The sequence below is a fragment of the Telmatherina bonti genome (genome assembly GCF_933228915.1).
Source record: "Telmatherina bonti genome assembly, chromosome: 3".
Classification (NCBI taxonomy): Eukaryota; Metazoa; Chordata; class Actinopteri; order Atheriniformes; family Telmatherinidae; genus Telmatherina; species Telmatherina bonti.
This window is the reverse complement of record NC_136621.1, coordinates 38,562,641-38,634,729: the sequence shown is the minus strand read 5'-3', so window position 1 is coordinate 38,634,729 and position 72,089 is coordinate 38,562,641. Positions and strand designations below refer to the sequence as shown.

Below are 72,089 nucleotides of genomic sequence, written 5' to 3'. Positions count from 1 at the left end.
CAGTCCTTTCCTGCGTCACGTGCAGACGATTGGTGGATTTGGCACAACTGCCGTCGAACCACGACAGCATGACAGACTTTCAGATAGAGAGACAGGTTGAAAGATTAATCATCACCAGCGACAAGGAGGCTGTGACTGAGCTTGCACCTGCAGATGGGAACACACAAACACACACTCTCTCTGCAGACATGTGCTGTCAATCAAAGCAGCAAAAAGTGATTCCATAAAGTGTGTGTAGAGTTTTACTTTGATCACGTGTAATCCAGCCGCTGCTGTAAAGCTGAAAGGATGTTGCATGGCCGATTATCCACCTGTCACACTGTTCAGCCAAGTACAGAGCGACAAGCCATCTGACTGCGGCTGACTCACACGTGCACACATGCACAGAGACTCACTCTGAAAGCGATAAAGAAAATGAAACCTACGGCAATTAAAAAAGTTTTTTGTTTTTTTTTATCTCAGATGATATCAGGAATACGATTGCTTAATGTGAGCTTCACGCAGAGATTTCAGTAAATTTATGTTATAAAGTTGTGCAGATTATGATTCTGCTGCAGCAGCATTGATGAGTAATTTGTGTACATCTACTCAAGCAGTTTAAATCAGCTGGATTGTAAACACCTTATTTAACAAGTCACTCTTGGAAAAGACAGAATGCTTAGATTTTAAGCATTGTAAAGCAGCTTCATGGTTTATTTAGCCCAATGCAGCCATTTAAAGTTAATTAGGAAGAATAACTCACTGGTTCATGCAGTCATGTGACCCTCGCAACGCAGGAGGAGATCAGTAGAAGTTAAATGGAAACTCAAATTACAGCCAGCTGATGACAAATGAAGAATGAATTTAATCACAAATGACAAAATCTACAGTAAAATGATCTAAAAGCATTTTTTTTTTTTAAATGCATACTTACCAGACAACTTCAGACAAAATAGAAAAAGTTTTTACATTTTACTGAGCAATTAACTTTCTGACATTATTAAAAGAAAGTGACTAATTTTGTCCACATAAAAAAAAATGTTAATTCTACAGACATATACAGTGTTTGGCTTTACGTTTAACTTATTCAGTTTATTTCTTTTTACATTATCAGGTAATATATTGATGCAAATATATTGTAAAATTTCTATTACAAAAAAAAAAAAATCTTAATTTAATTACAAATCTATTAAAATGTAGCTGCAAAATTTTTATCCCGTTTACAACTGAGGAAAAAACTAGTTATTACAGTGTGTGTGTGTATGTGTGTGTTTATACATCCATATTATTATTATATATATATTATATAACTCCTCCCTCACCCAGCCCTCCCATCTCCCAGGGTAGGGCGGGTGGCTGTTCATCTCTCCAGCTCGGGTTCTCTACCAGAGTCCTGGGAACTTGAGGGTCCTACGCAGTATCTTAGCTGTTCCTAGGACTGATCTCTTCTGGACGGAGATGTCTGATGTCTCACCAGGTATCTGTTGGAGCCACTTCTCCAGTGTGGGGGACACGACCCCCAGTGCTCCCATCACTATGGGTACTACTGTTGCTTTCACCCTCCAGGCCTTCTCCAGGTCTTCCTTGAGGCCTTGGTACGTCTCCAGTTTCTCCTTTTTCCTGATATTTCCATCATTGGGGATGGACAGATCGATCACTACGGCTTGTCTCTGCTGCTTCTCCATGATCACTATGTCTGCTTGGTCGGCCACCACCATTTTATCTGTCTGGATCTGGAAGTCCCAGAGGATCTTAGCCCTCTCATTCTCCACCACCTTGGGAGGAGTTTCCCACTGGGACTTAGGGGTCTCCAGTCCATATTCTGCACAGACGTTCCTGTACACGGCTAACTGGGTATGGCGCTCCATGTATTCTTTGCCTGCCAGTATCTTGCACCCTGCTGTGAGGTGCTGGATTGTTTCAGGCGCATAGTCTGCACCTGGGATCCTTCCTGGTGTGGTAGATCTGGGCCTACATGAATGTATATACACTCAGCAACATCCAGAAACACTTTCACGCTCCAACCAATCACAAGGAAGTACTTCTGTAGTTGTGTCCGCGTAGCTGGGATGCATGTCAGGTATAAAGAGCTGCACGTTGACTCTCTGCAGACCTACCCAGAGCCTGTGTTACTGCATACCCAGCCTGATGCCGATGCTGATGCCTTTAGGAGATTAGTGTGTGAGGTGGGGGTGTCAGGATTAGATATAAAATACACAATCATAACAATCTTAGTCAGTGGGATGGGTCAAAGCGCTCCACTTTGTGTCACTGTCAGATTTGTCAACGCAAAACTCCAAATCATTTTTCATGTTGTTGTTTTAGTCTTTGCAGTGTCAGAAACTACGTGTGACTGGTCACAAAAGCAAGTAGGAGACCATTGCAAACTGGTTCAGATGACATAAAATTAAGTCTCAAAAGTTTCCACACAGTACTGAGAGAGAAATATCTTCAGTTTGTTGTGATAAAAGGTGCATGAAAAACAAGACCGGCTTCCTCACACACATTCCAAACACAGAATGCACATGCAGACATCCTTCCCATCATAGATGTTCATGTTCCATCTCCTGTTGCGTTAAGCATCACCTTTAGCTTTTCAACTGGTAATAATTTAAGTAGAAATCCTGATTGGCACACAGTGTTTGCTCTCCTCTGTCACGTCTCTGCAAGTCATTATGTGATGCAGCCTTTATCAGATGTAAATGTTGTGAACATTGTTTGGTCCTACGGGCTTAAACTGAAGAAAGAGGAGTAAACATGGTGCATCTGTTCTGCTGATTTATATTCTAAGCAACGTCTATGAAGCCAAACAGGCCGACAGACAAGAATAAGCCTCATTTTTAGGTTTGGGCTTTGAAAGGTAATGATGAGCACGCTGTCAGCTGTCGCTCATGTAGTCACTCACCAGCAAACATTTACGTATTTCATGTCTTGTTGCTGTATAATCTACCATCCTGGGATTCTGTGAAGTAGCATCTTTTCTCTGACATGCAAGCAAACTAACTGACAGTAAGATCCATGCAGCAACTGCATGCAAAGTGTGCTGCACTTTCACTTTTCCTAGAAGCAGCATCGCTCTGAGTCACGGCTAAACAAAACAGGCTGATTATAGAACAGGATAAAATAACCCACAGATATGTGAGTAACAGAATTAAGCTCCCTGCTCAAGTGGTTTTGTCTACATCCTGCTGACCATTCACTCAGTAAGATAAGATAGTGAAAATATTAGATTAGGAAGCCAAATTTGAGTTATTTATGTTTTGAACCAGGATGTAATGCAGTCTGACTGATAATAATAAAGAGTCTAATTTAAGCCATATTCAATAAAGCTTCATTTTACAGGAAATAACGGCAGCAGCAGCAGATACCTGGGATGCAGCACGTTTGCTCATAATAAATGATTATTAAAGGGTAGAATTTGTTAAATGGATTTAAAACCAATTCAGAGATGGAAAGCAATGTAAAGAAAAGGAGTCGGTGAGGCTTTCACCTCACTGCAGACAATAAGAGCATTAAATAATTATGTTTTTCTTTTGCCAGCTTTCATTAATCTGTGAATATAAAGAATGTTTGCTTTTCAGAAATAAAATCTAAAATAAAAAGAAGCTGAATCAGTAAAACTTCTTCCATTTTGTAAAGTTCTCATTGCAACAAACGGAGATACGATGCTGCGAGTCTTTCAAACGTCATGTGGTCCTGATCTTCTGCAGCAACACAGGACTTTCGCTGTGGGATTTTTCACCCTAAATTCTCCCTGTAGGAAGTATGAGAAGAAGTCAGACCTGCACACAAACCAGTCCAGGGCCAAAACCCCTCTTTTACATCCCATGTCTTCGTCTAGTCAAACATGCACAAACATCTCCGGAGAAGACTCCAAAGGAAGCAAATGTTTCAGATTCCAGTAACGTTTCTGCTTTAATTCTGCGATGAAATAAGTGTGAAAAAGCTTTGCCAAGGCAGCTGGTACAACACCACAGCAACACAGAGTCTGAGTTTCAGTGTTACTGATAACAGTCTGGACAGTCCTTCTGGTCTGAGGCATATGGAGTCTGCAAGAACAAATCCTGAATCGTCTCGATTTGTCCGACTGCAACGCGCTTTTCCCCGTGTGAAGATCCATTTCAGAAGGCTTGAGCCCAGAGAAGTCACAACTTTAGACAAAACTAACAAAAGCTTCTTTTTTTTTGCCTTGTAGAGCTAAAAAAAAAAAAAAAAAAAAAAAAAGCCTTCTGACAGAAAGAAAATCAGTCAGACTGCAGGCAGGAAATCCAAACCCACAGAGTCTGGTCGGGTTCACATCACAAGACAAGAAGTTCTCATCATTTACAGAAGTAGTCGTACACTGTCGGCTGCACTTTGTTGTCTTCGTTCCTTCTTCTTGGGTTTGGTAGCTGCCCACATTTTCACATCTGTGCTTTACTGGTAATGTACTTACACACACACACACACACACACACGCACACACACACACACACACACACACACACACACAGGAAACAACAAGTCACAAGACAAAACAAGGCTGTAGGAGCACACGTATGCGACTGTCCTTAAGCAAACAGAAATTGATTCTAACCAGTGAATTATACAGTATATATTCCCACCAGTTTCCCCAGTTTCTGTGGTTTCATCAGACTGATGCGACTATTTTCCATCCTGTGTCGTCTGACGGATCATAGATCACATCCCAGTTTTCCAGACCGGCTCAAACTCCGTCTCATACAGACGGATGTTTCCTGATGATTTAATAAGAATCCTCTCTGAAACGATGAAATCAGAAAATCTCTTTGTGAAACAACGTTTTACAACCATTCAATGTTTTTTATTCATGTGTTGGCAAAATGCAAAATAATTCAGTTTTACCTCTAGGAGAGGAGAGGAGAGGAGAGGAGAGGAGAGGAAAAGAGACGGGTGAAGAGGAGATGAGCTGAGGGGAGAGGAGAGGGGCTGAGGGGAGGAACTGAGGGGAGAGGAGGGGGAGAGGAGGAGAGGAGCAGAGTGAAAAGGTTTTTAACAAGATCAGACATTGTTGCATCAGAGCCGCCATCATTCAAACAGCAGATGTAAAACCGCTGCTTCAGATGTTTTATTACGGTTTCCGTTACGTTAGCATGAAGAGAAATTTTAGTTTTTAACACCAAATGGTAAAAAATCCTCTGTGTCTGCTGACTGATGAGGATTTTAGGACCTGAAACATCCTTTCAAATGTTTTGTTGAGATCAAAAGGCAGGATGACAGAGGAGATGGAAAGATCTGAAAAATGAGTTAAAGCCATTTCAGGCACATTCAGTGACGACGAAACGTTCTCTGCTGGACAATGCCATCAGTCTGCCCTGGTGTGTCAGACACAGTCACACAGCTGAAATGACGTTCCCATGAGGCCAGACTGGATCAAGAGATCTCTGTTGAAGGTAAAATTTAATCACGTCGCAATTTCTTCTTCTGCCAGACTTGATAGAAGTAAAATCGGATGTGTTGATCAGTGATGGATGTTCCTCTATCTGACGTCCATTGCTGGTTTGACTGTACTGAAGAATCCCAGTCCAGAGCGGCTCTGCACTGGGATGCCCCTTGGACTCACCAGTTCAGGTCTGACTGTATATTTTAACAACAAGTAGGTTTCTGGAGGGAACCTGTGTCGAGTGTGTGTTTTCTCCCCGTGTATGCGTGGCTGGATGTGTTAACATCAGCATAAAATAAGTCCAACATGTAATTTCCTCTGGTGGAGAAGCTGACGAACTGTTGAAATGTTGGTAAGGTAGCAGAGAGGCCGACATTGTTGACGTCTGCAGTGTGAGGATGCTGTGCTTGTAGCCTAGCAACGACTGAATAGCTGCTGATGTCACAGGTTGTCTGCAGCAGTACCAGGTACCCGAATAACACCAAATCCAACAAGCTCTTCAACTCTTTGTGTTATTTGGTGAAATTGTTTCCATCTTTATCAGCTGAATAATAAATAGAATAAATAAATAAATTCTTCTGTTGCCATAGAAAGTCTTGTAAGACCCCAAAGTTCATGGAGAAATCAGCTGATAGCCTTCGAACGTGATTCTGATGGAAAAGCCGTCACACAGTTTGCTGCCACCGTGCGGCACATTCTAGAGTAAAAATCTAGATGTAACAAATGTGGGATTAAACAAATAAATATGCAACGTTATGTTTGCAGTTCTAGCCTAGAAATGCACGCACAACGAGGACATGTCTGCAAGCCAGGGAGGTGTTTTAGTGATAAAGCTTGTCTGTTAGCAGGTTGTTGCATGACCTCTCTGCTGAGCTGAGAAGCTAATAGAGACATTTAATCGCACAGTTGCAGCTGCAGTGTCATGTTTTGCAACTCCTCGTGTAAAAATTTATCCAACAGCAGGAATATTCTAGTGAACTGAATTTAAAGACATCTTTCCAAAGATTTGTTGATGTTGAGAGCTGCAAAGCATAATGACAGATGGATGCTGGGGGGGATATTATCCAAGCACGTCTACATTACAGGACATAATAAAGGAAGTGAGGCTGAAGAAGAGTTTGTAGCTTCAGGAACAATTTTCATCTTAGCAAGTAAGATTATTTCTGAAAAGTGCACTGACAACCACTGCAGACATGAGACAGTTGCTGCAATTCCTTTAGATTAAAAAAATAAATAAATAAAAGCCATATTTGTAAGTTTTGATAAACAATTGCGATTTGCAGGTGTTTCCATTGAACAGTTTTTAGCACATAATTTTTTTACTTGCTGCAGAGAATTTGTTAGGACTTTTCAAAGCTTTTCTCCCTCATTTTTATTCTGAAACTCTGAAATTTGCTGTTTGTTCCACACTGCGCCATCTTTACTGGAAATGAACTGGTCACATGACCTCCCTATGTCACTTCCGTGGGCACGTAAATGCAAAGTGTTTCCGTTCCACTTTTGCAATAAATGTTTAGTTTGAAACGTCTGAAAAACCACCTTATGAGAGCAAAAAAACCTTTTAGCAACATTTGACACATTTTGAGATGTAGGTGTTTCCATTAGTGTTTTTTTTTTTTTGTGATATTTAGTTTTTGCACAATTCTAGGTGTGATGGAAACGCAGCTTGGTGCAAAGCGCAGGACGTATGAAGAAAGCCAGTTCATGAGAGGAAGGACGGACGAGGTGATTGGTGTTGATTACAGAAAACATTTCCACTCAATCAACTCTTAACATTGGATGTCTCCATCATAGCTCCAAATGTGTTGTCATTTTTTTATTTTTAGAGTATTTTGAGAAACAGTCTTTTAATTGGTGAAACTGTCGAGAGGAGGGGACTTATAAATGCAAACCAGGTAGAAATTACTGGAGGTTGCAAACTGAACACTTTTGCCAAACATTTTTAAACAAATAAGGTGAAAAATATTAAATTTAACTGGTTATCTCTGTTTGGGAAGTATACTCATTACTCTTCTGCGTATTCTGGCAGTGAGCATTTGTGGTAAAGATCTGGACAGGTGAGGATGCTTACACACACCTAAAGCTGAATCACTCATTGCTTTTCTTTGTACACTCGTGGAGGTTCGTAAATATAAGGTATGGTAGATTCCCTGACTTAGAGCGCGCGTCAATAATCAGTTTACTGATTTAAATAGGTGGTTGGATCCAGCTTCAGACAGGTTTTATAAGTTCTATGATTGGTTCATTTAGGATGTCAATCATCTTTAGGATGATTTAAGACGGGAGATTCAGGATGTCAATGGCACAAGTCAACTTAGGACCAAAATCCGCCCCCCGGAACAGAAACCTGAATGATATGGAGATGGAAAGGGAATGCCATATCCTCCCTGCAGAGGCTCAGACATCAGCAATGATGAAAAATACTGAAACGAAAACAAAACGGTATTCTTCTCACAGCGCAGTCACAACCCGACAGCCTTCATCACTCCTATTGGAAGACATCAATTCAAACAAGCTCCATTTGGCATCACAATAGTTTCTGAGCCTTTTCAGAGGAGAATGTCTCAGACGCGGGGGGGTTGATGGATTAATCTGTCGCTCATGATCTTGTGAAAGCCAGAGACAGACGGGAGTACGAGCAGAGGTTGCATCGGGTGGCCAGAAACTCCAGCAGGAGGGACTCGTTCTGTACCAGGAGTTGGCAAAGACAAAAGATTTTTCTGTGAGCTCGATCCAAATAATAATCACATCAAGTTGCCATGACTACGAGTGGAGGACATGAAGCATCTCATGGCTTGGCCAGCTGTTTTGTAACATTTAAGAAAACCAGAAAAGTTGCAGAAAGAGAGAAATAAATGGATAAGCTTAAGGTGCTCAGATCTCCAGAGCTGCTACCTTGGTATTCCAACATGGCAGACAAGAGTTGCTGCCGATGCGTCACCATAAGGAACTGGAGTCAGGAGGTTTGTGGTGATGGGTGACACGTCTCAGTGCACAAGTTGATAAGGAGGTGCTAACAGTCGGATGGGCTTGTGATAGACTTTCATCATACCTTATAGTTCACACCTTGTTCCTCCGCTGAGCACGAGAGGCTTGGTCGATCTTCCACCGCAGAACCTGAGATTTCGTCTGAGGCTGCTACGCGTCCGTGCTCCAGGAAAGAGGCTCGACGCGGCAGATGCTCTCCCCTGAGCTCCACTGGAGAGCCCACCCTCTACAGAGGATCTTCATCTGGAGAAAGAGGTTGAGATCTTCATATAGACTGCCATAACCTTCAGGTAAAAGGCTGGGGGGAGATCCAGCTGGCACAAACAAGAGGAAGAAGTGTGTGTGACTTCCAGGTTGGCCAGAGACATGCAGGCTGGATCGAGATATGAAACCCTGACCGCAGTACAGAACAGACTTTCACCTAAACGCGTGTTTAAGTTTGAGTTCCAGCACACTCTCCGTTCGGTTTCCATGGCGACGAAAAACATGTCGTTTTAGAGAGTTTTTTCTACTTGGAAATCCTTGTGACGTCCCGGGGGATAAGGTTCGGTGATTGGTTACCTTCTACTGGTTAACAAGGGCATGTACAAATACATCAGGCGGGTGGAAAACGTGGGATAAAGTTATTTCCAACGATGGCTGGTGAGTTTACCAAAGAGAGACATCCTGCTGCATTCGTTGCTGTGGGTTGCTGTTTTCCACTTCGTTTTCAGGCTCTGATTCAGGTTCCAACATGTAGGGCTGTATGCTATGTGTTGACATTGTATTTTGTTTTTTATTGAGTTCATATCAGCCTAATCCTTCTGTTTATGAGACGTTACAATGACTGCGAAAGCAGGTGCGGTGCGCGCTCCTGATGTAGTGCAGTGGCGGGAGGCGGGGCTTAATGCGGAAGAGTCTCAAGCCACTCGTTTTGCCCACAGGCTGATCTGACAGCCTACGGAGAGGGTCGGTCTGAAGTAAATACAGTGATTTGTGACAATAACTCCATCAATCCCAGCCCTTCTGGGCTCAGAAATAAAAATAAATTAGCCTGAAATGCACATAATAGTTCCACTTTAAGGAAAAGGAAGAAGGTCATCATCAGACAGGTTGAACCATAAACACAAACCAACTCATTTTCATCCATTTAAACTGAAGTTTTCACAAAGTCTTTTTAAGTCTACATAAGTTTATTAAACAACAAAGCAGGAACATAAAGTAGAATCTTTTAGTAGTAATGTCATGATGGTCCAATCAATCCACAGTGACGAGGCTCCTACAACGTTCTATTCGTGGTTTTTTTCCAGTCCAGATGCCCGTCTTGATGACCTTCTGTCGCCACTCTAAAATTTTCCATCTCTGTTCAGGTGCTTGGAGATATTCTAAATTGCTCTCAAGTCTGCCAGTATTGCCTCTGAGTTCAACCTTATTGAACCAGTTTAAGGCAAGCATGTGCAGTGGGTGAGCAGATAGTGAGTAGTAAATGTTAATGGGAGAGGTGATGCCAACTTTATGGGTGTGTATTGACTTTATGGTTGTACAGCTGGACAAGGTGGCTCTTCTGTTTCTTTCATGAGCCTCCTGAAAAGAAACTGTTTCTTCCAGTGTGTCTCATCGCTGCTCTGATGCCTGCCTGTGTGTTAAACTGCTGCTCCGGCTGGACAAGCACGCCTGTCCCTGCATCCGTTGCCATGAAGACAGACACTGGACATGACATGGAACAGTAGTTTTCCATCTTGTTCATAGCAGTTTGGTGCGATGCCAGCGGGGCTGAACTGTGCTTTGACAGAGAGACTGAGTGTAGGAGTGTGCATTTGGTGCAGATCTGGATGATTTCTGGAGCACATGCATGGTCAGCTTTGTGAACATGTAAAGTTATGATGCAGTAATACCCTGCTTGATGGTCCTGATGCTGTCAGCTTCTTTCTGAACCCCACCGAGCACGTTGACTGGTCTCAGTCTGCTTTACTCTCTAACATAACTTCTAGGTTTGTAAGATGGATTTATTGTGACTTTGGGTGATTTTTATGAGAGAGTGAAGGTAGACCTTGATATTTAAAGTCTTATGTGATGTCTGCATCCCCAGCCGGGAGTGTCTTTAATCCTTATGTTTGAGTGACTGATGGGAAGAAAAGACGTGGATTTGATTAAGTCTGTTTTCCCTTCTGCATCTTAAATAAATCTGTATTTATTTCGACTAAGGCACCATCCTTAACCAATCTCACCATTATGCACCAACAGTCAGAAGTCTGGACACACTTTCTTGTTAAACCTAGTGTGTGTGTGTGTGTGTGTGTGTGTAGTCTGTCCTCTTTCTAGTTTTTACTAAACCCATCAGCTTAAACTTCATATCAGTATTAAAGAGCAAAATAAATAAATAAAATCAGAAGCAAACGCTGAAGGAAACTGTTGGTTAAAGCATCTCTGAGCTGAACTGATCTTTCCTGTGTTGATTCCTTCTTAATATGTCAAAACTGGTACATTATGGATTTTACTAGACAAATCAGAACACAGCCCTGAACACTTCAGATACACACACACACACCTAGAGTAGAAAAGGTCCATTTAAGCTATTTGAGTAACTTTTGTCCAAATTTATTTTAATTATTGTTTCAAAAATAAATACATCAGAGCAAATGTGATTTCTTGCCTTTGAATGGACATAAATCTATTTCTTCCATTTACAGATACACTGTAAAAATTGTCGTCATGGTGATAAAATGCAGGCCAGTTTTAACAGACAAAGTATTTTCCAGGTTCAGGTCCCTTTAGCCAAATTGTGACGCTTCAAGTGTCCAGCAAACAGAGCACCATCTCTTTCCACACTTTTCCTTAAAGCAGTGTTTCCCAGACCAGGTTGTCGGGTCCCCTGCCCTGCATGTTTCATAGGCAACCCGACTTTAAACACACCTGAATGAATTAAAGGCTCGTTATCAGGCTGAAAAGGACTTGATGATAAAGTTCAGTAATCTGACTTGGGTGTTTTAGAGAAGGAACGTGTCTAAAACCTGCAGGGCGGGGAGTCCTGACCACCTGGATCAGGAAACAATGCCTTAAAGAAAGAGCTTCTCAAACAGCGAGACCCGGGCCGCAGTAGTCCACCACAAGGTCCTCTGGAACCCGACCTGGTGGAGAGCAGGAAAGCTGCTTTTCGCAGTGGGAGGAGCCTGAGAAACTCCACAAGGATAACTTAGAACCTGCACAATTAACGTTTACTGTTACTCCTAGTGATGGAGGCGATTGTCTCTTAGATTGTTTGTTGTTTCCTCCAACAGTATCATCAAATATTAATCTTACAGCTATCAGGTTAAACTTTGTTACTGAATTCTAATGCAGACTGGCTGCATAATTTCATACGTACGCACGTGTAGGTCTCACTGTTAAAACACTCCGTTTAAGGCGAATACTTCAGCATATTTAGCAAGTTTCGTAAAAAATAAAATGTCTACTGCGTGGGGGCATGGTGTTCTATGATTAAACAACTCGGACGTGGTCGTAACACTCATGGTGGTGTAGAGTCCAGCTTGTGCATTAAACGCACGCATCCTTCTGTAACCCTGACACACACGTGTACTGAAGCTTACCTTGTGTAAAAGTTGTCTGGTGATGAAGCAAAGCGCTGGAGAAGGAGTGTTTGAAGCTGCTGTCCCATTAAGTTTCTCATATTTCTTCCCAGCGACGACGTACTCCTCCCGGCGACGACGTGCTCCTCCCGGCGACGACGTTCTCCTCCCAGTGACGACGTTCTCCTCCCGGCGACGACACAGCGCTTGTGGCTAACAGTCGTCTACCCTTAGGACTGATATCTTGACATTTTCTAAATGCACACTGCAGACTGTTGCATGTTTGGCCATTAAACCTCCTGTCCTTGGAGCTCCAGGCTTCCACTGCACACAGTCTGGTGTCTTTAGCCAAAGATTGGAAGCTCAGTCTGCTGTTATAGCGACTGGAAGCCCCACAAAGTTCATGCTTTATGTTTCATTTAGTTGTGAAGCTACTGGAAACGGGAAGAAAACCAGAAACAAATGTGCAGATATCTGATAAAAACCAGAAGTTCATGACAAGGCAGCACACAGAGCCTGTTGGAAACTGGAGGGCTGCAGTCTGGCAAGTGTTCAGAGTTTCCCGCTGCAACACAGCTGACTCACATCAGACTTGATTAGCAGACTGGTGCAGAGCTTGACATGAAACTCTGCACCAGTCTGCCACTGGTCGACCGGTACCACCGTCCTGCTCACAGGCAGCTCTACTTTAACACACCTGAATGAAACGAAGGGCTCGTTGGATGTCGTTATAGTTCATTAAACTGAATCATTGTGTTGGAGGAGGAACTCGTCAAAGGGTTGTGGTACATGTGGACCGGCTAACATTACCCTAATGACTCCGCTCAACACAGCTGTTTCAGGAAATAGTTAGAAAATGTGGCGCAGAAGTAATGAGGTGTAAAATAAACTATAAAAATGATTTGCTTGTTTGGAAAGTTTTTCAATCAATCAATTAAATTCTATTGATGAAGCAGTTTCCATGCATGAGTTCCTGCAGTGCTTTACATGATGAAAACAACAGTTTGCATGATGCAAAACAATTAAAACTCATTTTGATGTGCGAGTTAAAAGATGAATGTTGTCTTGTGTGATGCTCAGCTCGAGGCATGATGACCAGATGTGGATTCGCTAACCAGCATCAGCCGGGCTGGTCCATTTACCGTTACGCTGCCATCATTTCCAGGCTCCAGACATGTGACTGGTCCAGATGTGAACGTAGGAACTCTGTGTTCTGGATAAGCAGACTGGACACAGATGGTCAGTGAGATTTCTCACAGACTAATAAAATATGGAATCAGATTTGTTTCAGAATCTCCAAACAAAACTTTTTAAAACTCAAGCAAAAAAAAACATTTAAAACCAAAACTTTCTAAAACTTAAGTAAAATAAATTATCTCATAATCAAAAATGAACAATCATCATGAAAACTAATAGGCTTTTATTTGGTTAAATTGAGTAGTTTTGTTTGTCGTTTCCTCTTCCTCTTTCTCTCTTCTCTCTATTTTAGTTGCGTTTCACAGTCTTTGATTTTGATTCACGAATGTTTGGTTTCATTTCTGACACAAACCTTTCATGGGCGGGCTCTTTTTAAGGGCGCATTCCGATTGGATGGTGACTTTTGGAGTGACACGGCTGTAGCCCAGACGTTGTTTAAACTACTCAATTTAACCAAATAAAAGCCTAATAGTTTTCATGATGATTGATCATTTTTTATTTTGAGATCATTTATTTTACTTAAGTTTTTTGCTTGAGTTTTAAAAGGTTTTGCTTGAAGTTTATGGAACAAATCTAATTCCATAATAAACCTTTTTATTATTCATCAAGCTGCAGCCCATTTACCTCCCAACCATGTTTTCAGCATCACCTGCCCCCCTGTGTCTCTTCCTCCTCAGTTCATGGAAGCTTCTTGTGGGAATGTTTTCCTGGTTCCTCTGTGGAAGCAGAGTGATGGACTTCGGGGCAATCCGCACCTCATTTCACAACTTTGCGGCCATTTTCACACGTCCTGGGAAACTTTGACAGCAGCAAGTTCGCCGGGTCGGTTACATTTTCTCAGCTGCACCACATACTCCCCCTCCTGCCACAACATCCCCCCAGAAAAGTGTTAGAACTGTCAGCATGAATATATTTCATGGTGGAATAAAACAACGGCACTTCCTGATGTCTGCTTCAGGAAAGCCTGACAAACACAAAAATCACAGCGTAATTTTGTATAAAAGATTAAACTAATTATATTTTAGATTTTGATATTGTTTAAAAAGAAAAAGAAACAAAAATAACATATCTGTAGCACAGACCTGTCGACAATGTTTGATAAAAACAACTTTAATTGCAGAAGGAGAAGAATTTCCTACGTCTCCTTCAGGTTTTCTTCAGACAATTCCTCCTTTCTGTTGCTGATATTTCACCCCCTCTTCACCTCTTCTTGTAAAATCTCACAGGGAAAGATAATCCAGGGGGCAACGGAGGTCGTAAGTCACTTCGGGGTGAAACTTATAATTGGTATTAGTCGTATTTCAGCTCTTCATCTTGTCATCGCTTTGACAGGATGGCAGTGCAGAGATTTCCCTTCCCACAGGGCTGGAGATGCAGATGATCCGGCCGGGGGGGGTCAAAACGCAGGCAACTGTCCACGAATGCACCGAGCAGAGATCCTTCCTCCCCAAGGAGCTCGTAGCCATTTTACTTCCCAGTAATCACACATCCACTAATAATAGTAAACAAGCTGTGTGTGGAGTAGATCAGAGACGTTTAGAGGTTTTTCTCTTTCGTCTTTCTGTGATATGAAGAAGAAATGAAGAAGAAAAACCATCTGGTTTTGGTGAAACAGCAGAAAAATCTAAGTAAATGAATAAATGAATCGCTAAGAAGCTTCGTTCCTTTTACAAACAGCGATGGTTCGATGAATGCAACGATGTCACTGCTAAGGAAAACAAAGCCATCTGCTTCGGCCCAAAGAAGACAACAATGCAAAGTACAGAGATGTTTTTGTACCACAAAAGCTTTAACGTTAACAAACACAAACTGTAGACATGATTCTCCACACATATGAAGGCTGAAATGACGTTTCGGGCGTTTAATTATTAGAACAACGATCTACGTTGAAGAAATGTTTCCTGCCAACGCACGTCAGAGCTGAACCATTATTTCAGTCCAACAGGCGATGCCATCTGGTCGTCATCATCTCCGCAGGGCAACATGGCTGTAAATAGAAAACGCCGGGGACATGACAGATAAAAACACACACAGATACCTGTTGGGGTTTGAATGGTTTTATCTGACTTTTCCTGTGAAATTTGGCACGCGTGCACCACGAATTCCAGGTAAGTCTGCTGCTTTATGAGGGAGAAAAGGCAAATGACGAGCAGAAATCAGCTGAAAACCTGACAAATAAAACAGGAAAGGGGTTGAAGTGAATGCAGGAGGCGGGAAAATCTGTTAATACAGGAAGAAAAACTAACCGACGTGTTAACTGGACCAGAACAAATGAAGAAACAGAAACCACAATCTGAACTACAGAGAACCAAAGCAGGAAAAACCAAGAAACTCAGGGAGGAAGGAGATGAACAGAAATCTGACATGAGAAGAAAAGTAAAACACAACTGAATGTCACAACAAAATAAACTCGCTTCAGAGACTGATAAGTAAAACAGCTTTGCTTCAATAAAATCTTTTTATTCACGTCTAAATACCTAAACAAGAAACAAATACATGGAATTATTTTATTAAGTATGTTAAAACAAATGTACAAATCTGACACACGCTAAGTTCATTCCAAGTGTCCTAATTTGTCTGCATTATGGGATGTAATTCTGGTTACAACTTGATAAAACTAGATTCTTGTTTTTTGTCAAATTATTATTATTATGCATTTCAAAGTATAAAAATAATTATTTACAATAAACTAAAAAAGCTATTGAAGTTCTAAAAGGGTTTTGGAAGATGTTGAGCTCTTGTCTAGTCCAAAACCCTTTTATTAATGACAACTGTAAGAGTGGCACTGACTATGACGGCCCTCTTCTAGCTGGAGAGACCGAGCATAGATGATACATGCTTCCAAAAACCACTAAAACCACTGGCCTGTTTCTTTGTTCTTTACTAAATCTTTTCAGTGTTACAGGAAAGAGAAAAAAGAATATACAAACAGATAAAGGTACTCCTTCTGGGTAAATACACTGAAACATGGTCAAAGACTAGTGTGCTCTCTGGGCTCCACAGCAGGACTTAACAGAAAGGAGAAACTTAAGTTTCATGGATGTTCTATTAAACCAGAACCAATGAAAAGCCGGAGCTCAGAGCAGCTTTAATTGTCTTCAAGCTTGTTAAAACTTTCTCATGATTATACAACTAAATATTTTACCAACAAAATTAACTAAATGGCTCTAACAACAACTTCAATAAATACGGAAAGTTTCACAGCATCTGAATATTATGAAACATTATGTCCCATTACGATATCACTTACATAATACACACAATAAATCATAACATAGAATATGCCTTACTTTCAACAAATTATCATTATTAGTTGCATATCCTATAATTATTTCATCTTATCACTTTTAATATCATTCACACCTGTATTGAACAAAAGAAAACAAAGTATATATATATATATATATATATATATATATATATATATATATATATATGTGTGTGTACATACACACACACATATATATATATACATATATATATATATATATATATGTGTGTACATACACACACACATATATATATATATTTATATGTGTATATATAAATAATGTTGGTGATGACAGGGGCAGCACATAGGCTGACTCCAGACTGCCTGGCAGCAGTGCACCAATTTGTTTTTGTCAACCGCCAATAAACATAAAGAAGAAGAAAAACAACAACAACAGCTACTACTACTACTACTAGAACTGTGGAATAGTTGTGTGAACACAGGAGGAATCAGGGTTACCAAACACAACCGCATGCTCCCCTGAGGTGATTTATTATGTGCTGAATATAACTCACATCATCATATTATCTCTGACATGTTGTTGCACACGGCAACGTTATTTTGAATCAACTTGGCTTTGCAAAAAAACAAAACATCTAAAGTCCCTGTTTTAAACCGTATTTTTAGTTCCTCACAGGACGTATCTCACAAAAAATACCGACCTCTAATGTAGAAAATACTCTTCTCATTCACGCAACCCTGATATCTGGATTATGCCAATTTATTCCTCAGAGACAGGTCTGATATCTGGAGGTTCTGCCTCCCAGTTCTACTTGTCTAAACCCCAGGAAGCACAGGTGAAACTGCAGCCTGCTTTGTTGGGAAAACTGGAGCTCATAACACCTGACTCCTCCTGCAGGTGTTTCCCCGGAGAAGTGAAAAGCAAACAGTGAAAAATCAGATGAGTGAACTGGGATTATAGAGCCAAAAACCAACGTAATCCACCTGGTATCAGGGTCTGTGTTCACACTGTAGGATGAGACACTGTTGATGAGCACAGAAAATGTCACCCAAGTTCCACAGCAGCTGCAAACGTTGCTCAGCCAGCGTTTAATGCAGCCAGTGTCACAGCTGAAGCCGTTCAGGTAAAGTCGTCCTCAGGGGGGGAACGAGGTAAGACTGCATGCTAAACGTGCAAGCTGGTGGGACGACTGGGAGGCATTACGGTATTCCCTCAGGCTAAGTGGTGGTTCCACGCTGCTGCATGACTAAACGAGGCAGCCAGAGTCTCGGTGTGTGAGGCGACGACGCTCCTGGGGGAAATTTAGGAGGATCACGAGTCGGACTCACTTCTCTGGAACAACTCTGACAAAGTGGAGGTAGACGGGATTCTGGCGCAGACACTTCCAGCCGATGCATCACATCTAATTGGGCACCAAGGACAGCTGAGAGCGATTCACAGAGTCATGCATGGTCGTGTGTGACTGATCCGCATGCTGCACTTGCCTAGATTAGACAAGTTAAATGTCATAGACTTGAGGACCAGTAAGAGCTGCATTATCACAGGAGGCTGATCTCCGTCCCAGTCTTCAAGAATTTCTTGTGAACGACTTGTTTAACGAAGTTCTTGTTGGCTCAACGTCCAAAGAAAATCAGAGAAAGTGTTCTTTTTCATGAAACTCATCCCACAGCACCTGTTGGACCATGTAGACTCAAAAGCAAAAGCAGCTCAACATTTCACTCTGTTTTACACCATGTTTAAATAAAGTTTGCAAAAAGCAGGTCGAACGTTAACTCCAATGCTAAATGTTAGCAGAGCTTTACCAGTGCATTGCCCTGAAAAAGATCATAACCTGTGTGACACTTATAGTCTTATATGTGGACAGAAAAGTTGTCTTTTCAAACATACACTTGTCATAAGACATTTGGTTCTGGCTTTTTGGTTATTTTCCCCTCCTTCATGGTGCATGTGTATGGATCCTGTTCTACCGTCTACCTGCCTGTCTGCTCGCTTCAACCAACCAGAAAGTAACCAGTTCACCCACCTTAACCTGTTCCTTGCTCCACCTCCCTTCTCAAACCCAATGAATTGATTTAAATGCAACCCATTTACATGTAAATAAGTCTTCTAGCAACAACCTCTGTCCTTGCAGTCTGCTTTTCAGCCAAGAACCTGCAGCCGTTAAAAGTAAATCCGAAGTAGTGCATAAAACTGCAGTTCCCCCTTCATCCACTGGGGGCTGCAAAACAAAGCAAATCCCCACAGACTCCCATGTTAAAAAGACCAACTTCACAGCAGAAATAAACATGTTTACAGTAGAAATAAACATGTTTACAGTCTGGTTCAAAAATCCATTTTAGGTTTAATAGGTCAGGTTTACCTTCATGACAACTGTGGGGGGAGTGAATTTTTTTCTAACTCGCCCGTTTAAAAGTAATTTAATCTCAAAATTCGGCATATTTAGGGGCGTGTCCTTTTGATTGACAGGTACCAATCTACGGCTTCAAGTCAGAGGAACGTAGAACAACCGCGGTTATTAGCCGGTTAACAACGTGACTTAGCTTTAGCCCGCTGACCTCCGTTAGCTGGGTAGCTCCTGTTATCTTGGGGTTAGCTCGGTTAGCTTTTAGCTACAGGCAGCTCGAAGTTCGCTGGATGTCAATCATCCACCATGACGCTCACAGCCCCCCTCTTTGCCCATATTTGTATTTTCCGGGCAAGACGATGCGCATGACGCTGCCAAGATGGTGATGATAGGAACCGCCCACCGAGCTTCAATTCAGCTCTTCAGAAACAGGTTAGGTTCACCTTCATGACAACTGTGGGGAAAGTGAATTTTTTTTTTTATAACTTATCTGTTTAGAAGTCATTTAATCTCAAAATTCAGCATATTTAGAGGCATGCCCTTTTGACTGACAGGTACCAGATATCCCGCATTAAGAAGGAGGAACGTAGAACAACCGCGGTTTTTAGCCGGTTAACAACGTGACTTGGCATTAGCCCGCTGAACCTCCGTTAGCTGGTTAGCTCCTGTTAGCCCCAGGTTAACTTGGTTAGCTCTTAGCTACATCCAGGTCAGAGTTCACTAGACATCCATAATCCACCCCCACGCTCACAGCCCCCCTCTCAGCTCCACCTCTTTGAACATTTATGTATTTTCCGGGAGAGACGACACGTGTGACCCTGTCAAGACGGCGATGGTGAGAACCGCCCATTCATTCATTCATTCATTTTCTGAACCTGCTTAATCCGATTAAGGGTCGCGGGGGAGCTGGAACTTATCCCAGCAGCGAACGTCAGGGTACACCCTTGACAGGTCCATCGCAGGAGAACCGGCCAATGAGCTTCAATTCAGCTGTTCTGAATCCTGCGGGTGATGTCACGGAGGCTCCGCCCATCTTCTTTATACTGTCGATACCAACAAGTCTACAACCCAGGTCACACCAGGGACACTTGTATGGACTGAAAATACAGACTCAGCCTGACCTTTTGATTTTATTCCATGCTGCATCTTTAATGAGCAAATTAATGAAAGGAAAAATTCTCTTCATGTAAACCAATGAATTACATTTAATCACTAAGCAGGAAAAGATGCTTACTAATGAGGAAAACTGACTTTTAAAGGGATAAAACGGCCAGCAGAGCCAGACTTAGGGAGGATGGGCGTCTGCCTGACATGTGGGAAAGAAAAGGAAACATGAGCTAATGACAGGATGGAGAGTAAAGAGAGAACAATGCATCATGTGACGTCTCCCAGCAGCCGAGGTGGCAAAGATCAGACAGATCCTAACAGAGATTTATTAAAACAAAAGAAAAGAAATCTGATTTCTTGTAGCTGTTTCATAAGACAATTCTCTGATAACCAAAGGTTTTTCTCCTTTTTGTAGGTTTATGATGGAATGGAGCTGCAGAAACTAGCTTTAACAAAAGAAACATACTCAATAAATCCTTTATTTTTTAAAACAAAACATGTTCACATGTGAGCATCCGCAGGTTGCAGATAGAAAACAACTTCATGGACTCGATGCAGATCAAATGCAGTATTTGGAACCAGAAAAGCACTCGGAGAGAGCAAACCTCCACCAAGCGCCACAGAATTCCCCACATTGTAATTATTTCTTCTCTTCCTATCATTAAAATTCCAGAGGCCCACTATTCTTATTCTGGATTATATCTGGAACAATTTCTTTCTTTTATATATCTTACAACCTGTTGGAAGCTTGTTCTGTATGTTTTCCTAAGTGCTCCAACCGTTTTCGTTGGATTTACGTTCACAAATGTTGAAAATGGCCCTATCTCACAATGTTAAAGAATCCTTTAAAAAAAACTCCTGGATCCAAACGGTGATCCAGATCACCACCAAAATTAAATCAGTTCTTCCTTTTCACATTTCCAACAACTCCTGAAAATCTCATGAAAATCCGTCCATAACTTTTTGAGTTATCTTGAACACAGACAAACAGATAAGTCATGCCTGACATGGATACTGGTTTGTTTCTTTGGCAGAAAGGCAGGATGTTGCTATATCTGTAATAATCTGCTTCCAGCTGCTGATTTGGCCACCGCTGATGCTCCCGCTGTGTCTCAGGTAGCTTCTGTTTAGATTCTGGAGCGTAATGATGACCCGTTTCACTTGCACTTCACAGCAGCAGCTTTCACATGCAAATGTCACACTTTAAATCACGTTCAGACCTTGTACCTGCTTGTATGATGAATAAATCTGGAGAGAACAGCCCACATCTGTCCGTGACGCAGCCTTCGACTCCACTGTGAAGACATTGTCGAATCTGTCCTCGATGCCCAAATATAAGAAAGTGCGTCTTGATTATGTTTGGGCATCTAAATGAAGGCCTGCCTGTGCATATGTAGAAATGTGGATTATTTTTGCTGAAAGCTGTTTTATCCCATCTACAGGAAATCAAAGTAGCATGGATTTATATCATTTTAAGACCCCTTTTCCAGCCCTCTTCACATATTTGCAGTATTAGTACAAGACAGGGTGCAATTCTCCTGCTTAATCTGCACTCAGGCTTTTCTTTTTAACGTGTCCTGTCCAGCATTAACGCAGCAGAACGACGGTCCAGCTGCCGAGTCGTGCTGAACAAAGTTTGCCAAAAGGAGCTTCTCGGGTTTAAAGATAAGCTGAATTCTTGTTCTGTTTGTTTGTTTATTTTGAATAAATGTTTCTTTTATGGACTTTACATAGAACTGCTGGACTTTATGGAGGGGACAGAGAGATGGTGGAAAGAGAAGAGAAAGAACAATAAAAATAGATAGATTACAGAGATACAGCACATAGAAAATGCTGCAGTCCATCCACAGAATCCAGACAACCTGCTACACCTGTACAGAAACACAACAACGGATATCCCACGGCCCTCGAAGACAAAGTCAACGCCGGCCAGAAGCACCAGAGATGAACAAGTTAAAAAAGAAAGTGAAAGCAGAAACACACAGAAGATTAACCGAGAGTTTGTGAATAAGAGACAACTCAGTGACTGTCAGCGTGCAGAGCACACGGAGTGGGAAGTGTTAGAAGAAGAGTGATCATGTCACGGCGACCTCGTCTACATAAAGGTCAGAGGCAGGCCAGGGGGACCCCGAGACCCAGGCCATCTGCACTGAGGCTTAAAGAACATTGTGTAACATTTCCTGTTGTTTACTGGCTAAAATCTGCATTTATATGTTATAATCTGTGTATTATGACCTCTGCTAATAATCTGACACATTCTCAGAGCAAAGATTTTCAGATATGTTCATATATACGATGGTTAAGCTGGTAGGGAAGAACAATAGAAATCATATCTACGGAGACGCCTCACTGTGCGCTGGAGAGTGAACCAGCGTCGCCGCCATATTGGATGGGTCTCTGCTTTTGAGTCAACGCAGTTTCCCCACATAACTTTTTTTCTGTAGAACAACGCGTATATAATAAACACACAAACTAAACACTTTCCTACATAATTGGTTTATAAATAATGTTAATACAGTGAATAATCTACTAAAGGCAAATGATAAACTTTACTCCTATGAGGTGTTTATGGAAAAATATTATATTGATGTTTCACAATAAGAGTTTTACATGGTAGCATAATTACCTCCACCAAGGAGGTTATGTTTTTACTGCTTTATCTGTTTGTCTGTCTGTGTTCAAGATTACTCAAAAAGTTATGGACGGACTTTCATTAAATTTCTGGAAGTTGTTGGAAACGTGAAAAGGAAGAACTGTTTTAATTTTGGAGTGTTTAATAAGAGTGTTTTTCTGGGTAACTTTTGAATTGCACAATTTTGATACAATTCTTTATTTTGTACAACTGCATCTCCATCCATCCATCTTCTGCCACTTATCCGGGGTCGGGTCGCGGGGGCAGCAGCCTAAGCAGGGAAGCCCAGACTTCCCTCTCCCCAGCCACATTTGCCAACTCTGTGGGGGGATCCCGAGGCGTTCCCAGACCATCTGAGAGATATAATCCCTCCAGCGTGTCCTGGGTCTTCCCCGGGGTCTCCTCCCAGAGGGACATGCCTGGAACACCTCACCAGGGAGGTCCAGGAGGCATCCTGACCAGATGCCCGAGCCACCTCAACTGGTTCCTCTCGATGCGGAGGAGCAGCGGCTCTACTCTGTTCTCCTCCTGGATGACCGAGCTCCTCACCCTATCTCTAAGGGAGAGCCCGGCCACCCTGCGGAGGAAACTCATTTCAGCCGCCTGTGTACGAGATCTCGTTCTTTCGGTCACGACCCACAACTCATGACCATAGGTGAGGGTAGGAACGTAGATCGACTGGTAAATCAAGAGCTTCGCCTTCTGGCTCAGCTCCTTCTTCACCACGACAGACCGGCGCAGAGTCTGCATTACTGCAGACGCCGCACCGATCCATATGTCGATCTCACGCTCCATCCTTCCCTCACTCATGAACAAGACCCCGAGATATTTAAACTCCTCCACACAACTGTATCTCTATATTGATAAATTAATAAATGTAAAAAAAAAAAAAGAGTCAACCGTAGTCAAGAGAAAGCAGCAACTATTCCCGTATTTTGGTCAGCAAATTTTTTTTTTTCAGCAAAGCCAGTTGTGTGGAATTACATTTCACAACACTGAATCATAATTTATTTGTCCAGATAAAAATAGATAAATCCAAATGCATCAATAAACAATCAAACATATTAGTATCAAATTCATTTATACATTTATTTATATTGAAGCTACCTTATGTCTTTGTTAAATAGCATTATAAAATATATTTTATCACAGTTTTTAATGTTTTACTGTATCTGTATCATAACAATATATCTGCCTTTGTAACGAACCAAACTGTCAGAAAAATCAGGTAAAAATTGTTGAAATTATGGTTAAAGGACCTACAACTTACAAATAAATGCATTGGAGGCTCATGGAGACCCATCCAAGATGGCGGCGCGATGAGACGGCGCGATACAATGCGGCGTCTATGTACTGTATATATGAGGTCTATGAGGAAGCACCATGACAGCCTGCCATCTTTAAACTACAGCTGCCGGTAAGGGACAAATCGCACCAATGTGTAATAAGAAGATGTTTTCCCTGCCAGCCACCACACAGTGAGTAGACCTGATTAGATAGACCAGGAAACCCCAATCCTGGTCCTGGAGGACCGGTGTCCTGCAGGATTTCCAAGTCTGATTCACATCAATGTGTATTTAGCAGACATGTGCAGAGCTGATCTGAGTCTGAGTCAGGTGTGTTCCAGCAGGACACCGATCCTCGAGGACCAGGATTGGGGATCCCTGGGATAGACTGTGTCTGTCTGAAGTCAGACGAGACCTGCTGAGTCATCAGGGGCTAAAAAAGCAGCGTAGCCAAGCCGTGACAACTGCAAGGATGGAAGATCCTCAGGTGGTTGCAGCGCAACCCGTCTGGACGTCAGGGATTGTGGTCCTGGAGTTACAAACTACGTCCAGCTTCAGACTGCGCCTGCATCTGGAAAAAGGCACCCTGGCATGTGATCATAAAACATAGCAGGCAAGTTCTTTCATCCTTGTGATCCTTACATCAGCGGACTTGTCCAGTTTGGCCCCTGATGACTCATGCAGGTTTATCAGACCATGAAGTCAGACAGCAGGGACAAAAGCAGCCTCTATGAAATGAGCCTAAAGCGAGTCATGAGCAGCACCTTTTACTCCTCACCTCTGCAAACTTACATGTGAAGTGCAATACAATATCACCAGTGTGTGGAGCATGTGGAAGTCATTTATAAGGTTTGTGTTGTTACTTCCAGAAGAAGAAGAAGAAGGTCCAGTCCAGGTGTGCCCGCTAGTTCTGCAGAGTTTCCACGTTGGGAAAACAAGTTGACCCCCTTACAGATGTTGTCTCTCTCTGGTTTCTTTCATTCTAAAAGAGGAGTGCTTTTAAACAAACATGGATCCCTGTTTTTACTGCAACAGTGACCAAAAAAAACACATCAACAAAGATCGTGTATGTACAAAGATTGTCTATAGTGACAGACATCACACTCTAACAAAAAAATAATGTTAGCCCAGTTCTGTCCTTTTTCCTTATCCAACAACGTCTCTGCTGTCCTTCATTGTTTCTTTAGACTGCAGGTGTCAAGCTCCAGTCCTCGAGAACCAGTATCCTGCAGGTTGTTGTTGTCTTCCTGCTCCAACGCACCTGATCGAAATCAATAAATAGGTTGACAAGAAGCTGCTGGATCCATTTGATTTAAATCAGCTGTGTTGGGAAACAACAAAAACCTGCCGGATACCGGCCCTCAAGGACTAGTGTTTCACACCTGTGCTGGAGGTCATGTCAGATCCTTTTCAGATGAACGTTTTGTTCATCTGAACTGCTGGCTCATCATTGCTGGCTGCTGCAGCCTTTGACAGCAGGAAGGAGGCAGTGATTCACATGAACACACATGCACACACATGCACACACATGCACACACATGCACACACATGAACACACATGAACACATGAACACACATGAACAGACATGAACACATATGAACACACATGAACACACATGAACACACATGCACACACATGCACACACATGAACACACATGAACACACATGAACACATATGAACACACATGAACACACATGAACACACATGCACACACATGAACACACATGAACACACATGAACACACATGCACACACATGCACACACATGAACACACATGAACACACATGAACACACATGAACACATATGAACACACATGAACAGACATGAACACACATGCACACACATGCACACACATGCACATACATGAACACACATGAACACACATGAACACACATGAACACATATGAACACACATGAACACACATGAACACACATGAACACACATGCACACACATGCACACACATGCACACACATGAACACACATGAACACACATGAACACATATGAACACACATGAACACACATGAACACATATGAACACATGAACACACATGAACACACATGAACACACATGCACACACATGAACACATGAACACACATGAACACACATGAACACACATGCACACACATGAACACATGAACACACATGAACACACATGCACACACATGAACACATGAACACACATGAACACACATGCACACACATGAACACATGAACACACATGAACACACATGAACACACATGCACACACATGAACACATGAACACACATGAACACACATGAACACACATGCACACACATGCACACACATGAACACACATGAACACACATGAACAGACATGAACACATATGAACACACATGAACACACATGCACACACATGCACACACATGCACACACATGAACACACATGAACACATATGAACACACATGAACACACATGAACACACATGAACACACATGAACACACATGCACACACATGAACACACATGAACACACATGAACACATGAACACACATGGACACACATGAACACACATGCACACACATGAACACATGAACACACATGACCACACATGAACACACATGCACACACATGAACACATGAACACACATGAACACACATGAACACACATGCACACACATGAACACATGAACACACATGAACACACATGAACACACATGAACACATGCACACACATGCACACACATGAACACACATGAACACACATGAACAGACATGAACACATATGAACACACATGAACACACATGAACACACATGCACACACATGCACACACATGAACACACATGAACACATATGAACACACATGCACACACATGAACACACATGAACACACATGAACACACATGCACACACATGAACACACATGAACACACATGAACACATATGAACACACATGCACACACATGAACACACATGAACACACATGAACACACATGCACACACATGAACACATGAGCACACATATGAACACATGAACACACATGAACACACATGACCACACATGCACACACATGACCATGCGGCTGGACCAGCTGGTACACACACAGCTAGATAATCAACACAGATGGTGTGTGATGCTGTACTCCAGATGAAATTACACCTGTAGTTCTTCACATAACCATGTTTTAATTCCTTCAATGAAAAAAAAAGGCAACTTGACTGGAGCATCAAACACACTTTTAACTTTTAAACAAATATTTATAGATTTGTTGGTAACATTTCTGACTGGAAAATGTCCCATTTGCTTGTTTTATGCAACATATGACAAATAAAGTTTATCCAATAAAACTAGTTTCATTATTTCCTAATAAATTAAAATCTTGTTAAAACTGCATCTTTATCAGTCGTCTGTTTTAATACTTTGACTCCATATTTTTCATCTGCCTGGTAAATTCTTGTATCATCTGACAGAAGTAGTTCTTGCCCTGAATGATGGTGTGTGTGCAGCTGGTTGGACGGTGTGTGTGATCCTTTTCACCAATCTGGAAACTGACCTTTACAAAAATCCAAGCATGGAAAAACCGAAAGTGTCTTTATGAATTCATCTGATATACAGTGTATCTGCAAGCTGATCATCATTTATATTTATGTTTTTATTATTAGTTTAGTTTAGGTTTTTTTTTTGTTTTTTTTTTTAATCTTCAATATTAATTGTAATTGTTATTAAGTATTGTTTAGACCAGGGGGGCCCAGCTCCGGTCCTCGAGGGCCACAATCCTGCAGGATTTACATGTATCCCTGCTCCAACACACTACTCAAGCTAATCAGTAATAGTGCAGAACTTTATTGGCTGTTTGATCTGTTTAATGGAAGCCAGGTGTGTTGGAGCAGGGATACATGGAAAACCTGCAGGACAGCGGCCCCCCCAAGGACCCACTTTGGACACCCCTGGTTCCGGCCATGAGATTATTTTACTGCAAACTGCTTAAAATGATTTTAAACTGTCTGTACTGATCAGTCAGATGAACAATGAAGCCTTTATTTTGTATTAATTCTGTTCTTACACTGTTAAAAGGGGGGGGGGGCAAAATTCTTCTGAGGTACTGTCAGACTATCAGGTACTATAATCAGAACTGTGCTCAGCCAGGACTGTCTGTGCTGTTCTGTCTTTCTGATCACCTCCTCTCCTCCTGAAGTGGTCATGCTCCGCCATCATTGGCTGCCTGCAACTTCCACTTCAACAGGCTGCTTTCTTCTGATTGGTCGCAGCTTCAACAGGCATGAAGGATTTCTTTCTCTCTCTCTCTCTCTCTCTCTCTCTCTCTCACACACACACACACACACACACACACACAAACAGTCATAAAAGACGGTGTGCTGGATGTCAGACATCTGAGCAGCAGAACAGAGAAGCAGCTTCAGTTTTAACAGGTGAGAAGAAAAGTTTCTCATGGGGAGAATTTCATGGGAAACAGCTGAAAGGTGTTGACCTCTGTAGTTTTTACATCTGCTGTGAGGAAGTGACTGCAATCTGAACTTTTTTGGGAACATTTCAAGTCATTTTGGGGGGAAAAAGACGCAGAAATGTCTCTGGAGGTGAAGGAGAAGACGCAGGTGCGCGTTGTGTTCCTGGGAGCAGCAGGGGTGGGAAAGACAGCCCTCATCTCACGCTTCCTGCAAGATTCTTTCGAGCCCAAACACAGGCGCACCGTGGAGGAGCTGCACAGCAAGGAGTACGACATAGGTGGGATGAAAGTGACCGTGGAGATCCTGGACACGAGCGGCAGCTACTCCTTCCCCGCCATGCGCAAACTCTCCATCCAGAGCAGCGACGCCTTCGCGCTGGTGTACGCCGTGGACGACCCCGAGTCTCTGGAGGCCGTCAAGAGCCTCCGGGACGAGATCCTGGAGATCAAGGAGGACAAGTTCACGCCCATCGTGGTGGTGGGGAACAAGGTGGACCGCGAGGAGGAGCGCCAGGTGTCGGCCGAGGACGTACTGGCCACCGTGGAGATGGACTGGAACAACAGCTACCTGGAGGCTTCTGCCAAGGACAACGCCAACGTGGTGGAAGTGTTCAAGGAGCTTCTGCAGCAGGTGAACCTGCCCAGCCGCCTCAGCCCGGCGCTCCGCAGGCGCAGGGAGACCTTCCCCAAGGACACCGACTTCCGACCCCCCATGAACAAAACCAACAGCTGCATCCTGTCCTAAGGACAGGCAACAGCTGGATGAGGACGCACAGCTGTCCTGCTGGACAGAGACTGGGATTCTGGAGCAGCCATGTGGTTCCCAGCTGGCAGGATGAGGATGAACACTGAGAGGACTCAGCTGTTAAACGTACCTGTTGTTGTTTTGCTGCTTTTCTTGGTGACATGCTGCTGGTGTTTAGATCAATTCTAGCTTCAGCAAAACCTTTTCTGACAGACAGGAAGAGTCAAAGTCTGTGTGTGTGTTCTGTAAACTTGTGTTTGTTTGTTTGTTTCTATCAGACGTAGCACATCATACGTTTACATTGTTTTATTTAAAAATTCTTTTTATGGAGCATGACATGGACTTTGTGTCTGAAAATACTGTTAAAACGGAAATGCACTTTTCTTCTTTGGACTTAAAAATGTTTTTGTTGTCTTTTTGTATATAAATATTGCATATAAATAATCAATTTTCTCTTTTTTTATGTAGCCACTTGTTCACAAATGTTCTGGACATGAAATCTTGATGTAAAAGTGAAATAAAAGGAAAAAGCACAAAAGCAAAAATTGTGTGAAGTTTTCAACCTAAATAAAACCATATTAAGAAGTAATAAATAAATAATTATGTAAAACAGATTGTGGTATGTGATGGGTGTGTACCAGGGAAATAATATCACACCATTCACGTCAGTGCAATAATAAATTACAGATTATAGATCAGTACAAGTATCTCATTTGTATTTATATAATATAAAAGCTACAAAGGAATATTTTTTACATTTGTGGGTAAATTTTGTAAAGAAATTTAGAAGCAAAATTACTCATTTATATAAAATCGGGACACAAAAAATTTAAAACTGTTGTTGTCAGAGTGACTAAACATGATTAATACACAAAGGTGCTTATTAACATGAAGCCATTTTTCTTGAATGTATAATAGTAATATTTATTTGACAATATTTAGAAAGAAAATAAAGAGAAAAGGCTTTAAAAGAGCCTGTCAGTGCGGAAACTTCCATCATTTCTCCGCTGAATGAACCTGCTGGTGTTGCAGGGTCTCTGTTGCCATCTGCTGGTGAAAAACACGCATTACAGCCTCTTTTCATCATCACTGTGAAAAAAAATGTTTAATAATAAAATAATAGTAATAACCGTAAAATAATAATTATTTTATTATATATATATATATGTATGTATATATATATATATATATATATATATATATATATATATATATATATATATATATATATATATATATATATATTTTATACCAATGCATTTTTTTATTTTATAATAATAATAATAATAATAATAATAATAATATTTTATATATATATATATATATATATATATATATATATATATATATATATATATATATATATATATATATATTTTTTTTTTTTTTTTTTTTTTATTTTATTTTTTTTTTTTTATTGGTTGGAAGCAGAAGTAAACTATGCCGGACCATCAGTGCTCAATTTATTAAAATAATTTGTAACAGGAAAAAAACACTTTAAATATAAAACTACTGTAAGAAAATTATATTTGAACTATGTTGAATGTGGATTATTTCTGACCAAATATTTTTCTCTCCGTTAATTGAATCATTTTCATGGAAAAGCTTGGTCTTACTTCTGGTCTAATTAATTTATTCTATTAATAATTAATAATTTATTCTATCAATTAATTTTATTGAGACTTAATTATGCTTTTTTTTTTTTTACCATTATTTAAAATTGGATTGTATTTCTTTTATTTGTCTGTATTATTTAGTTGTAAAATAACTGTAAATAAATCCAGGTGTTAAACATGACTGTCAACGTATCTAATAAAAGCAACAAATTGAGCATTTCCGCTCCAGGCTGCAGTTTATGGACGTAAACCTCCATAAATCCCATTTCCTGAATACTACCAGATCTTTTACTGGTTTTACATTTTGTAAACTGGTCCCAGCTCTAAATGGAAGTTTGAATGGGACACTGCTTCTGTCTGTGCACCTAAATCATGGACCAGCTTTGCATGTTCGCCACGTTCATCACTGCATTTTTACAACTTTGGCCTTCAACCCAACCTGATTTCATTTTAGTTTTTATTGACTAGATTTCATTTTTCCCCTCTATTTTACTCATTTTATTATATCTTATTTTGAATGTTTTTATTTGCTGCCTTTATCTTAAATGTCTGCACTTCGTTCAGCTGCTTTATAAATAAATAGATGATGAAGCAAAAATCTTATTCCTTTAAAATAATGATAACAATTCTGAGTTTTGCTTTAAAACTATTTGTTATTTTTCTGGTTTCTCAACCAGGATTGTCTCCACATACCCCAAAGAGTTCCCGTTCCACCTGTTTCAGTAACAGTGATTAACGTATTAATGCAGGGATGTGAACATCTGGTCCTCGTGAGCCACATCCTGCCGGGTTTTGATGTTTTCCTGCTCCAACACACTAAACTGGAACAAAATGTTTCCAACGTTTTCATCGTGTCAAGCTGGACGCAGTGACCAGATCCTCTTATGCATATCAGAAGTATCCAAGAAAAGGTTTTTTCTCGTCATCAGACGCGACTGCAGCTTTTTTTGAGGCATATCACTTCACACATCTGCACAAAACTTTATTTACACACTTCTCTGTTCTTCAACACCACAAACTTTGAATATTAAACACTTCAGCTGGATTCCTGTTGAGCCGGATCACAAAGAAAAAACACTGGCATTCAGTTCCTGAAGCAGAGGTGGACCTGAGCGCAGACAGTTGCGCTCAGGTCCAAACACCCCCCCCCGCCTCGCCACTCCATCAGATTAGACAGCAAGTTTCCTGTTTTAATTTGAGGAAGTGGCCGGGTAAACGTTTGAGGGCAGTTCCTCTTTCAGTTCACATTTAAACCTTCTTCCGTACTGATCTCTGCTCACATGTGAAGAGAAGGAGGCCCAGCAGCTCCTTACTCACGCAGGTGCGTGCACTTATCTACTTACACGCTTACTTTGAGCTTTGGAAATATTTTGGGGATTTCAGTCTTTCAGAAAACCTTCTGTTTGGGAGCCGACTGGAGCTCGGTGGGAGACCTCAGCAGCAGGGAAGGTGGCCGTTCAGATCGCCTGATGTCTCGGCTCCTGGACTTGGTCAAAGCTCCTCAGCAGATTGAAATGACTCTGAGGCGTTTAGAACAAGTTCAGGGTCCTGGACAGAGACAGCGATACTCAAAGTGTCTGCATGTGGAGCAAAGCGGCTTTTCTGGCTTCTCATGCAGCTTAAAGCAGAATTGATCATTTCCAGTTATGGGTCATGTGTCACCGTTTTGCATCTACTCCTGAATGAAAGAAATTCATGTTTGAGCTCCAGATGAAGTCTTCCTGATGGGTTTCAGACATGCAGAATGACTTAAAACAGGCGGTACAACCTCCCAGCCTGCATTTATTTTCTTAAATCATTTTCTTTCTGTGTATTTCCCTTCCTGACAAGCAGAGAGTCTCACGGCGTAGTGATGAGTAGAGCCATGGAGCTGCAGCTGGATGCTGCCGCGACAGGAACAGCCCTCCATGCTTCACAAAGCAGGCGGACTGAAAGCGCGACTGAAAGTTTGGCTTCAGGTGTGAAGCTGCTGTGCTGCAGCTTTTCCCAGTTCCTGAAATGTCCTCACACTTCAACTGCGAACCGTAAAACATGAAGACAGCTGCGGCGCTTTCATGTCAAGTAAAAAGCAAGACGTCCCTTTCCTCTTTCAAGAACAAGAGCTTTATTTCTCGTATTCTGCAGCTAAACAGAGGCTGTGTGTCACAAGTTATTTGTGCCCTTTAAGGTGTGTGTTTTTTTCCATCTTCATCAGAGGATGACTGTGTACAGACCTCTGTGTAACAGACATGCTTTATATGTCATCAGTGGGTTTAGCAGCTAAATAAAAAGCAAAAAAACAAAAAGGGAACGAGAGTTTTAAGCAGTCTCGATTCCCTGTCTGGAAAGGGTGACTCTGTGTGTCCGTGTGGTCTCAGTCGTCCACGGCGATGTTGCGGAACAGGTAAGCCATGGACTCTCCGTTGTGAATGCGCCGGATCGCCTCCGCCAGGATCATACTGACGTCCACCGTCTTGATCTTTGGACACTGAAGCTTCTGAACCTCGTGAGGAACGGTGTTGGTCACCACCACCTACAGACACAGGACAACACTTCTTTTTAACTTTCTCCACGTCTGTGCACGCTAACGTGCACGCTAACATGGCTAAATGTGGTTTAAAAGCTGCGCTTTGTAAAAGAAGCTAAAGTCTTCTCAGTAATGCAACTTCCTTTCATAATTACAGCAAATATTACTGAATTTTACTAATAAAAACCGTCTCACTGAGATAAAGTGTCACGTTTTTAATCAGGTCCTGCAGTAAAACATGATTCTAACTAAAAGGAATTTAGTCTGTTGTTTACAGGAACATCTGATCCGTCTCCTGTTTTATTCTTTAACACATCAACCGTGCAACACAAAGAGAGATTTACACCTGAAGACGACGAGTTTAAACAGGATGAAATCACAGGTACCTGTTGTCTCCAACACACCGAGCAGCAGAAATGTATAGTAACAAAGTAGAACTACTTCACTACTGTACGTAAGTAGTAAAATGTGGTATCTCTACTTTATGGAAGTATTACATTTTCTGTCCTACTTCTACTTTTACTCCACTACATATTTTGGATCACTATGATACTTTTACTCTGATACATTTTTTTATTGTTGTTATTTGTTAGAACAGAAAAAAAGAAAAATAACACAATGGTAATTTGTTTAAATCCATTATACTTGTTAGAGTGAGATGTGTGTCGCTATAGACAATCTTTAGTTTCAGTTTCATGCCAGTTAAAAAATAAAAAGAGTGGGACCTCTTTCCTCTAGATAAAGGATCTCTGGCAGCTTTGCTGAGCGGGAGTGAAGGAGCAGCAAGTTAGCAGCAACATAATATGTCTCTTGTGCTTTATAAGTAAGAGACATAACCGTATAAAAGTGTGTGTGTTTTTGGTAGAGGGATCCAAAGGGACACATCCGCTGCAGGGGAATCAACAATAATAATTCCTTTAGTTTTCACAGAAGAGCTAGCTGATAAGTGAACAACCTGCCTTTAGTTGCTATAAGTTATGAAGAGATGTCTTTACATAATAATAAAACATATAAAGTATACCGACTGGTTTAAGAAGGGAAAAAGCTCTGGAGGCGAATGAACACACTGGATATGTGTGTTTTTTTTCCTGGATGTTCCTGTTCATGTTCTACTGCTCCAGCTAAAGGATTTCTGACTGTCAGGCTGAGAGTTAGAAATAATAAACAATCAGATTTACAAAGTTTAATGATGTCTTAAATAACTACACAACACAATGAACTACTTTTACTTTCAGTACTTTAGTAAAAGTTTAAAACAAACTACTTGTAATACTTTAAGCACACAAAATGTTGAATACTGTAGTACTTCTACTTCAGTGGGGCACTTCAGCTTCTATACAAGTAACTTCATTCATAGAGTACTTTTACGTTTACCTTAGTCTTGATTTCTAGTATTTTCTACACGTCTGCTGAGCAGGCCGACTCATAAAAGCTGCTTTTTCTCCACTAAACTTCAACTTCACGCTGGGCAACCACATGATCATCACAGAGATCAGAGCTGTGAGCCTTTTTACTCGATCTAACATGGCGGAAACGTGGACAACAGCTGATCAAAGTCACCGTTTCCCTGCTGCGCTTCTGTTTGTCACTGAGCGGAGAAGTTGGGGTTTGCAGAGGGAACCGAGGTAGTTTGGATTTCTCCACAGTGACGTGGAGGAAATTCATTTAGGGGCGGCTGTAGCTCAGGAGGAAGAGCAGCTGTCCTTCAACTGGTAAGTTGGGGGATTGATTCCAGGCTTCCCCTGAAATGCCGAAGTGTCCTAGGGCAAGACACTGAACCCCAAACTGCCCCCCGATGTGCCTATCGGGGTATGAGTGTGTTGAGTGAGTGTGTGTGAATGGGTGAATGTGACAAGTAGTATAAAGCGCTTTGAGTGGTCTGTATGACTAGAAAAGCGCTATAGAAGTACAAGTCCATTTACCATTTATTTACAAAATATGCAAAGTTCATCAGCAGTGGAACCAGCAACACAACAAACCAGTTTAATCATTTAAAGGAAAGCCTGTCAGGGTCGACGCGGCAGTTTACCGCGATTAGCAGCCGATGGCGTCATATTTTGCAGCCACTGCGCCGTACGAGCAGCATTCCAGGTAAAACAAAAGTCTTGTTTGGGTTTGAAGCAGAATGGCTCTTTCGGCGGGGCCTGTTTTTGGGATGTGTGCCGATCAAAGAAGGATTACTGCCCGAACATTCTGCTACGACAATAAAGAAGGGACCCACTTTATGTCAAAAATGATTTATGACCCCTGTCATCCAATGAGAAGCTGCCACGTCACAAGTGGGCGTGGCTTAATGAACCGGAAGTCCCTCCCCTTTGTGATCCAATCAGCGTGTGCTACGTCACGAGTGGGCGTGGCTTAACGATCCGGAAGCCCCTCCCCTTTGTGATCCAATCAGCGTGTGCCACGTCACGAGTGGGCGTATCTTAATGAACCGGAAGTCCCGCCCCCTCAGTGATCCAATCAGCGTGTGCCACGTCATAAGTAGGCGTATCTTAATGAACCGGAAGTCCCTCCCCCTCTGTGACCCAATCAGCGTGTGCCACGTCATAAGTGGGCGTAACTTGGGTGAGGGGCGGTCCCTGGACCACGTGATGTCCGGAAGTGACGTATGTCCGTACGTCATTTCCCTCCTCCCAGGCGTGGCTCTAAAGTGACGTCATCCGTGGGCGGTCCCTGGACCATGTGATGTCCGGAAATGACGTATGTCCGTACGTCATACCTGGGCGGCATGTCCGGACATGTCTTCTGGACGTACGGCATGCCTGGACGGTGTGCCTGGACATGCCCGGACATGTCTTCTGGACGTACGTCATGCCTGGGCGGTGTGCCTGGACATGTTAGGGGCATGTCCGAACGAGTCTAGAGGTATAAAGAGGGGTCCCGGGGGGGGAAAAAAAAAAAAAAGAAAATTAAAAAAACGTCTAAGAGAAAGAGTAATAAAATAAGGTAAAGAAAGTTTTGGGAAAAAAAAAAAAAAATCCCTTACCTTCTCCATATGCGTGTCACTCTGATGCAATCAGTATTTCTTCAGCGATGAGACGTGGTTTTTCGCCTTTGAGTCTTTTGGGTCTACTGGAAAAGAGCAAACTTATCATGGGAAATGCAAAAAGTAGTATAAACAGAGTTTACTGGGTGGGAAGAGTGAAAAAAGTTTTTTTGCTGGCTGCAAAAATCCTCTCTGAGTCTGTTTGTGTTTACACCCCCACTCTTCTACTGGCCCGTGTGACAAGCACCCCCTCTTGTCTGCAGCAGGCTTTTTACGACCCTCTGTTGGTGTGTTTTCAGTGACTTTCGCGTTGATAAACTATTGGAAAAAAGAAGAAGAATTAAACTATTATGATAAATGCAAAAAGAGAAGTAAAAAAATAGAAGTGTTAGCAAAAAAAAAAAGTGCTAATAAATGGATGGGAAAAGAAAAAACGTTTTTTTGCTCCAGCAGTCTGCAAAATCCTTTTTCCCCTCGGTGGTGGGACGTGTGTTCTCTTGTTGGTCTGAAAGAAGAGCAAAAAAAAGCTAACTTATTATGATATTTGTAGAGTTTTAACTGATAAAACGAGTACCTTTTTTCTACACACGTCTATCTGCTGCTCATGCGTTTTGAGTCTGTTTTTTACTGAAGGAAGAGAAAAAAAGTTCCTTTAACTGTCCCTGTTTAAATCCTCTAACACCTGGGTTAACTTGCAGAGAAGTGGCAACAAGTTGTTAGCTGAGATAATACAAACAGAACATTCTTTCTGTCTCAAAGTAAGCTTTTATTGCTTAATGACCCCCCCGTAGCCGGGAAAAAAGTTTTAAAAATCAGACACCTGGTCCATGTTTAAGAGAAAGGGTTTTTTAACCTATGGATGCTCATATATTTAACAGAAACGTGTGGTAAACATACATAACTTACAGAGAAGTGTCAGCAAGCTGTTAGCTGAGATAATACAAACAAAACATTCTCTGTGTCAAAAATGAGTTTTTATTGCTTAATGACCCCGTAACGGTCAAGAAACCTGTCAACAACGGTTGCTTCTTATCTGAAAGTTAAGTTAACCACACGTACTTTGGTTCAGTTGACAATGTTGGGTCAGTTTTGTCCTGCAGGTTTTGCTCTGGCCTTATTCTCAAGTACTTTTTGCCTTTGTCCGAAAGCCAACTTCAGTACATCAACTTTCCCGCCGATCTGAACGAGCTGAAAATAGTTCGCATTCCTGTAGTTGTGACAAGTGTCATCGCAGGTACTTCTCACATGGTTTCATAAAGTTATCAATGTTATACAAAGTTTGTGAGGTGTTTAGTTTACCTGATTCCATATTTTCTACTCGCAAGTCTTCTCAGCACAATGTGTGTACCTTTTAAATGTAATCTGTGGTCCTGTTCACAGAACAATGCTGACGGCCGACACGCTGCATAACAGTAGCATAGAATGACCTTGTTAGCAGACTGATGTCGTAACATTTTAACAGAGAAGTTTTTATATTAGCTAATATTAGTCACTGTGAGGCGCTTCATTCTGTTCACACAGAATTAAGGAATTAAAAAAAGAACTGTTTATGTTGTTCCAGAGAATTTGCTTCGTCAGTTGGACTTTTTAGGACAATTAACGTCTTTATCAGGCTGGGGAAGAGTCTTTCTTGTATTTTAAAAACAGATAAGAAGAAAATTAAAGAAATTTCTCAATTATCTTCTCCACTTATACCGTCTCCATTTTTGATTGTTGCTATTGGAACAAGCAAATCTTTCTGTCTCACACTGATTGAACAGCTATCAGTGATGAAACTATTAGCCTTTGGTTTACAGGTTATAACACCTGGGTTGTGGTTGGATTTCATCAGGTGTTAAGTGTGGAGCCCTCCAGGAACATTGCAATACAAACACTTTTGTACGTAATGGTATCCGCTCTCCTGTCCCTGGCTGTTGGTAAGACTTGGTTTTATCACAAAACCTGTAAATAGACACGTTATTAAGGCAGCTATCAATCATATTTAGTTTGCTGTTTGCTTCATGTTGTAGGACTAGTTTTAGTGGCTGTCTTGTAGGTAACTATGATCAAATCAAAGATACTTTAATTAAAACCGTGTCAGTCTTATGATCCGTTCTTCTGCTGAAACATTTTAAACCTGGGTCTTTGCAAACTACTTCAGGTGAGAGGAGTTTTCCATGCTTTAGTAAAACAGCTTTGCTATATATGATAGTTGGATAGAAAGTAACCTGCAGGCTTTTCTTTGTGTCGAGGATGAAAAGTACCCAAGCGGTGGTGGTGCAACTTGTTTGGCTTCAAAATATTAGATAATATTTAGGTACATGCAAAAGACTGTGGACTCATTCTTACCCACCATTAATTATTACTATTACTGGTCAAGCAGGGACAGATATGCTCCATCATAGTTCAGTTTTTTCTTTAAATTACTTGAAGTTTCTCTTGTTGTTTTATCATCATCTCCTATCAGTACTTTTACTAATTTGTCAAAAAACTGCCAAGTTTTATGTAGCCGCGCCGCGCTGTGATAACTCTGGCCTCTGGGATGAGGGATGTTCCAGCACCAGGAGATGGAGAAACTCCCGGGATGACAACGGTAAATATAGTCTCTTCCTCTCTGTATCGAGTTTGCTAATATTATTTGTGAAGTGTAGAAGTGTGATGAAAATACGACAGTCACTGTGTATCTCGGAAAAAAGAAGCCGGTGGACGGTTATGTTCAAGGATCCAACGTTCTGGACCTGCATCTTGCTTGCTCCTTAATACTGAAGTAAAAAAAATATATATATATCCTTTTACTCCACATTGTGAAAGTTTAGAAAAAGCAGACGATTTTATTTGGTAACTATTTTTACTCAAATAATTAAAAAAAAGAGTTAATATTTTATCCCTGTAAATTTCTGGGGTTTTTCAAAGGCTACCGAGCTGCACCTGAATTCTTACTGGGAACGACACTTTCTCAGCAGTTGCACGAGCTTTGATAAACTCTATATGCACGTACTTTCTATTCCAGCTACCTTCCAGTCGGAGCGCTGTTCCTGATTGCAGCCACGTGCTGGAGGTCAGCGACTGGGATTCCGTCAGAAAACTGGGACACTTTGCAGGAGCTGTTTGGCTCAGGTAGGTTTTACCACCAGGACCAGAATCCCACTCCTCCTGCAGCAGGACATACTATGCACACGCACTCTGGTTAAAGTTACAAGACAAGAACTCAGACATGCTCACACATTGGCTCCAATTACAATCATTTGTCAATCTAACAAGCTTTTTTTTCTTTGCGCTGTGGAAGCCGGACTATCAGAAGAAAACCTTTCATCATGTAGCAAAACAGAAATCATTTTCATGAGAGAAACATGATTCATTATGATTCATATCTATATCTGCTTTTTTTTTTTTGTTTTTATTCCTGGACTTCCGGATTGCTTACGACAGCTAGGGCCTGAAAAAAGTGCATTGTAGCACAAATATATCTCCATCCGCCGTGCCAAGAAGCTTGGAATGGAAAATAGTGAAGAAAAGCTGAAAGAAAGCAAGAAATTACTTCAGAAGAAAATTATCATTCCAACTCAATAAAAGTTGTTTTCACAAAGAAAATTATATTTTCACAGTGTTAAAATTTTTTGATTAACGTAAATTAGATAAACTACAAATTAGATGTATTAATTACATCTAGTAAAGTGATATAACATAAACCCCTTTTTAGCTGCACGGACAAAAGAATCCTTCATTCAATCAAGTTATGAAACGGAAATGAAGCCATATCTGTTATGCATTTTGGAGAAGATGCACTGGACTTAGACACACATTTTCCCATTTACCACAAAAAAAAAAGAACCTCATATCTAAATATTACAAATGTCGAGATCACAAAAAACTATTTACAAAACCAGCCAATGTGTAAACATAAGATATGAAAACATGATAAAAACAAGTGGTACTGAGTTGCATGGCGGTGGTGATGGCTGTTCCAACGCGGTGTGGTGAGAGTCAGACCCCTGGCTGGTGGTGTGGAGCCGGATCTCCTCCGGGGAAAGGCCCAGGTCACTTTCAGACATGCTTATTGGACAAAGAGAACAACATAGTTTGAATGATCCGAGACAAACTGTTAAAAAAGAAGCGTGTTTCATTTCTCAGTGACAAACAAACAGGTAAGTTTCCTCATTCTGGATTTTACAATATTGATATCAGATCTACATTTACAAACCTTAATCCGATTATAAATCTTATACATGAAACCTAAAAATGCCACATTTAGAATTAGTTTAGCATTTCCTCTTAGTATATTTTTGTAGCTCAGAGAAAATCCAAAACGGCTTCATGTATTTTTCATCCAGGTGAGCGCTCTACTCTGCCCAACCCAACAGTTACTATCATCACAAGTAAACTGCAATAAGCAGAACCTCGCTATGCTAACTGAAACCAGACAAAAGGAAAAAATTATAACTGGTGTGTCATCTTATTGTGTAAACAATTGAAAAAATATAAAAATAAGTACACATACTTATTGGGCAGTAGACTTTGCTAAAAAACATTTAAAGGGGTGTCATCAGTTAAAAAGTAGGTTATGTTGATGAGAAGGACGTGAGACAGTATTCTTGTTGGATCAATGCACCTGTTATTTGTAGCATGACTGAGATAAACCGGTGCGTTTTGTAGAGAAAAATTGATGTGTTTATTGTTATTTAACACTTGATCCAGATGACGACACAGCGGTTTAAAGCGTGGCTGATTTTGTTTCGCTCCATTTTCTTAAAATGAACATAATGCAACATCTTTATTTAGTCACATAATTAAATCACATAACATACAACACATTTATTTGATACAAACATAACATTGTTGTGTAGTGACTGAAAGGTACTTTTTCCCTAAAAAGGATATTATTCATCAGTTTGGGCAACAATTTCGGCTTTGTTTCTAAATCAGTCTTAGTTGCATTATATCAACATGTATGTGCCTGAATTGCTCAACATCTTACTGGGTTTTTGAAACACAATTGCTGCTTTACAACATTTGCACTGCTGCTCAGAAATGGGAAATTAGAAGTTGAAATTGCAATATAAAAAGATGGATAAAACATTTCTCATAAACAAATTGTAATCATCAACATTTATCTATTTAGCTTCACTGGTAACACCTCAAAGATTCAAGACAGTTTTGATGCTTCGCTCCACTGAGGGGCAACATCCACCAACGGGCAGGAAGAAGCAACCGCTTCTCTAAAATGAATGAATAACTTCTTAAACGATATTACTGATCATCTTACTGTATTTGGAATATTAATTTTCAGCCAGGAAAAGTGAGCCAATTTACAAACTGGTGAGAATAGGAACTCCCAAAAAAATGTAAGTTTTAAAAGTGGATCTTGCAAACTGTACTTGGGAAGACGGGGATGTTGAGGTTGGGAATTTGGTCTTTGATGCATTTTTGTTCACATTCACCGAGCTATATAAGAAGCATTGCCCTGTTAGAAAAAACTGTCAGACTGAGGAAAAATATAAGAGGGGAACCTTGGATGACCAAGAATCTACAAAAGGCCGGCAAAAAGAAAAAGAAATGTTACACAAGAAATATTTACAAATGCAAACCAATGAAAGTGAAAATATATAAGCAGTATTACAATGTTCTGACTTCTGTTATGAGAAGTAAAATGAAGGAGCACTAGAATGCATTATTTAAGAAACTTGGACTTTTATCAGTGATTTTATTCAGAAGAAGAGCAGCAACAAAGAATTTCCTATTTTTTAAACAAGTCTGGTGACACAGTGCACAATAGTGCTAAAGAGTTCAACTATTATTCTGTAGGTGTTAATCACGATATGGCCAAAACAATTCCAACATGTGATACTAATTTGAATAAGTTTACTTATACGATCAGGGATAATGAAACTTCAATCTTCCTTTGAGGGAATAATGAGAAAGATATAATAGTCTCAAAATTAAAAAATAATACCTCAACAGACATTAACTTAATTGATATGCTTATAATCAAGAAGTTATTAATGTTACTGTAAAACCTCTTACTCATAATTTCAACCTGTCCTTTCAAAAGGGTATCTTTCCAAATAATATGAAAACGACAATGGTAATACCGATATTTAAAAATGGAGACAAATATTGTCATGACAATTATAGGCCAGAACTATAGACCAGACCAAAAATACTGGAAAGTTTATGTGTTAAACAACTGGCTCTTTGCAGCACGGGTTCAGGAGAAACAGAACAAGCACTTATGTGGTTATGGAGATAGAAGAAGAAAATAACAAAAGCAAATGTAAATGATAAGCATGCTGCTGATATTTTTATTGATATGCAGAAGTCGTTTGATACCATTGATCGTCGTATTGACCTAATGATTTTCTTTTTGGTTGAGGAGATACTTGGAAAGCAGACAATGTGTAGACTTGTGGCGAACTTCAGGGTTCTGTAATCGGTCCAAATCTTTTCTTACTTGATAATAATGATATTTGTAATGTTACAAGTCTGTTGAACTTCATTATATTTGCAGATGATACAAACATGTACAGTTCTGGAAATAATTTACAAATTCATGGTTTTTGGAAATGGAAATTAAATGAATAAGGAGATTAAATTTAAAATACGTAACATTGAAAGTGTAAATTAGAATAAATTTTTGAGGGTAGTTACTGATTTTAAATGAATAGGTAAACTACATGTTTATTATATCAAAGGAAAGATTTCTAAGATGATAGCAATCTTGTACAAATCAAGAAATAAATGAAACTGTAAAGCTTTATATAATATTTATTGTTCACTCAGTCTTCCTGATATATCTTACTGTGTGGAAGTCTGGACATATAAAACAACTTTAAATGCAATCATTCTTTTTACAAAAATGAGTTATAGGGATTAACAAGGCAGATGCACATAGTCATCCACTGTTTATGAAATTACATGTTTTAAAATTCAATTATTTGGTGTATTTCAAAAGAATAAAAATTTCGTGTAAAGCTAAGACAAAGTCACTCCCAGCAAGTATACAATTCTGAGACTAAATATGAATTGAGACACTTGCAAATTCACGGTAACAAAGGCCAAAAAATAAATGAAAAAGAGCTGTATATCTGTTGTTGGGATTTCATTTTGGACTGATGCTGACTAAGTTTAAGAACCAGTGGTACATTTTTGGTTTTCAAAAAGAAAGAAGGTTCTCCTGGTGATTTTTGAGGGCTACGAGAGTTATTTGTGAATTATACAACTTATGAGTCGGCTTCATCACTCTTCCATTTGACTGTTTATTGATAACGTGTTTTCAGGTTGTTTATTTTTATCTTGTCTCTTTTCTTGTTTTTCTATTTTTGTAATATTTATACATGTTGAAAGGTAACTTAATTTATTCAATAGGACAGGCTTACATTAGCTTCAGCCTGTGCTGAACTATTATAACTATTTAGAACTATTATATCTTTCTCATTATTCCCTCAAAGGAAGATTGAAGTTTCATTATCCCTGATCGTATAAGTAAACTTATTCAAATTAGTATCACATGTTGGAATTGTTTTGGCCATATCGTGATTAACACCTACAGAATAATAGTTGAACTCTTTAGCACTATTGTGCACTGTGTCACCAGACTTGTTTAAAAAATAGGAAATTCTTTGTTGCTGCTCTTCTTCTGAATAAAATCACTGATAAAAGTCCAAGTTTCTTAAATAATGCATTCTAGTGCTCCTTCATTTTACTTCTCATAACAGAAGTCAGAACATTGTAATACTGCTTATATATTTTCACTTTCATTGGTTTGCATTTGTAAATATTTCTTGTGTAACATTTCTTTTTCTTTTTGCCGGCCTTTTGTAGATTCTTGGTCATCCAAGGTTCCCCTCTTATATTTTTCCTCAGTCTGACAGTTTTTTCTAACAGGGCAATGCTTCTTATATAGCTCGGTGAATGTGAACAAAAATGCATCAAAGACCAAATTCCCAACCTCAACATCCCCGTCTTCCCAAGTACAGTTTGCAAGATCCACTTTTAAAACTTACATTTTTTTGGGAGTTCCTATTCTCACCAGTTTGTAAATTGGCTCACTTTTCCTGGCTGAAAATTAATATTCCAAATACAGTAAGATGATCAGTAATATCGTTTAAGAAGTTATTCATTCATTTTAGAGAAGCGGTTGCTTCTTCCTGCCCGTTGGTGGATGTTGCCCCTCAGTGGAGCGAAGCATCAAAACTGTCTTGAATCTTTGAGGTGTTACCAGTGAAGCTAAATAGATAAATGTTGATGATTACAATTTGTTTATGAGAAATGTTTTATCCATCTTTTTATATTGCAATTTCAACTTCTAATTTCCCATTTCTGAGCAGCAGTGCAAATGTTGTAAAGCAGCAATTGTGTTTCAAAAACCCAGTAAGATGTTGAGCAATTCAGGCACATACATGTTGATATAATGCAACTAAGACTGATTTAGAAACAAAGCCGAAATTGTTGCCCAAACTGATGAATAATATCCTTTTTAGGGAAAAAGTACCTTTCAGTCACTACACAACAATGTTATGTTTGTATCAAATAAATGTGTTGTATGTTATGTGATTTAATTATGTGACTAAATAAAGATGTTGCATTATGTTCATTTTAAGAAAATGGAGCGAAACAAAATCAGCCACGCTTTAAACCGCTGTGTCGTCATCTGGATCAAGTGTTAAATAACAATAAACACATCAATTTTTCTCTACAAAACGCACCGGTTTATCTCAGTCATGCTACAAATAACAGGTGCATTGATCCAACAAGAATACTGTCTCACGTCCTTCTCATCAACATAACCTACTTTTTAACTGATGACACCCCTTTAAATGTTTTTTAGCAAAGTCTACTGCCCAATAAGTATGTGTACTTATTTTTATATTTTTTCAATTGTTTACACAATAAGATGACACACCAGTTATAATTTTTTCCTTTTGTCTGGTTTCAGTTAGCATAGCGAGGTTCTGCTTATTGCAGTTTACTTGTGATGATAGTAACTGTTGGGTTGGGCAGAGTAGAGCGCTCACCTGGATGAAAAATACATGAAGCCGTTTTGGATTTTCTCTGAGCTACAAAAATATACTAAGAGGAAATGCTAAACTAATTCTAAATGTGGCATTTTTAGGTTTCATGTATAAGATTTATAATCGGATTAAGGTTTGTAAATGTAGATCTGATATCAATATTGTAAAATCCAGAATGAGGAAACTTACCTGTTTGTTTGTCACTGAGAAATGAAACACGCTTCTTTTTTAACAGTTTGTCTGGGATCATTCAAACTATGTTGTTCTCTTTGTCCAATAAGCATGTCTGAAAGTGACCTGGGCCTTTCCCCGGAGGAGATCCGGCTCCACACCACCAGCCAGGGGTCTGACTCTCACCACACCGCGTTGGAACAGCCATCACCACCGCCATGCAACTCAGGACCACTTCTTTTTATCATGTTTTCATATCTTATGTTTACACATTGGCTGGTTTTGTAAATAGTTTTTTGTGATCTCGACATTTGTAATATTTAGATATGAGGTTCTTTTTTTTTTGTGGTAAATGGGAAAATGTGTGTCTAAGTCCAGTGCATCTTCTCCAAAATGCATAACAGATATGGCTTCATTTCCGTTTCATAACTTGATTGAATGAAGGATTCTTTTGTCCGTGCAGCTAAAAAGGGGTTTATGTTATATCACTTTACTAGATGTAATTAATACATCTAATTTGTAGTTTATCTAATTTACGTTAATCAAAAAATTTTAACACTGTGAAAATATAATTTTCTTTGTGAAAACAACTTTTATTGAGTTGGAATGATAATTTTCTTCTGAAGTAATTTCTTGCTTTCTTTCAGCTTTTCTTCACTATTTTCCATTCCAAGCTTCTTGGCACGGCGGATGGAGATATATTTGTGCTACAATGCACTTTTTTCAGGCCCTAGCTGTCGTAAGCAATCCGGAAGTCCAGGAATAAAAACAAAAAAAAAAAAGCAGATATAGATATGAATCATAATGAATCATGTTTCTCTCATGAAAATGATTTCTGTTTTGCTACATGATGAAAGGTTTTCTTCTGATAGTCCGGCTTCCACAGCGCAAAGAAAAAAAAGCTTGTTAGATTGACAAATGATTGTAATTGGAGCCAATGTGTGAGCATGTCTGAGTTCTTGTCTTGTAACTTTAACCAGAGTGCGTGTGCATAGTATGTCCTGCTGCAGGAGGAGTGGGATTCTGGTCCTGGTGGTAAAACCTACCTGAGCCAAACAGCTCCTGCAAAGTGTCCCAGTTTTCTGACGGAATCCCAGTCGCTGACCTCCAGCACGTGGCTGCAATCAGGAACACCGCTCCGACTGGAAGGTAGCTGGAATAGAAAGTACGTGCATATAGAGTTTATCAAAGTTCATGCAACTGCTGAGAAAGTGTCGTTCCCAGTAAGAATTCAGGTGCAGCTCGGTAGCCTTTGAAAAACCCCAGAAATTTACAGGGATAAAATATTAACTCTTTTTTTTAATTATTTGAGTAAAAATAGTTACCAAATAAAATCGTCTGCTTTTTCTAAACTCTCACAATGTGGAGTAAAAGGATATATATATATTTTTTTTACTTCAGTATTAAGGAGCAAGCAAGATGCAGGTCCAGAACGTTGGATCCTTGAACATAACCGTCCACCGGCTTCTTTTTTCCGAGATACACAGTGACTGTCGTATTTTCATCACACTTCTACACTTCACAAATAATATTAGCAAACTCGATACAGAGAGGAAGAGACTATATTTACCGTTGTCATCCCGGGAGTTTCTCCATCTCCTGGTGCTGGAACATCCCTCATCTCAGAGGCCAGAGTTATCACAGCGCGGCGCGGCTACATAAAACTTGGCAGTTTTTTGACAAATTAGTAAAAGTACTGATAGGAGATGATGATAAAACAACAAGAGAAACTTCAAGTAATTTAAAGAAAAAACTGAACTATGATGGAGCATATCTGTCCCTGCTTGACCAGTAATAGTAATAATTAATGGTGGGTAAGAATGAGTCCACAGTCTTTTGCATGTACCTAAATATTATCTAATATTTTGAAGCCAAACAAGTTGCACCACCACCGCTTGGGTACTTTTCATCCTCGACACAAAGAAAAGCCTGCAGGTTACTTTCTATCCAACTATCATATATAGCAAAGCTGTTTTACTAAAGCATGGAAAACTCCTCTCACCTGAAGTAGTTTGCAAAGACCCAGGTTTAAAATGTTTCAGCAGAAGAACGGATCATAAGACTGACACGGTTTTAATTAAAGTATCTTTGATTTGATCATAGTTACCTACAAGACAGCCACTAAAACTAGTCCTACAACATGAAGCAAACAGCAAACTAAATATGATTGATAGCTGCCTTAATAACGTGTCTATTTACAGGTTTTGTGATAAAACCAAGTCTTACCAACAGCCAGGGACAGGAGAGCGGATACCATTACGTACAAAAGTGTTTGTATTGCAATGTTCCTGGAGGGCTCCACACTTAACACCTGATGAAATCAAACCACAACCCAGGTGTTATAACCTGTAAACCAAAGGCTAATAGTTTCATCACTGATAGCTGTTCAATCAGTGTGAGACAGAAAGATTTGCTTGTTCCAATAGCAACAATCAAAAATGGAGACGGTATAAGTGGAGAAGATAATTGAGAAATTTCTTTAATTTTCTTCTTATCTGTTTTTAAAATACAAGAAAGACTCTTCCCCAGCCTGATAAAGACGTTAATTGTCCTAAAAAGTCCAACTGACGAAGCAAATTCTCTGGAACAACATAAACAGTTCTTTTTTTAATTCCTTAATTCTGTGTGAACAGAATGAAGCGCCTCACAGTGACTAATATTAGCTAATATAAAAACTTCTCTGTTAAAATGTTACGACATCAGTCTGCTAACAAGGTCATTCTATGCTACTGTTATGCAGCGTGTCGGCCGTCAGCATTGTTCTGTGAACAGGACCACAGATTACATTTAAAAGGTACACACATTGTGCTGAGAAGACTTGCGAGTAGAAAATATGGAATCAGGTAAACTAAACACCTCACAAACTTTGTATAACATTGATAACTTTATGAAACCATGTGAGAAGTACCTGCGATGACACTTGTCACAACTACAGGAATGCGAACTATTTTCAGCTCGTTCAGATCGGCGGGAAAGTTGATGTACTGAAGTTGGCTTTCGGACAAAGGCAAAAAGTACTTGAGAATAAGGCCAGGGCAAAACCTGCAGGACAAAACTGACCCAACATTGTCAACTGAACCAAAGTACGTGTGGTTAACTTAACTTTCAGATAAGAAGCAACCGTTGTTGACAGGTTTCTTGACCGTTACGGGGTCATTAAGCAATAAAAACTCATTTTTGACACAGAGAATGTTTTGTTTGTATTATCTCAGCTAACAGCTTGCTGACACTTCTCTGTAAGTTATGTATGTTTACCACACGTTTCTGTTAAATATATGAGCATCCATAGGTTAAAAAACCCTTTCTCTTAAACATCACATTTTTTCTTCCGGCTACGGGGGGGGGTCATTAAGCAATAAAAGCTTACTTTGAGAGAGAGAGAATGTTTTGTTTGTATTATCTCAGCTAACAGCTTGCTGACACTTCTCTGTAAGTTATGTATGTTTACCACACGTTTCTGTTAAATATATGAGCATCCATAGGTTAAAAAACCCTTTCTCTTAAACATGGACCAGGTGTCTGATTTTTAAAACTTTTTTCCCGGCTACGGGGGGGTCATTAAGCAATAAAAGCTTACTTTGAGACAGAAAGAATGTTCTGTTTGTATTATCTCAGCTAACAACTTGTTGCCACTTCTCTGCAAGTTAACCCAGGTGTTAGAGGATTTAAACAGGGACAGTTAAAGGAACTTTTTTTCTCTTCCTTCAGTAAAAAACAGACTCAAAACGCATGAGCAGCAGATAGACGTGTGTAGAAAAAAGGTACTCGTTTTATCAGTTAAAACTCTACAAATATCATAATAAGTTAGCTTTTTTTTGCTCTTCTTTCAGACCAACAAGAGAACACATGTCCCACCACCGAGGGGAAAAAGGATTTTGCAGACTGCTGGAGCAAAAAAACGTTTTTTCTTTTCCCATCCATTTATTAGCACTTTTTTTTTTTGCTAACACTTCTATTTTTTTACTTCTCTTTTTGCATTTATCATAATAGTTTAATTCTTCTTCTTTTTTCCAATAGTTTATCAACGCGAAAGTCACTGAAAACACACCAACAGAGGGTCGTAAAAAGCCTGCTGCAGACAAGAGGGGGTGCTTGTCACACGGGCCAGTAGAAGAGTGGGGGTGTAAACACAAACAGACTCAGAGAGGATTTTTGCAGCCAGCAAAAAAAACTTTTTTCACTCTTCCCACCCAGTAAACTCTGTTTATACTACTTTTTGCATTTCCCATGATAAGTTTGCTCTTTTCCAGTAGACCCAAAAGACTCAAAGGCGAAAAACCACGTCTCATCGCTGAAGAAATACTGATTGCATCAGAGTGACACGCATATGGAGAAGGTAAGGGATTTTTTTTTTTTTTTTCCCAAAACTTTCTTTACCTTATTTTATTACTCTTTCTCTTAGACGTTTTTTTAATTTTCTTTTTTTTTTTTTTCCCCCCCCGGGACCCCTCTTTATACCTCTAGACTCGTTCGGACATGCCCCTAACATGTCCAGGCACACCGCCCAGGCATGACGTACGTCCAGAAGACATGTCCGGGCATGTCCAGGCACACCGTCCAGGCATGCCGTACGTCCAGAAGACATGTCCGGACATGCCGCCCAGGTATGACGTACGGACATACGTCATTTCCGGACATCACATGGTCCAGGGACCGCCCACGGATGACGTCACTTTAGAGCCACGCCTGGGAGGAGGGAAATGACGTACGGACATACGTCACTTCCGGACATCACGTGGTCCAGGGACCGCCCCTCACCCAAGTTACGCCCACTTATGACGTGGCACACGCTGATTGGGTCACAGAGGGGGAGGGACTTCCGGTTCATTAAGATACGCCTACTTATGACGTGGCACACGCTGATTGGATCACTGAGGGGGCGGGACTTCCGGTTCATTAAGATACGCCCACTCGTGACGTGGCACACGCTGATTGGATCACAAAGGGGAGGGGCTTCCGGATCGTTAAGCCACGCCCACTCGTGACGTAGCACACGCTGATTGGATCACAAAGGGGAGGGACTTCCTGTTCATTAAGCCACGCCCACTTGTGACGTGGCAGCTTCTCATTGGATGACAGGGGTCATAAATCATTTTTGACATAAAGTGGGTCCCTTCTTTATTTACGACTGCATGCAGGAGCAAAACAAGCAGAAAGAACGAACACAGAAATGGTTATTTCACCTCATCGATAGCAGACTCCTCTATGAGTCTCGGTGCCTCTGCAGACAGCAAGCCATGTGTGGCCATGATGTAGATCTTGTAGGCTCCCCGCTCCTTCAGGATTTCTGCTGCAGCAACGAAGTCCTCCACGTCGTCTATGATGTCATCCTGATCAACACGCCGCAAAAACGGGAACAAGAAACAAAGTTTTTATTCACTGCAGCTTAAAAACATCAAGAAAAATGACAGAAAGACTAAATTTATGAAGTAACAAGGATATTTTCTTAAATATAAGCAATCATTCATTCATTTTTAAACTGCTTGATGAGGGTTGTAGGGAAGCTGGAGCCGATCCCAGCAGTTAGCAGGCGAGAGGCAGAACCTGGACAGGTCGCTAGTCCATCACAGGGCCGGATATAAATACCTAACTAAAATCATTTTTCCTAAATCACCTGTTGAGAGACGAACATGCATTTACTAGAGTACAAGAAGCAAGTTAACTGTGAATCAACATCTTCTAACATGCACATACAATCAGTGGCCACTTTATTAATCAGGTCCACCTTGTTAGGACGGAGTTGGACCTGCTTTAATTCCAGAACTGATGAGAATCTCCCGTCCCACCTCATCATGATGAGAATCTCCCGTTCCACCACATCACCATGAGAATCTCCCGTTCCACCTCATCATGATGAGAATCTCCCGTCCCACCTCATCATGATGAGAATCTCCCGTTCCACCTCATCATGATGAGAATCTCCCGTTCCACCTCATCACCATGAGAATCTCCCGTTCCACCTCATCATGATGAGAATCTCCCGTTCCACCTCATCACCATGAGAATCTCCCGTTCCACCTCATCACCATGAGAATCTCCCGTTCCACCTCATCATGATGAGAATCTCCCGTTCCACCTCATCATGATGAGAATCTCCCGTTCCACCTCATCATGATGAGAATCTCCCGTTCCACCTCATCACCATGAAAATCTCCCGTTCCACCTCATCACCATGAGAATCTCCCGTTCCACCTCATCACCATGAGAATCTCCCGTTCCACCTCATCATGATGAGAATCTCCCGTTCCACCTCATCACCATGAGAATCTCCCGTTCCACCTCATCACGATGAGAATCTCCCGTTCCACCTCATCACGATGAGAATCTCCCGTCCCACCTCATCATGATGAGAATCTCCCGTTCCACCTCATCACCATGAGAATCTCCCGTTCCACCTCATCATGATGAGAATCTCCCGTCCCACCTCATCATGATGAGAATCTCCCGTTCCACCTCATCATGATGAGAATCTCCCGTTCCACCTCATCACCATGAGAATCTCCCGTTCCACCTCATCACCATGAGAATCTCCCGTTCCACCTCATCACCATGAGAATCTCCCGTTCCACCTCATCACCATGAGAATCTCCCGTTCCACCTCATCATGATGAGAATCTCCCGTTCCACCTCATCATGATGAGAATCTCCCGTTCCACCTCATCATGATGAGAATCTCCCGTTCCACCTCATCACCATGAAAATCTCCCGTTCCACCTCATCACCATGAGAATCTCCCGTTCCACCTCATCACCATGAGAATCTCCCGTTCCACCTCATCATGATGAGAATCTCCCGTTCCACCTCATCACGATGAGAATCTCCCGTTCCACCTCATCACGATGAGAATCTCCCGTTCCACCTCATCACCATGAGAATCTCCCGTTCCACCTCATCATGATGAGAATCTCCCGTTCCACCTCATCACCATGAGAATCTCCCGTTCCACCTCATCACCATGAGAATCTCCCGTTCCACCTCATCACGATGAGAATCTCCCGTTCCACCTCATCACGATGAGAATCTCCCGTTCCACCTCATCACGATGAGAATCTCCCGTTCCACCTCATCATGATGAGAATCTCCCGTTCCACCTCATCATGATGAGAATCTCCCGTTCCACCTCATCATGATGAGAATCTCCCGTTCCACCTCATCATGATGAGAATCTCCCGTTCCACCTCATCACGATGAGAATCTCCCGTTCCACCTCATCATGATGAGAATCTCCCGTTCCACCTCATCATGATGAGAATCTCCCGTTCCACCTCATCACCATGAGAATCTCCCGTTCCACCTCATCAGGATGTGAATCTCCCGTTCCACCTCATCAGGATGTGAATCTCCCGTTCCACCTCATCATGATGAGAATCTCCCGTTGCACCTCATCATCATGAGAATCTCCCGTTCCACCTCATCAGGATGAGAATCTCCCGTTCTACCTCATCATGATGAGAATCTCCCGTTCCACCACATCACAATGAGAATCTCCCGTTCCACCTCATCAGGATGAGAATCTCCCGTTCCACCTCATCACCATGAGAATCTCCCGTTCCACCTCATCACCATGAGAATCTCCCGTTCCACCTCATCATCATGAGAATCTCCCATTCCACCTCATCATGATGAGAATCTCAAGTTCCACCTCATCATGATGAGAATCTCCCGTTCCACCTCATCATGATGAGAATCTCCCGTTCCACCTCATCATGATGAGAATCTCCCGTTCCACCTCATCATCATGAGAATCTCCCGTTCCACCTCATCACCATGAGAATCTCCCATTCCACCTCATCACCATGAGAATCTCCCGTTCCACCTCATCACCATGAGAATCTCCCGTTCCACCTCATCATGATGAGAATCTCCCGTTCCACCTCATCATGAGAATCTCAAGTTCCACCTCATCATGATGAGAATCTCCCGTTCCACCTCATCACCATGAGAATCTCCCGTTCCACCTCATCACCATGAGAATCTCCCGTTCCACCTCATCACCATGAGAATCTCCCGTTCCACCTCATCACGATGAGAATCTCCCGTTCCACCTCATCACCATGAGAATCTCCCGTTCCACCTCATCACCATGAGAATCTCCCGTTCCACCTCATCATGATGAGAATCTCCCGTTCCACCTCATCACCATGAGAATCTCCCGTTCCACCTCATCATGATGAGAATCTCCCGTTCCACCTCATCACCATGAGAATCTCCCGTTCCACCTCATCACCATGAGAATCTCCCGTTCCACCTCATCACCATGAGAATCTCCCGTTCCACCTCATCACCATGAGAATCTCCCGTTCCACCTCATCATGATGAGAATCTCCCGTTCCACCTCATCACCATGAGAATCTCCCGTTCCACCTCATCATGATGAGAATCTCCCATTCCACGTCATCATGATGAGAATCTCTCGTTCCACCTCATCATGAGAATCTCCCGTTCCACCTCATCACCATGAGAATCTCCCGTTCCACCTCATGATGAGAATCTCAAGTTCCACCTCATCATGATGAGAATCTCAAGTTCCACCTCATCACCATGAGAATCTCCCGTTCCACCTCATGATGAGAATCTCAAGTTCCACCTCATCATGATGAGAATCTCAAGTTCCACCTCATCATGATGAGAATCTCAAGTTCCACCTCATCATGATGAGAATCTCAAGTTCCACCTCATCACCATGAGAATCTCAAGTTCCACCTCATCACCATGAGAATCTCCCGTTCCACCTCATCATGATGAGAATCTCCCGTTCCACCTCATCATGATGAGAATCTCCCGTTCCACCACATCATGATGAGAATCTCCCGTTCCACCTCATCATGATGAGAATCTCCCGTTCCACCTCATCATGATGAGAATCTCCCGTTCCACCTCATCACCATGAGAATCTCCCGTTCCACCTCATCATGATGAGAATCTCCCGTTCCACCTCATCACCATGAGAATCTCCCGTTCCACCTCATCATGATGAGAATCTCCCGTTCCACCTCATCATGATGATAATCTCCCGTTCCACCTCATCATGAGAATCTCCCGTTCCACCTCATCATGATGAGAATCTCCCGTTCCACCACATCATGATGAGAATCTCCCGTTCCACCTCATCATGATGAGAATCTCCCGTTCCACCTCATCATGATGAGAATCTCCCGTTCCACCTCATCACCATGAGAATCTCCCGTTCCACCTCATCACCATGAGAATCTCCCGTTCCACCTCATCATGATGAGAATCTCCCGTTCCACCTCATCACCATGAGAATCTCCCGTTCCACCTCATCATGATGAGAATCTTCCGTTCCACCTCATCACCATGAGAATCTCCCGTTCTACCTCATCATGATGAGAATCTCAAGTTCCACCACATCACAATGAGAATCTCCCGTTCCACCTCATCAGGATGTGAATCTCCCGTTCCACCTCATCAGGATGTGAATCTCCCGTTCCACCTCATCATGATGAGAATCTCCCGTTCCACCTCATCATCATGAGAATCTCCCGTTCCACCTCATCAGGATGAGAATCTCCCGTTCTACCTCATCATGATGAGAATCTCCCGTTCCACCTCATCACAATGAGAATCTCCCGTTCCACCTCATCAGGATGAGAATCTCCCGTTCCACCTCATCATGATGAGAATCTCAAGTTCCACCTCATCATGATGAGAATCTCCCGTTCCACCTCATCATCATGAGAATCTCCCGTTCCACCTCATCAGGATGAGAATCTCCCGTTCTACCTCATCATGATGAGAATCTCCCGTTCTACCTCATGATGAGAATCTCCCATTCCACCTCATCACCATGAGAATCTCCCGTTCTACCTCATCACCATGAGAATCTCCCGTTCCACCTCATCACCATGAGAATCTCCCATTCCACCTCATCACCATGAGAATCTCCCGTTCTACCTCATCACCATGAGAATCTCCTGTTCCACCTCATCATGATGAGAATCTCCCGTTCTACCTCATCATGATGAGAATCTCCCGTTCTACCTCATCATGATGAGAATCTCCCGTTCCACCTCATCATGATGAGACTCTCCCGTTCCACCTCATCATGATGAGACTCTCCCGTTCCACCTCATCATGATGAGAATCTCCCGTTCCACCTCATCACCATGAGAATCTCCCGTTCTACCTCATCACCATGAGAATCTCCCGTTCCACCTCATCACCATGAGAATCTCCCGATCCACCTCATCACCATGAGAATCTCCCGTTCCACCTCATCATCATGAGAATCTCCCATTCCACCTCATCATGATGAGAATCTCAAGTTCCACCTCATCATGATGAGAATCTCCAGTTCTACCTCATGATGAGAATCTCCCGTTCCACCTCATCATGATGAGAATCTCCCGTTCCACCTCATCATGATGAGAATCTCCCGTTCCACCTCATCACCATGAGAATCTCCCATTCCACCTCATCACCATGAGAATCTCCCGTTCCACCTCATCACCATGAGAATCTCCCGTTCCACCTCATCATGATGAGAATCTCCCGTTCCACCTCATCATCATGAGAATCTCAAGTTCCACCTCATCATGATGAGAATCTCCCGTTCCACCTCATCACCATGAGAATCTCCCGTTCCACCTCATCACCATGAGAATCTCCCGTTCCACCTCATCATGATGAGAATCTCCCGTTCCACCTCATCACCATGAGAATCTCCCATTCCACCACATCCCAAAGCTGCTCTGTTGGATGTAGATCTGGTGACTGTGGAGGCCGTTGGAGGACAGTGAACTCATCTTCATGGTGGAGATGATGTGAGCTTTGTGACATGATTCATCATCCTGCTGGAAGTTTCCATCAGAAGATGCTACACTGTGCTCATAAAGGGATGGACATGGTGGAGACTCATCAGACCAGCAACGTTTCTCCATCTTCTATTGTCCAGTTCTGGTGAGTCTGTGGGAATTGTAACCTCAGTTTCCTGTTCTTACTGACAGGAGGGAACCCGGTGTGGTCTTCTGCTGCTGGAGACCATCTGCTTCCAGGCTGGACGTGTTGTGTGTTCAGAGATGATGTTCTGGTTGGAACCAGAGCTGACTGGACTTCCTGTTGGTTTTCTATCATCTCCGACCAGTCTGTCCATTCTCCTCTGACATCAACATCTGGATGTTTTCTCTTCATCAGACCTTCTCTGGAAACCCTGGAGATGGCCGCATCATGCTGATGCTCAGTTTGAACTGAGCATTGAGACTAAACACATCAAGCTGCTGCCATTTGATTTGCTAATTAGATATTCAGGTGGGCCTGATAAAGTGGCTTTTGACTGTATTTTCACACGTCAAGTAAACTAAATGTCTCAATGGTTGAAAACGTCATTCATGAGACTGAGTGAAGCTGCAGTTCTTACAACAATGATGGCGATTCGGCCTCCGACGTCTCCAACGACAGTAATGGGTGGTTTCTCCTTCGCCATCATTACTGTCGGTCAAAACAAAGGCAGTAAAAATATCTGTAAACTCAATCAGAAGCAAAATATTGGAATGAAGAAAGATTAAAAGGAGATTTGGTGAGAAGGGATTTGATTAAAATCTTGCAACATCATGCAAACATGCTCCAACCCAACGGGCTTCCAGCTACCACAGCATCAATCCAATCACTGCAAGGCACTGCAGGCTGCGGACTTTGGCTAAATATATCCGTTTAAATCAGAGGGACGAGTCAGTGCCCCCACTAGATCCAACCACAGCGGGTTTACATGGTGGGATTTATTGCAGCTGCTTCTTCTGCATGGTAGATAGGCAGACAAGTGGGTTTAGAACTGAGAATCTACTGATAATCACAGTCAAGGATCAACTGCTTTAATCAAAACACTGTTTTAACGGCCTGCAGGACATGATACAGGAAAGAGTCAGTCGTGGCTCGGGTCAGTCTGACTTCTAACTCAAGTGTTATAAGCACCAGAAAGGATTTAAAACCCTTTAACTGAGAGATCTGACTTGTCAGGTCCCCTCCTCAGACCGTGAACATGCAAAAAACCAGAACGTTCAGCAAGGCCTCGAGAGGAGAACCAGTAAAGACTTTTGCTTTTCATTCAAAAAGTCAAACTGTGTGTGATCCAAACTTCACACAGCGAAAGCATGAACAGGTTGTGATCCTGTTCATGAAGGAAATCAGCAAACAGTTTCCTGGTTTACGCTGAGCGAGGTCCCTGATCGCCTCTCGCGTTTTTAGAAATAAGGATTAAAAAGACATATTTGGCACTTATAAAACTTCAGTATTTAGCCGCCTGAGGTTTGGTCATATCGTTCATGTCAGTGATTCCTGACATCACAGATCCAAAATCATTTCAGTCGGAGAGGAAATGAGATGGAGGGCTTCCAACAATCATCATGAAACATTCAGCCATGTGAATGAATTAGCTGATAACTGAAGAGTGCAACTTTTATATCACAACAGCTAATTTCCACCTTCTTGTCTTGCAAAAGATCAAACACACACGCACACGCACACACACACACACTGTTGGTTGCGAAGGAGGGAAGTCTGCAGACTCACAGGTGAGGAGCAGACGTTGGTAACACGTCATCTACAGAGATTTCATGGTGTTCAGCTCATGATGAGCAGAATCAGAAAGAATGAAGCTGAGTACGCCCCTCTACAGGTGAGAAACTATGTGATGGTACGACGGCTGGGCGATTCATCGGATTTTAATCTCAATTACGATCTGGGTTTCCAACGATGAAAAAAATAAAAGGGTGTGATTATTTTTCTCTCTGCAGTTTCCTCTCCTGCTGTCTTCAGCTGCTAATCGAGCGTCTCTGGCGTTGCAGCGCTGTGCTGTAAACTCCTCCCACAGCCGCTTTGCTTTCATTCAGACACTGTTGCCAACTTGGAGACTTTCTCACTAAATCTGGAGACGTTTTTTGTTAAAAGCGACAAATCTAGCAACTATTACTGGAGTTATTAGAGACTTTTCTGGTGTTTTGGCGACTGACTTGAAGGCACATATTGTTCTGCAGTTACTGTAAGGAAGGAGCAGCGGGAGCCTCTCCCGTCCTAAAGCACTCCCAGGCGGCCAGTCTCAGTCGGCTCCGGCTGCAGGTCAATGTAGAATAACTGCAGTAGGTTGTGGAAGTTCACCTAAACATAGTTTATACCATTGTCAGTGACAACTGGCTGCATTATTTTCCTATACATAGTTCGGCCAGTTAAACACTGTAATATCCCTCCGTTACGGGGCGTTACCATAGCAACCAGCTGGTTCAGATCTGCCGTCTTTTAACAGGTGGATGAGAGAAACGCGCTGCAGCCTGACAGCGGTTGTTTGGCATAAAACGTACATCCAGGCCAACGTAAAATAGTTCCTATATAAGCGGTAAAAGTGGATTAAACAACTCGGAACCGTGCATTAGACGGTTATAATGCACGACACGGAGTCTAGAACACCACGACGCGCAGCGTTGTTTAATCCTTACTTATATTTACCTATTCAGTTTACATCGGTATTTGCACTTTGTCAAGACAAAGCTTCATGTTGTTTGTTCTTAAATTTGAGGAATCCTAAAGACATTGTGTAAAAAAACACAGTTCAATATTAAATTAATATTAAAAATGATGGATCGTTATGTGAAATAATCGATATCTCAATTTTATTTATCGTTATTCCAAGCAGCCAAGAATAAAAAGGAAAGGCTGTTTATCTGCAGGGAGGCCAGATGGGGACAGACATGCCTGTTCAGATGTCAGGTGGAAGCCCTCCGTAACTCACGGTCATCCCATGCAGTGAAGCACTTCAGAAACTTTTCAATAAAAAAAATCAGCAGGGGGTTAACATGATTTCAAGCACTATAATCATACTTGGGAGCTCTATCCCAGGGAATGGGACATGTCGGCTGCTTGCTGTGGAAAAAAAAAAAAAAAAAAAAAAAAAAAGACAGGATGGCACAAACACATAAAAATACATCATTAGACACGCTTGAAGAAAACACACTAAGCATAGCAGGCTGCAGTGATGAAGAATGTCATCTTTGTTAGCTTGGACTGTGGTTTCTGGATCCAGGGAAGCTGGTTTCAGAAGTAAAAAGCTAATATTTAATGTGATCAACACAGCAGGTAAAAAGGCTGGGATGCCTTTCAGTCCCTGCTGGGGGGGAATGGGGGAATAAAAGCAGGATGAGATGAGGAGGGAAGGTAATCTGAGGAAGGGGGCAGGGAGGTTGGGTTAAAGTCAGACACAGCAACGCCTGAGGTAAGGTTGACCTGGAACATGCTGAGGTGCGTGTGCTCTGGAGGGGTAAGAAAGGTCATTACGCTCATCTAAAGAGTTCATTTAGTTCTGAAATCCCAGAAGATGAAATTCAGTCTTAAAACCAAAAGTAAAGCTTGGACAAAATGTGGCTATGCAAAGCTGCAGAAGAGGATGAAACACCTGTTTATCTTACATGGCAGCTCCAGGCCGGTGTGTCCTGTAGTGGCTCGGGACAGCGGGGGTGAATGCCGACCGTCTGCCATGTCTGACTCTGAATGGTGGGCCTCTCCGTGCATCACTGCCAGACCGAGTCGCAGCCTCTCGGCGTAAGACTGAGCTCTGATGACAAGCACATAGACACACAGGAGTCAAACAAACTGCACAGCATAAATACACAAATACATGCAAAAGAACAGAAAGAAGTTTGCATGGAAGAGATTAAATTATTGTGTGTTACGAGAAGCATTTTCCATCATAAAAAGTCCATTTTTAGTGCATTAGGTTTCCACATGGCACACCTACATGTCACCAATGCAAACCTGATGTGCTCACCTGCCTGGAACATCTCTGACTTTTGCTATCTTTTTATTTGATCTCTCTTTCAGCACTACCATGACTCATATAGTGGACATAAAAGAATAAAGCAAAAGCTTTTCGTGATGCTAAATTAAACTTTATTCAATTTAATTTTAAATCCCCAAAGCTACAATAAGCTGGTTGCATGGTACAACGACAGTATCAGGACACAGTTACAGAGTTGGATTTACCGTAGAAACTAGCAGAGTGGAAAAAACACATAAGGACTGGATGTTTACTCAAAATGTATGAAACGACTAAATGACAACAGGTCAGGAAGGCTGCTAAAGGAGCTACAGCAACCCCAAAAGCTGCCGGAATTTCCAGCCAGTACTGGTTGTGTGCTACATCTGACAATCTCCCATTCTGCTCCATTCTTCTGGGCTGTGGGAGCACAGGTTGCAAACGAAAGAGAAAACAATGTTCCGACATCTCAGGCCAGTTACAGTTAAGAAAACAAACATGGATTCGTGGATTCATGTTTCCTGAACACACGAGGGAAATGTGTAATAGTCTGATGACATGATTCCAAAAGGAACCTGTGGTGCAAAACAACACTGCATCACCAAAACAATGGGAACGCATGGTGGTGGTAGTATCGTGGTTTGGGGTTGCTTTTCTTCCGATGGGACTGGAGCTTTAATCTAGGTGGAGATTACGAACATTTCCACATATCAGTCTAAATTTTACCTTTCAGCACCAGAATATTCCAGAATGGCATCCAAATCTGGAGCTCATCCGTGTAGTGGGAAACATCCTGAAGAAGGTGTAGCTCGGTTTGGTGGAAACTGACCCCCGACTCGGCTGTTTTGGAGTCCAATAGAGACCACTAAGGACACTCAGCCTGACCCAAAACAAAGCTGTTATCTGAATCTGGCTTCCTGCACCGGCCATGGGGCAAGGCTCTTTTTGTTGAATCTTCAGACTGCCCTGTAAGAACGGTACAGAGAAATTTCCGTGTATTTTTTCTCCTTCAACCCATGTTTACCTCATGTTGTTTCCACTCTGCTGAAAGGCGGCACCGAATAAAGCTGGCTACGCCTAAGTACTGCTCGGATCTGTGTTCTGTGTTTGTCTGTAAAATCTTGGACGGGTTGTCCTTGAACATTGAATTTCCCTTCAGGGATGAATAAAGTTTTCTTGATCTTGATCTTGAAATCATGATAGCTTTTAATCCAAGAAAAATCTGTGGGATGATCAGAAGAGGACTGAGAATGAGAGATGAATAGAATTTGATAGATTTGGAGATTGTGTGAAGAGGAGAGTGGCTGCCTGACTCCTACCATCATCACTAAATGCTATGATTAAATCCAAAAGTGCTTCAACAAAAGGATTAGTTTTAGGGTGTCTAAATTTATGCAACCAGCTTGTTGTAAAAGTATTTTATTTCTGCTGACTTGCTTGTTTTAACCATAGACTGTATATAAAAAGATGGACGCAGCCTCCGTGACATCACCCGTAGGTTTCTGAAGAGCTGAATTGAAGCTCGGTGGGCGGTTCCTACCATCACCATGTGCGTTGTCTCGCCCGAAAATAAAAATATGGGCAAAGAGGCGGAGCTGAGAGGGGGGCTGTGAGCGTCATGGTGGATGATTGACATCGAGCAAACTCCGAGCTTTCTGTAGCTAAGAGCTAACCGAGCTAACCCCGAGATAACGGGAGCTAACCAGCTAACGGAGGAAAGCGGGCTAAAACTAAGTCACGTTGTTAACCGGCTAAGTAATTTAATCCCGAAATTTGGCATATTTAGGGGCGTGTCCTTTTGATTGACAGGTACCCGATCTTCCACTTCAAGTAAGAAGAACGCAGAACCACCTCGGTTTTTAGCCGGTTAACAACGTGACTTAGCTTTAGCCCGCTTACCTCCATTAGCTGGTTAGCTCCTGTTATCTCCAAGTTAGCTCGGTTAGCTCTTAGCTACAGAAAGCTCGGAGTTCGCTGGATATCAATCATCCACCATGACGTTCACAGCCCCCTTCTCAGTTCTACCTCTTTGCCTATATTTGTATTTTCCGGGCGAGGCGACACACATGCCCCTGCCAAGATGGCGATGGTAGGATGGGTGACGTCAGGGAGCTCAGTCCATCTTTCTATATACAGTTTATGTTTCCAATGTATCCGTCACACACTCGATTCAAATTAATGAGGGATTGTGCAGAACTTGATAGGCTGTTGGATCCATTATTTGATTTAGGTGCGTTGAAGCAGGAATACATTTAAAACAACCTGCATGGCAGTGATCAACCTCAAACACCTCTGGATTAAATGAATATGAGTGAAAAATGGTTGTTTGTGAACAAACACACTGTTCTGGAAAAGCTTCCTTCTGCTAGAAAAAGCTATAAAGAAAGAAAGAAATACTTTTGTCTGTGTGTGGAAGTGGTCAAAAGACCTGATTGTCTCAGTACAGCAGTAGAAAGTAGAAACACTGCTGAGCACCTGGTTTGGAAATCAGTAAATCACTATAGACCATCATAAGATTTTACTTGACTGTAGAAATATTGTTTTTCCCACTACACAGAACGCATAAATCCACATGGATGCATAACAATAGAACAAAAAGATACTTGAGTTTAAGTCAGCTTGACTAAATTCAAGCTTTCCGTGTCTCAGATGCTACCTGTTGTTACCTTTTTGCAGCCGAAGGGGACTTTGCCACAATTATGGCATTCCTGTAGTCTGGAATCTGAGGAGAGAAATGTTCTGATCAGTATAAGAATATAAAATGATTTACATTAGATCATCATCCTCTCGGTGGGTGCGTTTCCATTACACCTATAATTGCTCAAAAATTAAATATCGTTAAAAACCCACTAATGGAAACATCTTTATTTTGAAACAAAGTCTCAAATATTGCAAAAACGTTTATACGCTTTCATGAGGTGTTTTTTTTTTTTTTAGTCGTTTCGATATAAAAATATATCGCAAAAGTGTAACGGAAACACTTTTTCGCATCTACGTTCCCCGGACGTGACGTGGGGGGTTGTGACCAGTTCATTTCCAGTAAAATGGAACAAACAGCAGCAAATTTCACAGTTTTAGAAAAGAAAATGAGGGAGAAAACTTTTAAATATCCATACCAAATTTTCTGCAGCAAGTAGAACACCACGAAATAAAGCTACGTGCCTACTTTGTATAGACCGCAAACGATATTTTACAAGACTTGACACTAATGCACAAAACACTGTTCAACGGAAACACCTGCAAATCACAATTGTTTGTCGAAACGTACAATTATCGCTTTTATTTTGCAATAAAATGTCCTGGAAACTCAGCTACAGACTGCATCTACAGCGTAATATAGCTTCACCTCCTCCTGGATGTACTGAATGAGGAAAGGAGAAGCTCTCAGGTTGTCCACAGGGAAGCTGAAGAAGCCCTGGATTTCCTTCTGGTGAAGGTCCATTGTGATGATGTGAGTCAGACCTGAAGCAGGAGAAACCAGAGATCAACGCAAACCTCTTGTTTATTTAAACCAAACACAAGTACACAAAGAAAAGATGTTTTTTCTTCATTTCCAGTGCATTTTCCACATTTTTCCACATTACAACCATCTACTTTGGTTTGATGTGACAGACAAACACAACAGAGTGTATCATTGTGAAGTGGAAAGAAAGTGATGCATGGCTTTCACAGAACTCCAGTCCTTGAGGGATACCATCCTGTATGTTTTAGGCTGCATTCACATCAGGATAGTCCGCTAGACTCGGTCCAACTTGGCTCAGTTGTGGGGGGGTGTATCCATGCGAACCAAGATCGTGTTCACGCTACACTTTGGTCAAACGAGCCAAACCATTAGAATAATATATCCCCATTCCCACCAGAGGTGGCGCTGCATTAGTATTTAGCAGAGGAGAGAACAAGACCCGCGTGAAGAAGAAAACTCACGAGTTAACTAAGGAGACAAAACTTTTGCTATTTTGGGTTTTTATTGTGTCTTATGCAAGTGTACTGCAGAAATACTCTGCAACAATGGACGCAGTATGAACACCAGACGAGGCAGAGGACCCTTAATGCCATCGCTATGTATTTACCCATAATGCAATGCTACGCAACATGCAGGAAGTGACTTCTTTTGTAGCCCGCTTCCTGTACGCTTGAAACAAACCGAGACCTGCGTTTGTAGGTGTCAGACTGAGTCTGCTCCTTTGATCCGGATCAGAATTTGTTTGGCAGATTCTCATTTCCCCAAACAAAACGAACTTTCCGAGCAAACGGATTTGGATCAGAAAGACTGATGTAAATGTGCCCTTAGCTTCCCTGCTGCCACATATCTGACCCACATCAATGGCTCATTACCAGGCAGTTGCAGAAGAAGACAAGTTGTTGAAGAACCTTTTTTTTTTAATCAAGTGCGTTGTACCAGGGAAACATTAAAAATTGCAGGATGGCAGCTCTCGAGGACTGGAGTTGGAGACCCCTGGTCTGAAGCAATAAACTGTAAAACCACAACTACAGTAGCAAGTCCTTTGAGGTTTGTTTCTACCAACTTTCCACATCTGGAGGCTGAATTTTTATCTTTTCTACCTTGTAAAGTCAAACTGTCAGATTGGAAAGACAGCATCTTTTAAACGCAATTTTCAAGTCTTTCCTTTGAGCAACTGGATTTAGGTCTGGACTTTATGTACATCAACATGCTTTGCTCTAAACCGTTCCATCGTGCCTCTGGCTGTACAGTCACGCCAAGTTTATACTCACACGCCGTTTGCGTCAGGTTGGGCCTGAAATAACGTAGACGGAGTGAGGGTACATAGTCCAGCGTAGGGTCTGCAGATGGCACTTGGTTCGCTTCATTTCCGGCAAGTATGTCCTGTTTTTTAAAAAAAAAAAAACAGCGACAGCCAATGGCATTCACTCATTTATTCATTTATTTTCTGAACTGCTTAATCTGATTAACGGTTGAAGCTGGCGCCTATCCCAGCAATCATTGGGCGAGAGGCAGGGTGCACCCTGGACAGGTCACCAGTTCATCACATGACCACGAATGCACTGAGCCGGTCAATATGCATTCAGCGGCACGACCCAAACATCCAGACACATTTAGTCACACTCTGACCAATCACAAGGCAGTACTTCCGCGTAGCTGCATTTCGTTCACATTTTGTGCACGTCAGGTCTGGAGAGGTACACGTCGAACCTCTGCAGACTTACGCAGAGCCTACAGCAGTTAAGGCGAAACCGACCTGACGCAGACGCCGCGCTGAGCATAAACCGATCTTTAAGGCGGCTGTCTTGCTGGAAGGTCAGACTCAAGTGTCATGTCTTTTGCAGCCTCTAAAGTGGTTTTTCCAGGATCAATGTGTTTTTAGCTTCATCCATCTTCCCATCAACTCTGAGCAGCTTCTCTGTCCCTGGTGAAGAAAAGCATCCCCACAGCATGATGCTGCCGCCACCATGTATCTGACCAAAGCACCTTATTCCGCGTGTTTTCGGTGTCTTCTATGCTGCAAACAGAACTATATGTATCTTTTACCTCGTCATTCTTCCACAAAGACCAAATTTGTTCGATGCACAACTAGGAGTTGTCCCGTGAACATACTTTTCCACCTGAGCAGTGGATCTCTGCAGCTCCTGACTTACCATGAACTTCTTGGCTGCTTCACTGATTAATGCTGTCCTTGCACGCCTGTCAGTATAGGTCAGGGCTACTCAATTCAGTCCAACAAGAGCTGAAATCCAGAATGTTTTAATGCATTCCTGCTGCAAAATGCATGAATCAAATTAACAGTGCTCCATGAGGTGTTCAGAACTTCTTTTTTTTACCTAAACTGCTTTAAATATCTAAACCCCGACATGTTTGGGGTTTGCTCTTCATGATGAGGTGAGCTCTGTAACATTCTCCAACAAACTTCCAAAGCCTTAACAGAAGAACTGCATTTAATAATCAGGTGACATCTGAAGGTATTTAGTTGCATGGCATTTTATTTCGGAGTTTTAGAGCACAAAAGGGATGAATGCAGATGCAACCTTTCTTTCTACTTCACACTTATGTAAAACATTGTTTTGGACTGTCACATAAAAACCCAATAAAATTCATGGTCTTTTGTTCTGTAATGTGATAAAATGTAGACAAAGTTTAAGAACTATGAACACTTTAAGACACGGTTGACTGTAAACTAGAGATCATCAATTTTTTGTTATAAATCTAATTAAACACGTCAAACCAGTAAAAAATTAAAAACATGGGCACTGTAATGTAAAATCATATTTATTCTTTTTGTAAATCTAATCTGCTAAATTAAATCAGCACCCAGCGGAGCACAGACCTCTGTTGAGGTGTTTGAAGTGTCATGAGGCACAAATAGAAATAATGAATGGAAACCACTTTTTACCAGCCTTAGCCAACATGGATGCCAGCAGCTTGCAGACAATAGATCCTCTCTTCCTCATCTTGCACTGCTTGCTGTAGGGAAAGTAGGGGATGACGCCGATGATGTTCTTGGCACAGGATGTCTTCAGTGCGTAAGCCATTACTAGCAGCTCCATGATGGCTGTGTTGACATCTCTGAGAAACAATGCAATAAGACCAAGAGATGATATTAGAGGTCTGATATGACAAGTGATCTGCCTGGGTGTCAGAAACGTTTGTTTCACCACTTTAACTCACCTGGGAATGGTCTGAATGATAAAGATGTCTTGTCCACGGACTGATTCTTTCAAGTCCACTCTAGTTTCTGCAAAATATAAACACATAAATAAATATGTGTGATCAGATACAAACTCAAGACAATTTTTCATTCTCTTTATTTTTCCAGATAAAAATGTTTGAGAACTCACAGGAGATAAAAACAAAATAAACACACACATGAACTCATAACACCAAACACAGTAAAAAGTAGGGCTGTGACGATATGCTTTTGTCCCAATTTGATTCCAATTTTTTGGGTGCCGATACGATTTAAATTGCGATTTTCACAATGCTTTGATTTTGCTGATTTTTGTCGATTAAAAACAAAAAACATGTATAAAACCTTTTTTTTTTTGCTCATTGTTTCCCAATGTACATTCATGCATAAATGTATCAAAAAGAGAGAAGTGTGTACGCATTAGGGCCGTGGCGATATGCTTTAGTCCCGATTGGATTCCAGTTTTTTGGGTGCCGATTCGATTTAATTTGCAATTCTTACAATTCCTCGTTACTGCTGATTTTTGTAGGCTAAAAAGAAAAAAAAAAATGTACAAAACATTTTTTTACTCGTCATTTTTCAAGTAGGACAAAACAACACAGTAGCCAGACCATCATTCTGCTGCTATAATGCCCAAGAAGACACGTAAAAAGATCAATAAAAACAATGAAAATGACCAAAAAAATTTTTTTTATAATGGATGATTTTTATTAATGTACAATTTTTTAACAAAAGATTCAATTTTTAAATTGTGAAGCAAAAAAATCCTGATATTCGATTTTTTGATTCGATTTTCTCACCGCTAGTAGGCATGCATGCATAGAGGTGGGCCGCTTCACTATTTGATCAATGTGTCAAACATCCATAAATGTTAGGAAACAATTATTTTTATAATGATTAAATGACAGAAAATGGTTGGAAAGTGTCACAGGAACAAACAAGTCGCGGACACTTTGCTGCACAAGTTTAGTCCTCAAGATCCACATCCTGCAAATTTTGGATGCATCCCTTCTCCAACACTCCACAATCAAATAAGCATCTTATTACCAGGCCTCTGCAGAGCTGTATGGCAAGCAGATGAGGGAATTCCACCATTTGATTCAGGTGTGTTGGAGCAGGGATGCATTTAAAAGTTGCAGGATGTGGATCTTGATGACTGGACTTGAGCAACCAGAAGTCGGTCCCCTTAAGTGTCTGGGCAGCAAACGGTAAAAAACAAAGGTACCAAGAGGGCAGCGTCTAGCCTTGTAAGATTTCCTCATCGGTTCAGAAGTCAGCGTTTGGAAACGTTCTGGTTTTTATGGACATGAGAACAGACGAGACCTGGACGAGACTTCCTGCATATGGAAGCTGTTTAAAACCAAAATAAAATCTGACAGTAAAACTACAAACAGGCCAGGTTAGAGGAGAAAAAATCTGCTAACACAGTTTTCCTGTAAATTCATGGAAAAAATGTGCTGGATTTATTTATAGTACAACATAAATATATAAAACAGAGAGTATGTAATATAAATGTAGCCACAGAATGGAGAAAAAAAACCTTAATAGGGAAAAAAGTTGCATTGAAAATCCTAAGAATCGTTCAATAATCAAGTCAAAAGGTACCTAAGACGGCACACCTCTTGTATGGATGAATGCATGCATACATGGATACACACTGTCATGGTGTAGATCATGCCTCCTAGGGAGCAGGTGAACCAGAACGATGAGTGTCCAAATACCTTTATAGAGCAGGTGAAATGGCTTGTACATGTGTAAAGACCTTGAGGGGGTGTTTCCTGTTCATGTTTATGTGACTGATCATTTCTGAATAATCTATTTTTATATGTATATATTGAGCCATGTTGGAATGTTTATAGCCTTGGCTAAACTTTACTGGCAGGTTGACGTACGTAGTATACTTTGTATCTAGGTACTGTATTAATTGTAAAATGAATGTCAATTAATGTTGGTTTGTCTTGTAGGAGGGGCCTCCGGTATAAAGCTGGAGGAGAAGCTTCAGGTGTGAGAGAGTGTTTTGTTGGGATTGAGCTGCCGTTGAATATTGCTTGTCCAACTGCTAGCTGGTGCATGGCTGACTCATGCGTTTTTATTTTGTGACTAATAAAGACAAGACAAAAGTTGAAGAGCTGAGCTTCTGCAATTTTCTCCTACCACCGCAGCCAGCCTCACACACACATCACACACACACACACGTGATAGGTGATGATTAAAAGTAGAAATTCTCAGTAATATGTTGCAGTTTGGACTTGAAAGAGGTTAAGATGTTAAAGCTATGAGCCTGACATAAGTATAACTTACTGCTGTCTTTTGATGCTGGAAAACTGAAGGATTTACAGGCACAATGGCAGAGATGTTGGGAATGAAGAACTTTATTTGTTGACTTGACCTCCTGCGTTTATGGCCGGGTAGGTCGGGCTGTATCAGGTCGGGGACTCTAACAGACCGATTTATAATCAGTGATGGATTCGTGGAGTATGAAGGAAGGAGCAACCCATCAATCTGGATGGGTTGGTCCCAAGCTGCTTTTGACGACGGTGATGACGTCACTGTAGTCCAGAACTGCGGACTGTCATCTGGATGAGGGCGTGTTTAGGTGAAGTGAATGAAGCGTAAATGTGGAAAAGAAAAGTTACTCCAGAAGATCGGTGATGGGCACAGAAGAGGAGAGACAAAAGCCAACATTAATTGAATATTTAGGAGTTTTGCTTCATCCTACCTGAATTGGACTCTTGATAAACCGTTGACTTGCCCAACTCCACACCCAAGCGTCTGAGAAAATAAAAAGTCACAGACACCTTTACATCCTCCGTTAACAAGCAGCACTTCTACTCAGATCATTTACCAAACTAATGTGTTTACTTTGCTGTTCAGCAGCTTCACGGTCATTCATGCAGTTTTAATCAACAACAACTGATTAAGACTAGGCTGAAGACTTATCTTTTTGATAAGTCCTATAGCTAGGGATGGTTAGCATCCCTTAGTTATGCTGCTATAGGTTTAGACTGCTGAGGGACATTTCCTGATACACTGAGCTTCTTTCTCCCCCCATAACAGTGTTGCATCATTAACATGTATGTCTCCTGTCTCAGCAGGTCTCCCTGGCCGGGAGTAGCAGTTCCTGTTGTCTGTTGTCTTTCTGTCCTCTTCCCCCCACACAGCAGAGGCAGATGGCTGCCTGTCCTTGAGCCGGGTTCTGCCGGAGGTTTCCTTCCTGTTAAAAGGGAGTTTTTTCCTTCCCACTGTCGCCAGTGTGCTTGCTCAGGATGGGAGATTGAGTTGGACTCAACTCAATCTGTTGGTTTCCTTATATAGGCTATTATGAATTGGCCTTCATTATGTTTTCCCCTCTGTCTGTAAAGCGTCTTGAGATGGCATTGCCGTGATTTGACGCTATATAAATAAAGTTGAATTGAATTGAACAAGACCAAGTAAGACAGTTAAGGGCTCAGTCCACATATCAAAACTAAAATAATTGTAAAAAAAAATTAGTCGTTTACATAATGTCTCATTGCTGTATATATTTTAACATCTCTGTCTGTAGGAAAATACATATTAACCAGATGGGATGTATGTAAAAGCTCGAAAAAACACAAAACTCAACCCAGTTTCTCGCTTTTGGTCACGTCTGCTTTCATCACATCAAGTAAAAATTAAATGTTTATAAAATAAAAACATCTTTATCTCTGTTGGGTTTTCAGTCAACATTCAGTCCACCATTTATTAACATTTCTAAGAACTCGTGCTCTTATTTAACCTTTGCTCCAGCATGGAGAACATACTCAGCAGCAAAATGCAGCCTAATCCCCCTGGTAATGTTGCCTAACCACAAAAACTGGTGAAAAGTAAGCTCTTTTTCTCCCCATGTAGGCAGTTGCAGCTTCAGCGTGTCCGACAAGTCAGCAGGGTTAGAGGAGATATATTAGTTGTATCTACTGAAGCCGTAAGCCACGTCAAAGCTTGATGGAGCTGCTTTTAAAAGCACAACATCTCCCACAGGAACAGCAGTATCTGCTCTTATGACACAGGTACACCTGGCAAATATGCTCCTTTGATCATGAGGATTGCCGCTGGCATTATTTAGTGTAATCAGCACAAGAAATCAGACACAGATTGGCCATAATCCAATAAAAATGTCTTTCATCTTCACTCTTACGTGTTTTTCACATTTGATGAGATTTAAATGGGAAAAAAAAGCTTTTTATGGGAGAAAATGTACAAATAAAATCTGATCATGTTACTTTTTGAAGGATGAAATATTTTACAGCATGCTTTTTATTATTTACAAGTCAAACTGGGGATATATCTCTGGATAAAAGGTTTCCAGTCTGTCATTTAGTTTACATTTCAATCAATCAATCAAAGTTTATTTATATAGCACTTTTCATACAAGAGTAGCACAAAGTGCTTAGGTGCATTTGACCTTAAAACCTAGTGTTAGTGTCTGAGAAGCTCCAAACATGCAAGCAAATGACCAATCTCCTTCATGTTGCAGCTGTTTTTGCAATGTTACCACCATGTGGGTCGTGCTATCATCTCCACACCACAGTTATGTGGGATTAATGCTCCTGTAATAACATAATTATGCTGTGTGTACCTACTTTTAAAGACTAATTTACTTGTTTCAAGCCAACTCCTGCAATGATTCCCATGTTTTCTGTGCGAGATGAAGCAAGTAACATTATTATACCAAGACATTATATTGCAGTCTGCAAACACAGCTATTTGAACATATAATTGTTGTTTTAATGATGAGCATTTACTCACTCTGTTATCTTCTTGGCCAGCTCGGTGCAGGCAGTGGTGGAGTTGGCAGAAAAAACCCTGTAGCCACTTCTTGAAATGTTCATTTTCGTATAACCATATGACAACTTTGTGGTTTGAGAGTGAAGAACCAGAGACCTGTGACCCCCAAAACGCCTAATGGGCATGTTGGTGTGGGATCAAACCTGGTTGCGTTCCCCTTCGATCTTCACAACAGCACGTGGATGTGTGAAGAAAAGCCACAAGAAAATGACTTTAAGTTCAATTCCTCCCTGGTTCAGTCTAATACCAGACTTGTCCAATTGGTTGATACTGCATGTAAACTAAGAAACAGAGTGGCCATATGGCTCTCATATCACGTGCAAGAACTAGAATTGGTTTTAACCAGGTCAACGAGGACTATTAACTAAACACACGGGACGACCACAGAAACGCCAGTAAGAGAACAACTAAGATGTTTTTCATGCGGTTTTAAAGAACCTAGAGGAGCCGCTCAGTTTAGTTACTGTCTTCAATTAAAACGAGGAGTACATCAGAAAACGTTGTGCCCACCGTCAAAAAACTAAAAGCAAAACTTGGTTTGCAAAATTTAAATACGGCTGCCACGCAGCTTTGTAGCATCGCTGGCGCAGCTCGTTAAAACGCAACCTCATTGGATGGATTAAAAGAAGGACGGACGTTCGAGACAACCAATGAGAATCTGGATTAAACCGGAAAAGGGCGTGTAAACAAAATAACTAGC

The 72,089-nt window shown here is 41.3% G+C and overlaps 2 protein-coding genes across 3 annotated transcripts; one reads left to right on the top strand and one right to left on the bottom strand.

Moving 5' to 3' along the window:
* Positions 1 to 28,267: 28,267 nt before the first annotated feature.
* On the top strand, positions 28,268 to 28,894 carry rasd4 (rasd family member 4; the record flags this gene model as incomplete). Its single annotated transcript, XM_079261766.1, has 1 exon — positions 28,268 to 28,894. The coding sequence occupies one exon, from the start codon at positions 28,268 to 28,270 to the stop codon at positions 28,892 to 28,894; it is 627 nt and encodes a 208-aa protein (XP_079117892.1).
* A 3,709-nt stretch (positions 28,895 to 32,603) lies between these two features.
* On the bottom strand, positions 32,604 to 71,857 carry LOC306774974 (phosphoribosyl pyrophosphate synthase-associated protein 1-like). 2 transcript variants are annotated; one of them, XM_079265174.1, is made up of 11 exons: positions 71,351 to 71,857; positions 69,303 to 69,355; positions 66,565 to 66,631; positions 66,290 to 66,462; positions 63,268 to 63,383; positions 62,588 to 62,643; positions 59,575 to 59,720; positions 58,991 to 59,032; positions 56,541 to 56,611; positions 50,347 to 50,493; positions 32,604 to 33,022 (listed from the first exon to the last, which is right to left on the bottom strand). In XM_079265174.1, exons 1-11 carry the CDS (start codon positions 71,512 to 71,514, stop codon positions 32,864 to 32,866), a joined length of 1,194 nt encoding a protein of 397 aa, XP_079121300.1. In that variant the 5' UTR covers positions 71,515 to 71,857; the 3' UTR covers positions 32,604 to 32,863. The 2 variants fall into 2 exon arrangements, with proteins under 2 accessions (XP_079121300.1, XP_079121301.1); XM_079265175.1 differs by lacking the exon at positions 58,991 to 59,032.
* Positions 71,858 to 72,089: the final 232 nt, after the last annotated feature.

Excerpts from the sequence above, each read along its gene's own strand:
- LOC306774974 (XM_079265174.1), bottom strand. The coding sequence starts at position 71,514 with ATGCCCATTAGGCGTTTTGGGGGTCACAGGTCTCTGGTTCTTCACTCT. Across the intron at positions 66,463-66,564 it reads ATCATTCAGACCATTCCCAG|AGATGTCAACACAGCCATCA; the intron begins GTGAGTTAAAGT and ends ATTGTTTCTCAG. Across the intron at positions 59,033-59,574 it reads CACCGGCCTGGAGCTGCCAT|CAAGCAGCCGACATGTCCCA; the intron begins GTAAGATAAACA and ends TTTTTTCCACAG.